Source organism: Metopolophium dirhodum, chromosome 1 (assembly GCF_019925205.1).
Source record: "Metopolophium dirhodum isolate CAU chromosome 1, ASM1992520v1, whole genome shotgun sequence".
NCBI lineage: Eukaryota > Metazoa > Arthropoda > Insecta > Hemiptera > Aphididae > Metopolophium > Metopolophium dirhodum.
This window is the reverse complement of record NC_083560.1, coordinates 17,110,139-17,180,706: the sequence shown is the minus strand read 5'-3', so window position 1 is coordinate 17,180,706 and position 70,568 is coordinate 17,110,139. Positions and strand designations below refer to the sequence as shown.

Here is a 70,568-nt window from a genome sequence, read left to right as displayed (position 1 = left end):
CCACCCGGGCAAGGCAGATATCTACCTACGGGTGCCCGATCAAAAATTCTGCCAAACCCAACACACACGTGCCCTCTCCCCCTACCGACATTAAAAACGTACAAAACCGGGCTTAAGATCAAAAATAAAAAATAAAAAGAAAGAAAGATTGTACTCGAGTGTCACGTAATTATTAAAACATTAACTCGTTAGTATTAATAATATGTAGGTGTAATATTATGTTATTCGAATCATTGTTATCAATGTCTTTTTGATGTTAATTAAATTATCTAAAATTAAATCCGTTAAAGTAAATTTATTAAAAGTTATTTCATTCGTCAGGTCATTCTGTTACCACTTGTATAGGTATAATATTACACTGTGTACTTACATATTATTATAGTTTATTTTGAGTATTTTAAAAATGTATTATACAGGGCGTAGCAATTTAACGATAATAAGCAGTTTTTCGATAACAAGGCAGCGGAAACCGACTTATGCCGCTCTCTGTCCGTATATAACTTATTAAAATGTTGAAACTTAAAATTGTATTTTACCTATTTTTGCGTGTTTTGTCGTTATCGCATAAAATGCATATTTGAGAACGTATCAGTAAAAATAAGATGAGACCAAAAGAGGGTGTCCACGCATGACACCAAATACAGATGAATTAATGCAATATGTCACATTTTAACACCTGAAAGTCGACCGTCACTCGTCTCTAAGGTGAGATATGAGCCCAAGCTCAATGTTATTAAAATATATTTTAACAATGTTGTAAATACTTTACGAGCTTTTGTTCGCGAGAACATTTCGGAAATTGAATTTTTCCAGACAATAATTTTTATTTTTTTTTTTTGTAACTCGAACGGAAACGACGTCGGCACATAAGTACTACCAGGCTTATAACATTGTATAGACAGTATTTATCACACGAGTTTACTCGGAGTTTTCGGCTAAGGAATTTCGGTTGATGTTTCAAAATTAAAAAAACCACAACTTACCAACACCCACCTGTAATTATTTTATACTTAAATACTTTTTTCCCGAGTATCTACAATTCGTGCATACGATACGCTTCATATCGGCCATAGGTAGGGATATTATCACAGAGTTGCGTCACCCATACGTCGAACGCATTTACGTTTTAGACCATGCCATTACAATGGTATTATATAATACCGGACTTGCAACTACTTACTGAAGTATAATATTATGCAATATTCATTCGGATAAGACATATTATTATATTTTGCGACCGACACAAATTCCTCCGCCGTCGACCGTTTGGCTCTCAGACGTATTGTTATTGGGTATAGGTATTATACAACATTGTTATATAACCATATTTTATTTGTAATATGGAATAAAATGCATCGAAGAAACGCGTGCTACATGAACCGGGCCGAGAGTCTAGAATTTCTAAGTCACAAACTCTCATTTTTACAGTTGGATAGTTTTGAGATTTTTTGATTCATTCAAACCGAATAACATTCACTGTAGTTTCTTGGTTTTTCAGTGTTGCAACTGATTTATTTCGTAAAATATACCGTAGATTACAACTTCATATAAACGACTAATTTTCGGTCTTCAATTTTTTTTCAAACCTAATAATATAGTGGTTATCTGTATTATATGCTATAAAAGATAGTTCCAAAAAATGTTAGACCCATTATAACTCAAGAACGGCAGGAACCGATTTCAAAAATGTTTTCATAATTAAAATATTACCTACATCATCCCTGAGTGTTGTATGCTTATCTAAAAAGGGTAAATCAAAACCCGGAGAGGTGCTCAAACCGGGATTTTGAGATTTACGATGAAAATTGTGGTTTATAAATGGTTGCTATGGTTGCTATTATAATAGTTAATTATTGGTTGCCATTGGTTAATCGTTAAAAAAATTATTATTATTATATTTATATTCAAGATGATCGATGAAAATGTTTTTTTTTTTTCAAAAATATAAGCACCTTTTGTATTATATACCTCAAAAATTACCCGACGTATTTCCCTACGGTTTTCACTAATAGATGACGGGGAAGAATTTAATGTGAAATTTGTCTTGGAAAAAATTATTGGGTGGCCGAAAATAATACCAAAATAAATTAATGTTTGTCTGTATGCCCTTATGCATTTTATAAACGATTGGACCGATTTTGATGAAATTTTTTGTGTGCGTTTGAGTGCTTCCCGGGATGATTTAGATATACAATTGGATCCGGTAGGTCCAACCCCGGGGAGGTGTTCAAACAAAGATTTTGATATTTGCGATAGAAATTTTTGTTTATAAATGGTAGCTTTTGGTTATAGGAGAAATAATTAGTATAAATCAATATTTTATATTGGTTGACATTTGTCAATAGAGCAGATCAGGTACAAGTATGCGTCAAATATAATTGTCGCACTTTGCTTACCAAGGTGGTCGAGTTGCACTTACTGCAGAGAGTTACACCCAAAATGAGTCGAACAATCACAATTTGTTTAACAGTTGTCATTTTGTACGCGCAACAAAGTGCGTGGGATCAGCTAGTAGTTTTAAATATAATTGTGAATTGTCATAAATGCAATTTTATAATACATTTTTAGGTGCGAGGTTTTTATTCACATAGTATAACTATAACAGCGATTGTTATGACTCATAACTTATGAGTGTATGAAATTAGAATTTCGACAAAATTCGAAAATTATTTTGAGTGGAAATATTCATGTGCGTTTTTTTTTCAAAAAAAGCATCTGTAATATGTATTTTAGTGTTACCATAAATCAATTTTTCTGAAAATCCACTTTTTTGATACACACGCAGGTTTAAAAATCAATGTTCTATAATCCAAGGCATTTTTTACATTTTTGTTTTTCTTACGTTACATTTTGATTTTAAGAAAACTAAATTGCTAGTGTCAACTCAGAAGAACTTTGTGAATTTTTAGATGTGCCAATCATTAAAAATCATTCATTTCGAAAAAAGATAATGCAGTTTCAAGTTAAAAATAGTTTAAAATGGCTCTCCTGAACAATTTGATATTTTGTGATAGCACATTTTGGTTCTGAGCCCACGATTACCTAATTTGTAATTTATGGAAAAATTAAAAATTAAAAAATAAGTTAAATTGTTGTTTAGGTTTTGTTTTTATTTATCAAGTTTTTTGTGCGTAGCATACTATAGCGAAAAATACTATTTAATCTGAAGAAAATTTATTTTGTGCATAACGCATAGTATGATTAAAATGTTTTTTCTTATAATCTCATTGCAGTTTTAGACGCTTAATAAAAGTTTCGTAAGACATCGGAGGAATGCTAATTATACGACTAGAGAGATTCTTTTGTTACAAAATTTAATATTTTATGTAAGAAAAACTCTCACCGCTTGGGGGATGGGAGACTGGGGATTTGTACGTTAGTTAAATTGGTATTATTCAAATAGGAATCAAACGACTGCGAATATGAACTACAGTTATTAATATAATATATAGGTTAAAAAAAACATATTTATCAATTATGAATAGTTGTGACTTGTGGTATTGTGTTAAGACTTGGTACAATGTAATTTTTAATTTTTAAAAACTATAGGTACCTACTCATAAAAATTGGTTAGTGTAAAATTGTGGAAATAACCCAAACAATAAATAACATAAAATATAAAGAACAATAAATGTGGGAAAACTACTATACATTCAACATTTACACAGTAAAAACACAAAATTTATTAACTACCAGGATAAATGTATTTATATTTTGAATTTTCTTTATTATTTTCAATACAATACAATACCAAAATAATATTAAAACGGGTAGATGGTAATACAAGTACAAAGTTTTAAATATAATTGTGTAAGTTGAATATCCATATAATATCGAGTGATAAGGGATTTATTCAAACAAGAAATAAATAGAAAAAATTATGAAATATTGAAATATTGACTAAAATTATCACAAAAAAGAAACCTAACCTAACCGGCAGGTTGCATACTACATGAGTGCCTACCAATAATATTTATAATATATATAACAATAATTAATAGCTGTCCGTTGGTAACCACATCAATCGAAAACGGCTGAACCGATTCGAAAATTATTTGTTTTTTTAATAGTCGCGATATTCCGTGAAAGGTTTTGACGAAAAAAAAAATTGGAAAATTTGCGAAAAACTGAAAGGCCGTTGGTTGCGTAATATTATATTAATATAGTTATTTTAGCAAATTAGCAGAAATTGGTGATTTTTTGTTTATATACGTAAATAGATTCGTTTTCCCCGGTTAGTATAATTATTGATCGGATGTAATGATTTAAACTTACAATTTTCATACTTGGTTAGGTACTATATTTGTAATCCTGGTTGGTTTATCTGAAGTGAATAGACTCAAAAACTACTGGATCGTTTTCAATAAAAAAAGTTATACCAGTAGATTATTGTTTATATAAAAAACAAATTTTTAAATATTAACTTAAAAATAAAAAATATATTAAATACATATTTAATACATTTTTTTAATAATGTATTTTACATTGTATAACAATTGATACATTTTCAAAATTATTTCTTCAATTCGTATTGTTGACTGTATTTGATTTCCTTAACTTAACAGAATTCAATTTGTTGTACCTATATACTTTTTTTTATATCTAAATTAAAAATAATAACACTCATCCTTACTGAATTTTAAGTGATACAATATTATCTAAATCTCTTGGTCTGAGTTACGTGCTTATAATTATTAACCTATTCGAATTCCAAATTATTTCGAGTAGGTACACTACATTTATACATTTTTTAAACTATGTTATGGGCCTTGACTTCCGAAATCAAATTTGTGTTTTTACCTCTGCTTTTACTGAAACCATTCATCACATTTCAAATATTACTTCTTTTATTCGTGCTATTGTGTGTAATTTTCTTTATATTCCCTTCATAGATCTGGATTTATATGACAAATGTTGTACTTCCTATTTCGGTGTCAAATATAATGTTCTCCTGCAAGAGATGCGCTATAGAATAAATTTCATTTTCAGCATCAAATTCTTTGATGATTATGACTAAACAGATATTTCACGTAACGTTATTTTATTAGTCTATGTTTGTTTGACCTAGTTTCTTAATTGAACAATATTAACTAAAGTCAGTCTTGTTTTAATAATAAACAGATTCGACATTTTTTTTTCCATCGTTTGATTTTTTACATCTACTTTTGTTTAGAATACGTTACTACTATTATATGCTGCCTCGTCAAATTTGTTATCCGTGCACAAGTACCTAACTAAAAAAAAAATATGTTAATCAACATAAAACATTTATTGTTAATATCAACATTCAATATGACATATTAAACAAAATATATAACATTATATAATATATTATAAATGATCACGATTATAACGAATTTTTAAATTACAATTTTTTTTTTTTTATATTTCCATTTAAAAACTGTTTTTATATTAATTATATACACATCATTTGACAATTACTAGGAATTTTAGATTCTGAAGGGATTAGTGAATTAATGTGTGTATTATTTTGTGTTTGTTTACACAAAAAGCAATCCAATAAAAATCATCAAGAATCTAGATTGAGGCTAGTTTCTGATAGAAAATTGGATATAGTTGGTACTTTTGTAAAATTCATCAACGTCAAGAAAATTTGCAAACTATTTTGTAGTATAAAAATAATAAAATGTTTAATTTGCATAACTAAAGATTAACAAATTAGAACAAGATATCTCATAAGCAGAGAGTTCTTACTGAAACCTAAAAATCTAAATAATTGGCTAAATCTTTAGACATTTATTAGAAATTAAATATTTAAACAAAGAAAACGATTTTAGTTACTTTGTTATAATTCGAAAATATTTGTAGGGACTTAAAAATTAAAATGTTTACCTACGTATATTATCATAATGTTTTATCTTACGGAATTTTCAATTGATTAAGAATAGTTTAGGCGATTGCCTAAAATTGATTCTATGAACATATTTACAGTGTTCTAAGATAAGTCTGGATTCACAGGCTTATATAAATAATAAATTATGATATAGGTAATAAATACATATTTATAAAATTAAAAATTTATAATAAAATAAATACGGTATTTTCGGAATTCAAATATTCAATTTTCCGTAAAACTAATCTTAGGGAAATTAATTACATTGATAGCAATATAAATATAAATTAAAATATACTTAATACTAATTTCCTTTCGAAATCATATTTCATTAACGATTTATGGTTTATAAACCGGGTATCTACAACATACATTTTTTTTGTTAACTTGTAGAGATCATTCATCAGATTTAAAGTTAGAAAGATCACCAATATATTAAAATTCAATGAAAATGGTGTAAAACACTTCCTACTGAATATATGAACAGCATGATGAAATAATAATTATACACAAAACGTCATATAACATATCAATGTTATTTGTAATCTTTTTTTTTTTTTTATAAATACAGAAAACCTGACGTGTGTATTTAGTGTGTATTCAAATGGCAAATCAAAACCAACAATGTTTTCGTTACTGACATTGAAAAACAATTACAATTTATTATTGATAAATTACTTCATAAAAAAAAATATGGTACATTATGTAATGAAATCCAAGCGGAGGAGGTATCTCGTTTTAGATTCTGAGCGAAGCGATGAATGTATTGATTTTACAATGATGTGTGTTTTTTTTTTGTTTTTTTTTTATTTTTGTGTCTGTCATCACCTTTTAGGACAGTAAAAGTGCTTGGATTTTCTTCAATAGTAACTTTTCTGATAGAAAAGTGAATCTAGTTGGTACTTTGGGGGGTCAAAAGTAAAAATTTCCCAGTAGTTTTTACAAGCGACATGAAAAACAAAAGAAAAATTAAGGAAAAACGGGAATTTTTACGCAAAATCTGTTTTCGAGAAAATCGATTTTGGTTTTTGGTGTAACTCTAAAACAAATGACCGTAGGGACATGAAATTTTAACTGAATGTTTATATAAGTATTTTCTATACACCGTGTTACATGAATATGCTTAAAAATTAGAAAATAATTATTATTATTGCACATTTTTTCTTTGGTGAATTATTCAAAATCAGTCTTAATCGAATAAATGGTCACCGGTCGGCGGTCAATCACCCACCACCCTCTTTTCGCAACAATTTAATTTTGAAAGTGAATCGTATTATTGAAATAATATTATGTTCGACGAAATTTATTCTTGTACGACAAACACGTACTTTAAAACACAACTTACTCTGCAGTATGTATACACTTAAATATTATTGTAATAGAGCGATTGCCGATCGATTATAATATTATTTTCTTTAAACTTCATGTTACGATATTGTTATACCGACCAGTCCGTCGTTACCGTCGAAATGTGCAAACAAATATCCGTTTTTAACCTCTCACCGAAAACGGTTTATGTTTTCGCACACTAAACACGCGCGGTTTCATAAATCATAATATTATTGTTGCGAAGATATATTACTAGTTATTATTACTATCGACTCGATGGTCATAATAAAACAACTATAGGTACCTACGCGGTTTCGATGTGTAATACTGTTTATTTTATTTTTTAATAATAACACGCGGGCTTAACGCGCACAACAGGTCTAGTGTGTTGTTTGCATTATTCGAGTGTTATTAATAACTACGACACGACTGCGTTCGCACAAAGGAGCACTTTAAAAAATACAATTTCTATAGCCGATGGATTTTACTTATATGTTTATTTATTTTTTTAGTTTTGACGAACACTGAAATCGTAACAGGATTAAAAAATAGATAGGTCGTTGGAGGGTATAGGTACACACGAAAAAGTAATAAAGCAAAACATTCGCCAAATTTTGTTAATGGAATACCACGCCGATACTACAACACCGCTGTGTCGAAATATTAATACATTTTCCCATAATATCCTCGTCACAGGTAGCTTCGTCTAAGATGTGTTCCCTAGACTCGAAATTTATTATTATAATATGTATACATCAGCGTATCCGAATTTAAAAGCATTTTCAATTTCCCTTACCGTTTTATAAAGATTCGGGACTGTTTACATAATATTATAATGCAGGTATAGTTAAAAATTGTGTTTTGTTTTATTCCAAAACAGGTAGGTCGTGATGTTTTTTAATTGCGGTTATTTGAGTATAAACATAAAATAAAAAAAAATAATAATAATATAAACAAATGTTACCTTTGTGTTTTTTTTTTGGTATTTTATTTTATTATAATGGTAAAATCGTATAACAAATATTGTCAGTTTTTTTATTTAATTTTTTTTTAAATTTGTTCATTTATATTTTTATATATAATATTTCTTAACTTTTAATCTTATGGTTGACTGATCAAATTCGGAGTTTAATACGTACATTTCAATTTAAAAATCTTTATCGAGAACCGCTTCGGAATCCGAATAAAGTCAAAAGTGTTTATTCTTCTTCGGGTCCCTTTATTCGTTACATTTGGGGTTTTAAAATATTATAAATTTGTTTTTATGAATTATTTCAATTATGCAAATAACACAAATTTGCGTTATATCTAAAAGCTTATTTCTAGTGAAGTATTTCAAATTCAGAACTCTGATTATATTACACTAGCTGACACGGCAATGCTTTGCAAATTGCTAGGTTTTTGTGATTGTATAAATATCTAGGTGCACTTATATAGGCTATGGTTTTGCTTAACACATTTTATAATATTTGACATGACGTTTGCTATACTTGTCTTAGGTACGATTTTCGATTTTCAAATTCGTTGTTTCATTTTTTATATCACAAAATAATATCCATTCTTCGGGGTTTCTGGCCCATAGCATCCAACGGCTCATTTATACCCACATGGATGGCATTTAGCTCTGTCAAATATCCAATTAGTTTTTCTGAAGGTAAAAATGTAAGCTGCAGTGGAACGAGATATAACTAGAAATAAGCGGTAGAATGTACGAATCGCCTAAGAAAATAAGAGTGAACACTGAAACGAAAAAACGGAACTGAAATTAAGTAAAAAATAAAACAAGAATGGTTCTGGAGGGGGGGGGATATAAATTGTGTATCACTAATATATCACTCAGGTCCAAGGTTGGGCATTAACGAGTTAATAAGTTAGAAGTTAAGTTTATTTTAACTTATTAACTTAACTTACTAGTTTGGTGTTTTAATTAACTTAACTTTAACTTAACTCATTTGTCTCTACATTAACTTAAAACCAACTCGTATTTTTCTTTATTTTCCCAATTAAGTCGATTTTGAATATTCCTATTATCCAGAAAAATATTTTGCTTACCACGGATTTTTAGTTTATAATTATTATAATAAGTCCGCGGAATATAGAAAATATTATCAGAAAAAATAGATATATTTACAAAGGACTTCGTATATTTTATGTTTAAAGATAAAACTAATATATTGTATTAATAATTTACTTATAAATATTAATATAGGGGTAAGATTAGTCGCCTGTATGAAGACGTCGATGCCATGAACTATATTCATAAATCATAATACATATTCATTACTCATTACTCATGTTATTATTTGTTTTTATTAGCACCAGTAATGATTACCATAGATTATTCGAATAGAGTAATATGGGTACCTATGAATGATTATTACTATTCAAGTGATTATCACTTGTTTTATTAAATAATACCTCATTTATTTTTTATGATAAACTTAACTTTTTATATGAAGTCAAGTTAACAATATTTCTTAACTCAATTCAAACTTAACTGATATACAAAAATGTCTATTTACTTAACTTTTAATTTAATTGAATAAAAAAGAAATTACCTTAACTTAACTGAGTTAAAAAAAACCATTAACTTTCCCAGCGTTGCGGCCAGATCGTGCCCTGTAAATACGACACTGACTAAAACACGTGTATACTATGTATTTACCAACCAAAGTGTAAGAACATGATGATATAGATTACAGAATAAAACTCGAATGACACATAATATGGTAATTGAAAATATATTGTAATCACTAGTGGATAATACTATTGTCTAACACGTCCAACAAAATATTTATTGTGTTACTGTGTACGGGGAAAAAAAACTGAAACGCATCGTTTTGCACTTGAACCGTCGCCGTAATACACTGTAATAATAATACGATACGTCAGATAATAATAAACAAATAATATTATCGCGCAGACCCTTCAGGCGGTTTCTCCAATCATAATACAGTTTGTACACAATATGTCAGTTGTTATAATATGATATTTCGTACGACGGACAATCGTATGACAAGAGCGTTTCCAATTTAAAGTTCAAGAAAATAAATAAACCGTATAATCGTCAAGATGAACGCATTACTCTCGAGTTGTGCGGTCTTCGTATTTTTCTTCAGTTGTGCGGAACAGACATATTTTCTAAATAAAGACTACATAAGTTCAATCAATAGCGTTGCGAAGACTTGGAAGGTAATGCCATTGCGTATAATAATATTATTACTATCGTTGAAAACCTAAAATTCTACTTAACAGACCGCTTGATTCGTTTTAATTTTCGGTTAAATGTTTCGTTTACCGTTTTTTTTACGAACAATTTACTAAGCGATCGAAACAACACATTTTATTTTTTTATCACATAGAATAACAAACAACAAAAAATGAACATATTTTATGAAACAATTTTAAAAAGACAATGAAAAAAACACGTCATTGTAAAACCGTCGCATGTTCCCTAAAAACTTAAGTATCAATGGATTCAGACTTACCTCTGTTGTTAATATTATCACTGAAATGTAGATTAATCTTAAAAATTACACAGATATAATATTATATAACAATAATAACACAACAACAAAAAATTAGTGATATCCCAAATAATGCATTCTGCCAAACTTTGATTAAAAAAAACCGTTCTAAAAGTTGTACTATATAATAGTATAGCTAAGTCTATATGAACTTTAGATATCATTTAATTAAAAGTTGTCATAAAATAATTTCATTTAGCTTGGCCACTTAAATTAAATAATTTAAAAATACTATAGCACGACGAGTACCTACATAATGTAGTAAACTATCATTGAAATAGTGTGTGTTACTAATCAGGTGGTATGAGACCCTCAAGCTACATACCCAAAGTTATCTAAAGTTCAAAGACTTATCTATAAAAATATATCATAACTTTTACAGCTGCTTTTTTTGTACTAACGTTTTAGATTCTGAGCGAAGCGATGAATGTATTGATTCTACAATGATGTGTGTTTTTTTTTTATTTTTTTTTTTATTTTTGTGTCTGTCATCACCTTTTAGGACAGTAAAAGTGCTTGGATTTTCTTCAATAGTAACTTTTCTGATAGGAAAGTGAATCTAGTTGGTACTTTGGGGGGTCAAAAGTAAAAATTTTCCAGTAGTTTTCAAAAGCGACGTGAAAAACAAAAGAAAAACTAAAGAAAAACGGGAATTTTTACGCAAAATCGGTTTTCGAGAAAATCGATTTTGGTTTTTGGTGTAACTCTAAAACAAATGACCGTAGGGACATGAAATTTTGACTGAATGTTTATATTAGCATTTTCTATACACCATAAAATTTACAAAATATTTTGACTCTTTTTGAGCTGTTTACGGCCATTGTCAGTTTTCAATTTTTTTAGTTTTTTTTTCTATAAATATCAATAAAATTTTATCTGTTGAGTAAAAAAGCTTGAAAATTTAATAGAAGGCTCCTAGGTTATTGTTTCAAAGGCAGATGAAAAAAATTAAAAATCCTTAGTGACAGTTTTTATTTATAAGCATTTAAAGTTCAAATTTTGACAAAATACGGAAAAATCACGAAAAATAGCAAATTATTTTGATGAGAATTCATAAAAATTTTTCTTTTTAAATGTAAGATTTGAAAATGTAATATAAGATTACTCATAAGTTTGTCTACCTTTATCAAAAAAAAAATGTCTAGAAGAAACTTAAATTAAATTTTTATGAGCGTCTGAAATTTATATTTTTACAACATTTGATATTTACTCGATTTCTCATGTAACAATTTTCTTATTTTATTCTAATTAAAAAACGAATGACTGTAGATACTTGAAAATTTCACTGAATGTTTATATTAGCATTTTCTATACACCATAAAATGTTGAAAATATTTTGACTCTTTTTGAGCTGTTTACGGACATTGTCAGTTTTCAATATTTTTAGTTTTTTTTCTATAAATATCAATAAATTTTTATTTATTGGGTAAAAAAGCGTGAAAATTGAATATAAGGCTCCTGATATATCGTTCTAATAGCAGTTAAAAAATATTAAAAATACATAGGCACAATTTTTTTTTATAAGCATTTAAAGTTCAAATTTTGACAACATTTATCAAATTTATAATTTATTAATTATTTTGTAGTTAAAAATTTATAAATTTTTAACTTTTATGGCTAAGGATTGAAAATTTAAAACAAGGCTCCACGTAAATAGGTTATATATAAATTACTTTATTCACAATAATATCATCAAATATACTTGGTAAAATCATAGGCTGACTGACCGTTTTCGCTCAGAATCGTTTTTCTTATACAATGTTATTATATCATTGAATTCAAATTTAACACCATCCATTACAGTGAACCACTTGTAACCTACCGTACAGCAGAGCGACATCCACTTATCCACCTTTTTTTAATTTGCCCGTGTGTTTTTGTTGACATTATTATTATTGTTAAGAGGACGCCACACCCGCATGTGTTGTCTCCGTCTTACAAATGCGAAACATACTAAATTTACGCTCAAAAATTCAAGTCTTATGCCGTTAGCTTAAAAATTAGAGTGAATCGACCTATTATGAAACTTGATGGTAAGAACATTATCTGTGTTTTGTCAGAAGTTTTTTTACGATAATTCAGTTTTTCAGTGATTTATGAGCATTTTTAATTTACATTTCTTATACACGCTATAACTTTCCTAAAACCTGAATCATCGTAAAAAAAACTTCCAACAAAACACAGATAATATTCTTACGATTAAGTTTCATAATAGGTCGATTCACTTAAATTTTTAAGCTAACGGCATAAAACTTGAATTTCTGAGCGTAAATTTGGTATGTTACGCGTTTGTAAGACGGAGACAACACGCGGGAGTGTGGCGTCCTCTTAAAAACGAATAATAATAGTGGCCGATCGAGGAACAAAATTTCTCATTTTGAGAAAGGTGGATTGAAAATATCTAAGGATTGAAAATTGAAAACAAGGCTCCACGTAAATAGGTTATATATAAATTACTTTATTCACAATAATATCATCAAATATACTTGGTAATATCATAGGCTGACTGACCATTTTCGCTCAGAATCGTTTTTCTTATACAACGATATTATATTATCATTGAATTCAAATTTAACACCATCCATTACAGTGACCCACTTGTAACCAACTGTACAGCAGAGCGACATCCACTTCCCACCTTTTTTTTATTGTATTTCATATTCAACATTATATCATTTAAGTTAAAATAGTCTGTTGCAATCGCGTGTAAATATTATTTCGTTTAGCGTTTATTACGAATAATAGTAATAATTGGCTGATCGAAATAACACGATATTTTCTTTTTTCATCACAAACCTTGTCGGAGACGGTGTGTCATTTTTTTCTCAAACTTGTACTTCGAATAGTACACTTGGTGATAAGGTTATTTTTGCTTTTGATTACCGATGTAGCTATAGGTTATTGAAAAATCGTCTGACATTCGCTGTGGGAAATAACAAAGAAACTATACATACCTAACAACGAAGAGATTATTGCAGTTTTATCGTAAACATAAAACGAGTGCAATCGAAATATACATCACTGGCCAGAGGTCCGTCTGCCGAAGATAGGGTGTGAATATGAAGGTCGTTTCAAAGCAGAGTATGGCCGACGTCGGAATGATCAAACACAAGATGTTTTTGATTTAAAAGTGTATAATTATAAGTATAAGTATAAGTGTAGGTATTCTTGAGAAACCCGTGTTTTGCTCTTCTGTGTATTGTAAGTTCTCACCTTGCGACCGTAACGAACGTGTTAAATTGGATGTCAATGGTAGATTGCAAACGAAAAAATAAAATACTGAGCGAAAACGTGTTGTCTTAGGCTCTAGGTATTTCTGAAGTCATTTTATAATTATTTAACGTACATTTCACCAGCCCCCCCAAATATAATTGTTGACATTTTTTTTTTGCAAAACATTAGTGTGCCATTAGTGTGAATTTGTGTGACTATTTTCAGAATTTGTGCGATACTGGTTTAACCGTAAATTCAAAAATATATATGGGGGGCTGTAGAAATGTTCCCCAGCCCCCCATCATAGAAAAAATTACAATTTTCAAAATTTTCTTTTGCCAAACATTAGTGCGCCATTAGTGTGAATTTGTGCGACAACAACCAGAATTTGTGCGACACCCGTTATACTCGGAAAAATCGTTTTTCCATTTTGAGCATTTCCCCAGCCCCCCATCATAGAAAAAATTACAATTTTCAAAATTTTCTTTTGCCAAACATTAGTGCGCCATTAGTGTGAATTTGTGCGACAACAACCAGAATTCGTGCGACACCCGTTATACTCGGAAAAATCGTTTTTCCATTTTGAGCATTTCCCCAGCCCCCCTCATAGAAAAAATTACAATTTTCAAAATTTTCTTTTGCCAAACATTAGTGCGCCATTAGTGTGAATTTGTGCGACAACAACCAGAATTCGTGCGACACCCGTTATACTCGGAAAAATCGTTTTTCCATTTTGAGCATTTCCCCAGCCCCCCCTCATAGAAAAAATTACAATTTTCAAAATTTTCTTTTGCCAAACATTAGTGCGCCATTAGTGTGAATTTGTGCGACAACAACCAGAATTCGTGCGACACCCGTTATACTCGGAAAAACCGTTTTTCCATTTTGAGCATTTCCCCAGCCCCCCCTCATAGAAAAAATTACAATTTTCAAAATTTTCTTTTGCCAAACATTAGTGCGCCATTAGTGTGAATTTGTGCGACAACAACCAGAATTCGTGCGACACCCGTTATACTCGGAAAAATCGTTTTTCCATTTTGAGCATTTCCCCAGCCCCCCCTCATAGAAAAAATTACAATTTTCAAAATTTTCTTTTGCCAAACATTAGTGCGCCATTAGTGTGAATTTGTGCGACAACAACCAGAATTCGTGCGACACCCGTTATACTCGGAAAAATCGTTTTTCCATTTTGAGCATTTCCCCAGCCCCCCCTCATAGAAAAAATTACAATTTTCAAAATTTTCTTTTGCCAAACATTAGTGCGCCATTAGTGTGAATTTGTGCGACAACAACCAGAATTCGTGCGACACCCGTTATACTCGGAAAAATCGTTTTTCCATTTTGAGCATTTCCCCAGCCCCCCCTCATAGAAAAAATTACAATTTTCAAAATTTTCTTTTGCCAAACATTAGTGCGCCATTAGTGTGAATTTGTGCGACAACAACCAGAATTCGTGCGACACCCGTTATACTCGGAAAAATCGTTTTTCCATTTTGAGCATTTCCCCAGCCCCCCCTCATAGAAAAAATTACAATTTTCAAAATTTTTTTTTGCCAAACATTAGTGCGCCATTAGTGTGAATTTGTGCGACAACAACCAGAATTCGTGCGACACCTGTTGTACTCGGAAAATTTTGAGCATTTCCCCAGCCCCCCCCCCCTCTCCACCCATTATGGAAAAAATTACAATTTGCAAATTTTTCTTTTGCCACCATAAATTTTTGCGCTGTCTTCCAGGTAAGTCGAAATATTAAATTTTAACATTGGATCTAAATCAAAAATTTTCATATTCAGTCATCACCAATATTACTTAATGTATTCAGATATAAAATAAGACCTTTTATATATTGCATGCTTGTTTAGAAAATAATATCACATTATTGTACTTTCAGTAAGATTTTAAATACGATTTTTTTAAATTTTATTTTTAACAAATCGTTGTGGTAGGTCTTATTAAATTTAAATAATATGTAAATGTACAAACTATAGACAACACAATATTATATCAATGAATCAAAATAAGGTTTCTAAAATTATATACCTATGTAATTTATCTTTTTAATTTAAGCTAAATTAATTTTGTTATTTACAATTAAAATAATGAATTCATAAATACTTTCTTGATACTTAGTAAAAATAATTATATGGCCTGTGCCAGAGTAAGGTAATGTGTGCCCGATCCACTGCGACCTCTTATATCGGCTATGCGCGCCTTGCTCTCAACATTGTCTTTCCGATATAAATCTAAGAACATCAATGCTTGGCCTGGTATGCATTATTTTGTTTGTAGGTTTATTCAACCTGGATTCGTCTAATATTTTCGCAAGACACATAGGTAATTATAGTGTTATATTAAAGCTGTAAGGATTGGTTTTGTGTAGGTATTTGAATTTATTAAACATAATATTAGCGTAATATTTGTATTCTCTATATTTTTCCTTTTAATATGATAACAAATTTTTATTATTGATAATATTTGACACAACTTTAATTTAAATTGTATTAATTAAGAACTCAATATATCAAATTTTTTTCGGTATCGGTCAGCTTGTAAATTATAAGATCCATGTGGGAAGCCAGTTTCACTAGCTCCACTCGGTAACGGGGGATTTTTAGAATACACATTTTGCGTAAGATACAATGGAAAGTAAAAATTATTGTGGTCTTGCCAGGTTACTCGAAATAGAGTTAAAATGTTTTAATTGGTTGATAAAATGTATATAATTTCGTCAGTGAAGTAGCAGAACACTGTTTTCTAGTTGTATTTTCTTTTGTTAATTAATTGATTACCTATATTTAAAATTACTAATAAGATTTTTTTTTATAAAATAGACCGTACTATGTTTATTGAATCCATAATGGTAAATTTATAATTACTGATACAGTGAAATTAGTTGGTAACTTAACTACTTACGTGTTAGTGCAATAATTGCAGTGCATGTATGTATAATGAATAGATAGAAAATCCAACATTACAATAAAAGATGAGTATAAATATGACATTTATCTTATAAATTATATTAAATTTGGCAACTTTATACAATGGTGACATCGTATTTTAGTATTTAATACGCGCAATGTAAACCAATAAGGTTCGCGCGCAATCGTATTCAACCCGCCCCGCTTACTCCACATGGTTGAATCACTGTGTTCTGAGGTCACTGAAATCAGGAAATTTCGGTAGCCTGGGTACCAGGATGGTATAGTTTACATTTTATATAATTTAACTATAATTTATTATTATTTTACGTCATTCGCACATACATAATTGTAGGTATTGATGGTGTATGGTAGTGTGGAATTCTGGTTGTTGTCGCACAAATTCACACTAATGGCGCACTAATGTTTGGCAAAAGAAAATTTTGAAAATTGTAATTTTTTCTATGAGGGGGGGCTGGGGAAATGCTCAAAATGGAAAAACGATTTTTCCGAGTATAACGGGTGTCGCACGAATTCTGGTTGTTGTCGCACAAATTCACACTAATGGCGCACTAATGTTTGGCAAAAGAAAATTTTGAAAATTGTAATTTTTTCTATGATGGGGGGCTGGGGAACATTTCTACAGCCCCCCATATATATTTTTGAATTTACGGTTAAACCAGTATCGCACAAATTCTGAAAATAGTCACACAAATTCACACTAATGGCACACTAATGTTTTGCAAAAAAAAAATGTCAAAAATTATGTTTGGGGGGGCTGGTGAAATGTACGTAATTATTTATTAATAGCGCTACGAGCATAGAGCGCTACGAGCGTATTATTGATATTATTTGATGTTTGTTTCGCTAATGCGGTTATAATGATTTTTCCAAATACATTACATTTAATATGTTTTAGATTCTAAGCGGAGCGAGGAAGCTATATAGTGGTTTTACAATGGTGTTTATTTATTATTTTTTTTTATATCCTGTATACAAAATTTCTACCAGAAGAAGTGTTTTGATTTTAACATATAGTACCTTATCTTTTAGCAAATTGGATCAAGATGGTACCTTAGGCAGGAAATATAAATATATATTATATTATAAACAATATACATTACATAGTATTATATATTATTAGATTCTGAGTGGAGCGAGAAAGCTAGTGGTTTTACAATGGTGTTTATTTTTTTAATTTTTTTTTTTTTTTTTAGCAAATTGGATCAAAATGGTACTTTAAAGAGGTCATTTTTCGATTTTCTCAATAGTTATTTAAGGACACGGGAAAAACTACTGACAAATTACGAAAAACCACTTAAAATGGGATTTTAATTTCTAACGCTTTGTTAATCACCATAGGAAGTAGAAACGAATAAAAAATTATAATATTATAATATTAACTCGACTTACATGATATATAATAAATAACAACAATATAAAATATCCAGACTAACAAACCGTCTCCGCTCAGAATCGTTTTTCTTATATTATGATATTATATCATTGAATTCAAGTTAAATACAATCCATTATACATAGCCCCACTTGTAACCTACTGTTCAGCAGAGCGAAATCCATTTACCCGTTTTTTTTTTTAATAATTATATTTATATGTAAGAAACAGGCCTGCGTTACTGATTCAACGGATATAGTATATTTAACATTATTTATTTTCCCCCAGTAATTTTTCAAAGCAAGCACTTCCCTACCCCGCCAGTTTTTTTAAACATTTATTAAAATAAGAATTTTTTTTTTTCAGTCATATCTAATTGTTTCTTAAGCCGATTATAACGAATAGCCAAGTTTTTTTTTAAACATCAGTTTATGAACTCTTTATATTTATATGTTTTTACTTCATTTGTTTCAAACATTATTTAGGTATTTTTTGTTTATTATTATAAGTGGTACTTACTATTGTTTTCAATAATTATGAGTGGAAACGCCGTGCGAGCCTCTACTTCTGAGAATATCTATTTTATAATTTATTTATTTCGTTATGTGTAATTATTGATTTTCGTCTTGGTAATACGACATGCTTAACCAATTTTTCCAAAAATATCATATACAATAATTAGGGCTGAGGACTTCATGCTCCCAAACACCTTAAAAAATGCATTCCATTATGCCCTAAGGATTTACCATACATGATTGAATAATATGCAGAAATGCTTAAATATGCCCTTACAAATATAAATATATATTTTGATTAAAATTAACGCGTATTTGTTTTTATTTCTTAATCTTTTTTTTTTGATGCTTGTATTTAAACAAATCGAAAAAAAAAGAAAATTATTCAACTATAAATGCATATTGTGTTTAGGATTGAATAGTTAAACTCTTTGCCAAATGATTAATTGTGTGGCGTGACTACAGTTTCTCAAACGTGAATGAGCGACAATGATTGTTCAGCAGAAAATGTTGGTAAAATAATATTTTATCATTTTAATTGATTTTTCTTTCGATTTCTAAAAAAAATCATATTACATATTATATTATAATGGGTGCGCTAAAGATGAAATACAATAAAAAAAGAGGGTAAATAGATGTCACTCTGCTGTACAGTAGGTTACAAGTGGGTCGATGTATAATGGATTGTATTAAACTTGAATTCAATGATATAATATCATTGTATAAGAAAAACGATTCTGAGCGGAGACGGTTTGTCAGTCTGGATATTTTATAATGTTATTATTTATTATAGCCTTTAAGTAAAATTTATATAATAATATTATAATTTTTTATTCGTTGCTACGGTGATAAACAAATCGTTAGAAATTAAAATACTTTAAAATTCTACGCTTTAAATAACATAAATTTTGTTTTTGATTATTCCAACGTCGGCCATACTCCGCTTTGAAATGACCTTAATTCACACCCTATCTTCGGCAGATAGACCTCTGGCCAGTGATATATATTTTAATTGCACACGTTTTATGTTTAAGATAAAACTGCAATAATCTCTTTGTTGTTAGGTATGTAGTTTCTTTGTTATTTCCCACAGCGAATTTTACACGATTTTTCAATAACCTATAGCTACATCGGTAATCAAAAGCAAAAATATTATCACCAAGTGTACTATTCAAAGTACAAGTTAAAAATGAGTCATTTTTAACTTGTACTTTGATTTATATTTATATCTTGGTTTGCTATAAAATAGAGGCCCAGAATAAAACATGCAAATCCTATAACTTCTCTGCCTTAAAAATGACACACCGTCTCCGACAAGGTTTGTGATGAAAAAAGAAAATATCGTGTTATTTTGATCAGCCAATTATTGTTATTATTCGTAATAAACAGCAAACGAAACAATATTTACACGCAATTGCAACAGACTATTTTAACTTAAATGATATAATGGGTGTGTTAAATATGAAATGCAATTAAAAAAAAGATGGGTAAGTGGATGTCGCTCTGCTGTACAGTAGGTTACAAGTGGGTCACTGTAATGGATGGTGTTAAATTTGAATTCAATGATATTGTATAAGAAAAACGATTCTGAGCGAAAATGGTCACCCTATGTTATTAGTTATTACCAAGAATATTTGATGATATTATTGTGAATAAAGTAATTTACAGTGAAACCTCTGAATAGCGGACATTCTTGGTCACCAACATTTTGTCCGTTATTCGGAGGTGTCCGTTACTCAGAGGGGATAAATTTTTGAAATTTATTTGTAAAATAATGTACTATGTATGTACATATATGTATGTAATGTTTTTACTTATTATTTATTGTAAGTTATTACATTTTTAGATTGTTACAAATTACATATTATTATTTATCTAAAATGTCAATTTTTTCGCGAAGCGACAACCGCTTCCGGTTTAACGTAGTCATCACGTCGAATACCGTCACTAACTGACATACTTTTGTCATAACACATAATCGCTTCACCGATAACCGAATTTGTCATAATCGTATCGTCCCATAACGAGTTTGTCATCGTAATTATGTTACATTATTACAAGAGTGCATACGAATGTGAATACGTATTACAGATAGGCATATTACAGATTGTATTTTCAAATAATGATTAGGGATTTACCATTTTTTTAAAAATTCCCTAATAAAATAATGTTCGTTATTCGGAGAGTCCGCTATTCGGAGGTTTTCCTATTGAAAAGTAGTGAAAATGTCCCCGTTCCCCAAAAAACGTCCGCTATTGGGAGGTGTCCGTTAGTGGAGGTTTCACTGTATATATAACCTATTTACGTGGAACCTTGTTTTCAATTTTCAATCCTTAGCTATAAAAGTTGAACATTTTATAAATTTTTAACTACAAAATAATTATTAAATTTTAAAGTTGATAAATTTTGTCAAAATTTGAACTTTAAAAGCTTATAAAAAAAAATTGTGAATATGTATTTTTAATATTTTTACTACTTACTACTGCTATTAGAACGATATATCAGGAGCCTCATATTAAATTTTCACGCTTTTTTACCCAACAAGGCAACAAATAAAATTTTATTGATATTTATAGAAAAAAAAACTAAAAAAATTGAAAACTGACAATGTCTGTAAACAGCTCAAAAAGAGTCAAATTATTTAAAAAATGTTTTCGTGTATATAAAATGCCAATTAATTCAGTGAAATTTTAAGTATCTACAGTCTAATTACAACAAAATAAGAAAATCGTTACATGAAATATCGAGTGAATATTAAATGTTGTAAAAATATGAATTTCAAACGCTCATAAAAATATATTTTGGCTTTCTTGTAGACATTTTTTTTTTTGAAAATGGTAGACGAACTTATGGATAATCTTATATTACATTTTCAAATCTTAGATTTAAAAAGAAAAATTTTTATGAATTCTCAACTCAAAATAATTTGCTAATTTTCGTAATTTTTCCGTATGTTGTCAATATTTGAACTTTAAATGCTTATAAATAGGGCTCGGATTTTGTAGCAAAATAAATCCTTAAAAAAGCATTTTAAGTAACCAAAAAAAGCAAAAAAAAAGCATTTATTAATTTAATTCTAAAAAAACAAATTTTAAATTACACTTAAAATTAAATAATAAAAAAGGAATTTACGACCATATATTTAGTCGAGTTACTTTCATTAAAACTCATTCTATTGGGTGCTAATATATTTTTGTACATAGAAAAAGACCTTTCCACGCGTCAACCTATGTAATCGGTACATATTTCATATAAACTAAATCATTTGAATCATACTGTTCCATATTTACGTTTAGTGCAGTGCCATTATGAATACTATTGACTTTTTGAAGTTGTTTAGGGGGGTATTTGCCGCTACAAGTGCGGAACATAGGTCAGCATTAAAATCAGACTTACGAAATTGTTGAATGAATGGCTGAACTGCATTATGTTTTTTAGCTTCAAGTTTTTTCAATGCTTCTTTGTGTTTTTCTCTGCCAATATGTTGTTGAACGTTATATTTTTTATCCGAATTTATTTTGACTTCACACAATTTACAAAATATAATATTTCCGTCAGTCATAAGCACATTTTCACCGAATTCTCTTACGATTTTTTTTTAATTTTAAATTTAAATTTTTAACTTTTGGCATTTTGACGATGAGTGAAATTTTTAGAACAGCATACGTCTATACCTCACTGATTGTCGATTGATATTTACCGGCCAACTAAAGTATTAGAACGTGCTATAAAACGCAGGTATAATTCAGATAATTTTCTCTTTCTTTGAGTCGTAAATACAACTATAGATAATTGTAGATAAAACTATTTCGGCACAATAACGACAGTTATTTTGTCAGTCATATATTTGTTACTGGTTTTTTCACTGGTTTTATAATTTCTGGTAATAATAATATAGTCCAAGACGTATAATATACATAAAAATAAGCTAAGTTTTCAAGAAAAATATGTAAAAATCAAGAAAATAATAACCAAATAGGGGAAAAAGCAATAAAAAGCAGGTTTTGTGGGAAAAAGCAAAAAAAAGCAAAAAAAAATTTACTTTATTGAAATAAGAACGATTTAATAAAACATATTTATACATAAGAATTATCTTTCTATCACACTCCCCTCCAAAGAAGCATTTGCTACGAAATCCGAGCCCTACTTATAAATAAAAACTGTGACTAAGGATTTTTAATTTTTTCAATCTGCCTTTGAAATAATCACTTAGGCGCCTTCTATTAAATTTTCAAGCTTTTTTACCCAACAGATAAAACGTTATTGATATTTATAGAAAAATCGTTAGAAATTAAAATACTTTAAAATTCTATGCTTTAAATCACATACATTTTGTGTTTGATCATTCCGACGTCGGCCATACTCTGCTTTGAAATGACCTAAATTCACACCCTATCTTCGGCAGATGGACCTCTGGCCAGTGATATATATTTTAATTGCACACGTTTTATGTTTATGATAAAACTGCAATAATCTCTTCGTTGTTAGGTATGTAGTTTCTTTGTTAGCCTTTAAGTAGCATTGATATTATAAAATTATAATTTTTTATTCGTTGCTACAGTGGTACACAAATCGTTAAAAAATTAAAATCTCATTTTAAGTGGTTTTTCGTAATTTGTCAATAGTTTTTCCGGTGGCCTTAAATAACTATTGAGAAAATCGAAAAATGACCTCTTTAAAGTACCATTTTGATCCAATTTGCTAAAAAAAAAAAAAAAAAAAATATATAATACTATGTAATGTATATTGTTTATAATATAATGTATAAATACGATAGAAAAACATGGACTTAATGTATGGACAAAAAAAGCTTAATATGCAAAATAAAATAAATTGCCTTAAATAAGGTACCTAATATGAAACAAATTTCTAATTTATAAAACTTATAGTTACGTTTTAAATGATTGCTTAGGTATTTGAAAACATGCTTGATCCTATAAGTCCCTAGTCATACATATAAAATTATATGCTTATATTGTATTTAATTATATTATATGAAAAAAACAGGCTTTCGTGGATAGTCAACAAGTATAGTAATATTATAGTATTTTACAGGGATATTATGACGACAAGTTCAATAATAAGCAATTTAACATGAAACAAAATAAACACAAGAAAAGTAAATACGCAGCGCAAAATGTAGGTTAAATTAAACACAAGAGAAAAATAATTATAAAAACAAATGGAAGAAGGTCATAGTTTTAGTACCTACATCATTTTTTATTAAGTTTTCCTATATTAATCAAGTTTGTAATAATAAGTGGAGCGAAAAGGATGTGACGTTTTAGATTCTGTGTGGAGCGAGAGATCTGGTGGTTTTACAATTTTACAATGGTGTTTTTTTTTTTTTATCCTGTATACAAATTTTCTACCAGAAGGATTGCTTCGATTTCAACATACAGTATCTTAACCTTTAGAAAATTATAACAAGATGGTAATTTAGAGAGGTCATTTTTCGATTTGCTCAATAGTTATTTAATTCCACGGGAAGAACTACCGACAAATAATAAACAAAAAAACCACTAAAAATGGGATTTTAATTTCGAACGCTTTGTCTATTACCATAGAATCGAATAAAAATAAAAATAACGATTTTAGTTATTTTGTTATAGTTTATATTACGTCGGCATCCTGCCAAAACTAGGTAACGGCATATTTCACTATTTTGAGATAATGGCGCCGTCTAGTGTTAAACATCATTTTCAAACGATTTTAAAGAGGCGTCTTAAGTGAACTTCCTACTCTAACCTGTCACAAACTTACAGTTTCTTATTTTCACTAACGGTGAAGGACATAAATATAAAGAGTTAAAAGTCATTAATGGTTTAGTGAGTTTTGGCATATACTGTGATCAATGAAATATTGAGAGCCAAAATTCACTATCGGTAAAAATAAAAATGTAAAATCACAGAATGACTGTGGTAGTGTGGTATACTGGTATAGAACTGTTAAACCCTTATACGGACCTTTTAAGTCTATGATTAAACCCCTTCAATATAATTGTGATAAACTGATAATAACACGAATAATAATAATATTATTATTATTATTATTACCTACCATTCTATTTTCAATTCTATCAGAATTCAGTTTGATTGGCATAGGCGCAATTTGGGGGGGGGGGGGGGTGCTTGGAGGTGCTAAGCACCCCCAAAATTCATATTAGCCCCCCAAATTGTTGTTGACTATAATATTATGTCATAGATATTTGAATACATTTATTTCTAAAACCTTATAATTTTCATAATCATAGGTAAGTGTTTATATTAAGATCAATGCGAAGGTTTATAAAATTAAGTTGTATGAATGTAGGGGGTATGAGGGGCAAAGCCCCCCACTGATCGCTTTCGTCGACATACATCTAGCACCCCATATATTTAACCCAAATTGCGCCTATGTTGGTTTGCACCATAAATAAAAGATTGTACTTCCTTGCACTTAAATTTGTTACTTTTGTTAGAGTAATATTATTATTATTTTATATTATAAACTACTAATAATTATTTTCACTATTGAGTAATGATGTCATTATGTTTAGAGTCGTACATTAAAGTTATTAAAAGGTCTTGGAAATTATTTTTATAATTATTTTATACATAAGTTGCAATTTCTTTAAAGTTGTAAATCACTTACATAAATGTATTTGTTATTTTCTTTTTATATAATTTTGTATTTTGTATTTTTTCTAATTAATGAGTTATGTTATTATGACAATAATTTTAAGATAAAACATATCTATTAATAATTTATTTTATTTTTATTTATCATGATAAACACAACAATAATGATGTTAATAATAAAAAAAAATCACACTTTAGCAAATAACTTGATAATTGAAATAAGTACAATCTAATGATGATAATTTGACTATGCCCAATAATCAAAATATTTAATATTAAACCAATATAGATTTCTTCCAGTCAAAACAAATAGTAAAAATCATTTTCATATTCAGTAAAACTCATTAACGGTTAAGATATTTACATATAATACTTTACCAATAAAAAAAAACAGTGTTATATTAAATATTTCGAAAAAAATCCAATATTTTTTAATGCAGTAATACAAGCAGATTTTATTTAAAAAAAAACTATGTAAATATCTTAAAAATTAAAGATTTTTTGGGGTTGAGACCAAAAATGTACTTTTTTAAACACTTCAAAGTCGTTTACTGAACAATTACTATTTTGCCGTTATCGAGTTTTGGTAGGAATTTATTTATATATTAATTTATTTCATTAATATGAATTCGAATTACAGGCTATAATGAAATATAATCTATATCTATATCTATATAAGTGTACATTTTGAATAAATTTTATAACTCAAGATCCACCAAACCGATTTCGATAACAATTTCAGAACATATTAAGATATGTAGATGGCTTCTGTGAAGTGTGTACGCTGTGGGATAAGTGCACACCTGGCGACATGGACAAAAACAACAACAATTATTTTTATCTATATTTATAACCCATAGCAACCATTAAAATTACTTAAAATTCATTCAGTAGTCTTTACGTGAAAGAGTAACGAACATACTTACAAACTTTCACGTTTATAATATTAGTAGGATGAATTCCCTACACAATCGCTAAATTATGCTAAGTATTATAGATCGTATATCTATATATATAAAACTGAAATCAAGCAAAAGAGGAAATCTTTGTTACGGTTTGGCTTCGAAACTTCTTATCCAATTGTCATGCAGTTTTTTTTAAACGAAAGAGGATATCATGGAACAGGTTTTAGGCATAAATAAAGTCCGATAATGTTAGTCAATAATTAGTTATCCATACATATAAAATCCAAATACCACTGACTCACTGATCGCTGTATCTCAAAAACTACTCAACGTACGGACTTGAAATTTGGAATAGAGGTTCTTCTCATATTTTCACCGTGCAATAAGAAAGGATTTTCAAAAATGTTGCGTTTTAGTTGAGTTATTAACGATTATAATTATTCACTGCCAATACGTGATAAAATTTCTATCGTAAATCTCAAAATTCCTGTTTGAGCACCTACCGAGGGTGATCACTTCCCTTTTTAAATTAGCCTATGACACTCACAAAGAATGTGGCTTTGTATTGGTGAAAGAATTTTCTAAATCAGTTCAGTAGTTTCAGAGTTTATCCCGAACATACAAACAAACGCTATCATTTTATATATTAGTATAGACAAAAATGAATGTTTGTGTGTAGATTATACCTCTGGGAAGTAGATAGGCTAATTTAAAAAGCGTTAAATTTGTTTTTTTCAGATTTTAGTGCGGTTGCGTGAGGCTTTTGTAATAATTGATTATATTAATCCTCCGTAGGTGGAATTAAGTAAAAATGACAAACTCGGTACAATTTTGATACTTTAGAGTTAAATCATACACTTACGTACAAACAGCACGGGGTCCGCGATCTACCACAGGTATATTGCCAACCTGATAATATACTGCTGTGAATAAGAATTTTTATTCAGGGCAACATAAAAGTTAAGTGGACGTCGCACTCGCATATGTTGTCTCCGCCTTACACGTGTACGACATACCAAATTTTACGTTCGGCAGATCAATTTTAGCCCCGTTAATTTTAAAATAAGAGTGAATTGACTTCTTATAAAATTCAAAGTTAAGAATGTTATCTAGGGCATCTCATCGGCTTTTTGTTATATTTCAGTTTTAAAGTGTATATTATGAGTATTTTAAAATTGTAAATTGTTTATACATCTTTTAATGCTCATAGCTCGATTTCAAATTAAAATTTAACAAAAAGCCGATGAGATGCCCTAGATAAAATTCTTAACTTTAAATTTTATAAGAGGTCAATTCACTCTAATTTTAAAATTACCGGGGCTAAACGTGATGCGCTGAGCGTAATTTTTGCTATGTAGTACACGTGTAAGACGGAGACGCACATGTGCGGGTTTGACGTCCCCTTAAGATGAATCTAGAACATCATACACCGAATATATTAAATAAGGTTGAACAAAGTTTGAGTCGTGTACAATTTGTACATTTAACGGGTAACGAAGTGCACGGGCTCAGATAGTAGCAATATAAAATAAACTTTCTCCGCTCAGAATCGCTTTTCGTATAAACAATGATATGATATCATTGAATTCAAATCGAATACAATCCATTATACAACGACCAACTTGTAACCTAATGTACAGCAGAGCGACATTCACATTTCACATACCCGAATTTTTTTCAGTTGAACTCAAACATAAATAAAACTGAATTTTGATCGAGTTATCGTTCTGCCGTAAACTGATAAGTGCGTACTTCGTCACTGCTGTAAAAGATGTGTCGAATTAGGTTTCAACGATGGATACGTTTCACGCGAAAAAAAATTCTGAAGGGAAACGCAGTGGGAGCTCCTATTTCGGAGAATATTTTATAATTTATTTATATAGCTATGAGTAATTGATTTTTGTCTTGGTAATATGGTACAATAATTAATAATGTTGAACCGATTTTCCAAATCATGTATTTTATAATATTTATAATATATTTTATGTCTATTATTATTATATAAGTATTTAAATCAGGATACAAACTTGTGCCATTTCGAACGTAATTTTGTCCACTATTCGAGAGTGTCCGTTATGGGAGGTCACACTGTATTTCACAAAGACATTACGGCGCCATGTTCAATAATAAGCAATTTAACGTGAAAAAAAAAATAAAGACGAGGCGTATTTAACGCAGTCTCCAAATTAAAGGCTAATTTACTTAAATTAAGTACAAATGTAAAACAATTATAAAAACAATAAAAAGAGAAGGGAGTAAGTAAGTACTAGCAATAGACATAATGGTGTACATTATAATATAGATTCATAAAGTTCGTAATAATTAGTGGAGCGAAATGGAAGTGAGAATTTTTTATTTGAACGGTTTATCTGAGATGGAATATAAAAATTAAGTTAAATTAAGTTTCGAGAGTTTCATCAACATTTAAACGTCAAAGGTGTGTGTACCTACGAAAAAAAGCGTTTCTAACATTTTTTTTGTATTTTTTGTTTTTTTTCTATGAAATTGTTGATAAAAAATGTATGTAAGTGTTCAACTTTAGAGTTCAACTTATATCTTATATAGTTAAGAGTTAAAAATTTAAGACAAGGTTCCACGTAAATTGGTTATTTTGCTACCAAAGTATCTAAAAAATATTAAAACATATTTTTTTTTTATAGATATTATATGTTCAAATTTGGACAAATTTAGATATTTTTTTGTATTTTAAAAATATTATTTTTGGTTACTTGAAATTTCTCATGTTATTATTATGTACGAAGATTGAAATATAATAATAATATGCAAATTATATTAATTCAACTTAAAGTTTACCGTATTAATAATTACAATATAAATATTATTTTATACAATTTTTATTTACCTATTTATTTATTATTATAACTAAGGGGGCTGCAGTCCGTTATGTCAAAAGTCAAAACTAATGTAGATTTGATCAATCTAATCATTAATTTTGTTTGGTATAATGTTTTTCAATATATTTAAATTCCGTATCATATGATAAAATAAAACTTAAGGGGGCTGGAGGGGGCTCCAGTCAATGAAAAAAATGAGACTTTTAGACCAATAAGCTAGACAAAACTTTAAATGCTTATAAATGAAAACTGTGACTAAGGATTTTTAATATTTTTAAAATATCATTGTAACAGTATAGTAGGAGCCTTGTTATACATTTTCAAGCTTTTTACCCAACAAGTAAAGTTTTATTGACATTCATAGAAAAAAAGACTAATCAAATTGGAAATCAGAAAATTTCTGTTTCTGTTTCTACACTGTTCAGAACAAATGAAAATATTTTGAAAATTTTATCGTGTATAGAAAATGCAAATATAAACAACCATTGAAAAATGCATGTATATACATTTGTTTTAAAGTTACACCAATAAAAATTAGCCAAAAAAAAACACCAACTAGATTCACTTTCCCATCGAACAAGATACTGTTGAAGAAAATCGGAGCAGTTTTACTGCCCCAAAACGTGAGACACACAGACACAAAAATAACAAAACACACATCATTGTAAAATCAATACATTCATATCGCTCCACTCAGAATCTAAAATATCACACACTATACTATACGAAAACTTTCTTATGGAATGATATACAACCATATAGCCATAAAACAACCGCCGACAAGTGAAATTTAATGATACGACCAAACCGATCAAATAATTAATAAATAATCAAATTAATCAAATACACGCATAAATCGTTGTTAAAAATGTTTCTGAATTGAATGCATTTAAATGATTTCCACAATTATATATCATATTAAGTTACTGTTAAATAAATAAATTATAACTTTTGATGATAATTTTGTGTACAACAATAATAATAAAACGATTGTAATTTTGATAATCTTTCTTCAAAATAAATTACGAATTTTCATCTCGCATACTACTTTTATCGATTTCCGTCGATATAATAAACAATTGATTTCGCGGTCAGTTTAGCACCACAAGCATGTCAAACTATTAACGTATTAACGTAGATAATATGTGTCAATTATTGTGTTTATTTATTTGTGACACAAAAGTAACATATTGATGTATGCACATCTGAAATGAAAATTGAATGCATTTATTATGTTTTCTTATTATTAAATTAAGTTATACTTTTATTTGTCTATAAAGCATTGCTAGCAGCAGCCCTTGAGAAAATTATTAAAAATACCTTTAAATTTCATATGCAGTCCGAAATCTAAATATACGTTATAATAAATTGTCTTTCTAAACAACCCGTTTACAATTTATAGTAGTAGTCGGGTTGAATAGGTATTGTGAAACCTTATTGATAAAAATAATCCGACGATTAATGCCTTAAGTCATGCCCGAGTCGTAAATTTACGTCGTTATATTTTATTAACTTGCGGTTAGTCATATACACTCTCACAGCAACACGATTAGTCATAACTGCGATCACAATTTTATTTTAATATATTATATGGTGTTAGTGATTATAATATTACATCCGTAAGATTTTGTTGTTTGTCATTAATTCAATAAATTACGTTATATCGGTAATCGTTACGAACCGGAATTCAGCGCAAAATCCATTCTTCTTTGAGTGTTCTAGAATGATGCATTCCATGTATATAAATAATTGCATGATGTAACAGATACTTCATAGATATAAACATTTGTTTTGCAATCGTCGTTGTTTTCTATTTTTAGTGCATTTTTTTAGTATTTTTAAGTAGTTTTATGAATTTTTAGTGTTATTGTTAGCTTAGTCAAGGTAAAGAACATTAAGAATTCTGAAAGCTAAACCGTAGTTTTCCATCGCAAGCGTAGTTGTGTGACTATAAAAACAATTTTTCAAGGGCATAATTTATGTTTGTGAAGTTAGCCCTTCAAGGTATAAACGATCATAACGTCGGACCGATAAACTTACAAATTCTGAAAATCAACTTACATTTACTTACAAATAGAGTACTTTAACTTACAATGCAAAAATCAAACAAAGTTGGGAGGGGGGCTAACTTCACAAACACAATTTTTTAGGGTTGTTGCGTGCACCCGTCTTACGGGAGATGGTGACAAGATAGGATGATGGTAGAAGCGTCAAATTATCAACGATTTGTAGTTCGATGAATTATTTATTAAAAACTGTAAAAAATACAAGTTAAATTTATACTGGTTAGCTAATCGAATTAACGACGAATACTGGTGTCTTAGAAAATAGCGATTGCTCGAATATTCTCTAAGTCCGAAATACGCCGTTAACGAAAATAATCAAAGTCCAACGAGAAAATAGTGATTACCATAATCGAAGAGGTACAGGAGTGCGTACGTACGGTGGCAAGATCACGTCTGAATAATGGGCGGCTCCCAGGGCTCCTATGTAGTCCTATCCCCTCCCTTTACTAGATCCCTGGCGGACTTCGTCGGTGGTTCTCACAGTCCGGGGGGCCTTCCATAATTAGATGGTTGATTATTTCGTATTGCGAACACTGACCTATGACTCAGGGTTGCAGATGTGCCTTTGGTCGATGCGGGGTATCGTTACAATAAGTGCGTATGCCCACGGCCGTGTTGTCACAGTGCCGAGATCTAATTCATAGAATCTATTGCGCGTCGCGGAGTTCCCACAGATATTCTTACCGGCTCGGGTTCTATCGGCTGGCCGTCGACGGATGTTGAATCTGTTGCTAACAATTATTATAATGTTGCTCTCCCAGGGTGTTGTGCACTACGCTGACATCATCCCGACCATCTATGTGTTACCCTAGTACATTAGATATTCGTATATTCTAACTATGTGTAGGAGCGGAGTAGAGGGGTCCCGTACGTAGCAGGGTACTTTTGGTTGTTTATAGATTCAGTGCATTTAAACCCGGACCCTATTGTTATAAAAGGTATAATATATGCCCTAATTATTAAACTCTTATTGGCATTGTTATTGTTATATCATTCAGGCTGGCATCAACTTTCATCCGGAAACACCTTTGAAATTCATATTGGGACTTTTGGGTTCAAAAGGCGTGGAGGTATCTTCGGCGGGTCCGTTTATGTCACATGACCCACTGTACAGCTCCGCCGGAAGTATTCCGAAAGAATTTGACGCTAGAAAACGATGGAAGAACTGCACGACGATCGGGACGATTCGCGATCAAGGCAATTGCGGATCTTGTTGGGTGGGTTATTAACTTTTAGACCATAATTTAATTGAATTATTTTTGAAAAATGTGCATAAAAAAATGTCCTTGTCCGACCGCGATAGGCGTTCAGCACTTCTGGAGCGTTTGCCGACCGTTTGTGTATAGCTTCGAACGGGTCATTCAATCAACTGTTGTCGGCTGAACACGTGACGTCTTGTTGTTACCGATGCGGTTTAGGTTGTCAAGGAGGTTATCCGATCAGAGCTTGGCGATATTACAGCAAACATGGTCTGGTCACCGGAGGAAACTTTAACTCGTTTGAAGTAAGACAATATTGATAATAGAAAACGTAGATAACAATATTATAGTTATCACAATGTCATTATACATGGTTTGAACTAAAATAACTTAAATTAGTGAACGTAGCCATTTCCAACAAATCATGAGATATACCATTTTCATCCACTGCCCAATTGAAAAAAATCTTCACTATTTAGTATTTTTCTACATTTAGTGGTTAACAATATAATGTTTATATTTTTAAGTCATGATATTATATAAATAAAACAAATCGTTCAGTTATACAACATTTCTCCAGAAATGGAAACTGCATGAAAACTAAAAACTAGTTTTTGCAGACCAAAATGGACAGTGGAGGAAAATGGACACACCCGATTTAGTAAATTTAACGTTTCGTCTCGAGACTGGCAATAAAATATTACCTTACCTTCGGAAAATTCTAATAATTGTTCTAGGGATGTCAGCCGTACATGTTTCCGCCGTGCACGGGAAACAACTTTTGTAGCGGTCAATCGGAAAAAAATCACAAATGCCAAAAAAAATGCTACGGAAACACATCGATTTCCTATAAGAACGATCGCAGATATGGTAAAAATTATTTTGTGATGACAACATTTTTTTTTATAATAATATTACTATGACCCACGAATTAAGATATACTGGATACGGAACGGAGCAGGTTATCAGTTTATAAAATGAAACTGAAAAGTGCTAAGACAATCAGCTGCTGTGTCAAGACTACTAGCGCTCTCTAGTTGTATTAAATTTCCCGCACTTTTTTTGAAAATATATTATATATATTATTGTATTTGATTTGTGTCACAAAAAATGTGGGCAAGAGTTAAAATATTTTGAAATTTATATGATGTATTTTAAAATGCTAATACAAACATCTAAATAAAATTTAAAATATTTGTGGCTAAGTTTTTTAGTTGCATAAAAAAACTAAATCTATTTGGTCGAAAACTGCTTCTGCCTAAAAATCCGAGTCAATTACGACCACTCAAAAGTACCAACTAGATTATCTTTGCCACCAGAAAATATTATGCAGTTTAAAATAGAAGCATTATTTCTATTAGCATAAATGTTTACTGCAGATAGAAAAAAAACTCATCATTGTAAAATAAATGTTTTTAAAATAGCAATATAGGCATATTATATATATTATATATATATTATAAGTTGTTTAAAATAAAATAATGTATTTTTACAATAAGAGGTAGTTAGTTCTTATAACACGTGATTACAAATTGTTAATGATAATTTGCATTTTCTCATTATTTTATTAAATATTTTTAAACATATTTTATATACATTTATACGTCTACCATGGTAAGGGAGAACAAATGTTGTATACAAAACTGTCCAGGGTTACATAAATCTAGGTTTAGTATCCCACAATGTTCCTTCAATGAATGGCAAGAAGCAATTGGAACATCTTTAACCAAAAGATCAAGAATTTGTGGAGAAATTTAAATATTTAAGTAGGGACCTGGCACAGTGGCACATCGGTAACATAAATAAATGATTTTTGAATAATTCTCTGTGATAGACGATAGTATTGATAATAAGTACATACATTATACACTAGGGCTAAAATAGCGCTAGTTGGTTTGACACATATTAGCAATTAGTGTATTCAGTTTATCACATTCCGTTCCGTATCCAGTATATCTTAATTCGTGCTATGACCTCTCAATAAATTATCATCAAGATATTGTTATGAAAAGTTAGGTTTTGTAAACTCGGAAGACGCATCAGGCATATATAAGTATAAGGATAAATATAATCATTGATACTTAATAATGTGTGTCACCGGTACTGTACACATAATTATTATTGATAACGATTAATGAGGAATTGGCTTATAGACATATTATAGTCATTCGTGTACACATAAACATGTACAATAATATATTGTCAGGATATAGTATATAAGGCACACACGAGCAGAACAGCCTGCCACTTAGGAATTCCGGATGACCGTACTGTTCGTAAATCTTTCGTTCGACTATATTTGATACGTATGTGGAAATAGTAAAAACAATATTTTCAAAAAAGTTAAGACTTTTTGGTATTTTGAGTGTAGAAACTATTAAACTGATCACCTCGTATCATAATATCGTAAATTCAATTTTCTCAAAAAATATACAAATACTTACATATTGGTGTTACATTTTTAATGAATAACACATTGTAATAAAATTGCATAAAAACAATGAAATCAGAATTTTACATACTGACGGAATCACTATCAGCATGTTAATCCTCTATAATCCTCTGACAGTGTAAAATACTGGTTTTTGGTATTTTTAAATATACTTGAAGACCATATTTTAAAAAACTTAATATAATATAACATTTCGTTTAACTATTTAAGGAGTTATCATTCATATCAATTAATATTTTTAAAATACGATATTTTCGCAACACATTGTATTTTGTTTTTTCATTTATATAGTTAAAGGATCGCCATATGTCCTGGCCTACGATAACATGCAAAATGACATGATGACTTACGGGCCAATCGAGTCATCTTTTGATGTGTACGACGACTTTATATCGTACAAGTCAGGTATAAATTCAATGTTAATAAAAAATAATAATATGTGCACTTGTTTGAATATTTGTCTACAAATAGTTTTTCATTTATTTGATAAGTATTATAATAATATATCAACAAGTATTTGAGCGAATTTTAAATACAATTTTACTATAAGTCTGTACCTACACTTTCACACTTTAGATATATAATTATGGAATTAATGAAAAAACAAACGATCATTACCAAAGCAATAACAACTTAAATTTGTCTTAAACTACAAAACTTTTATCAACTGTATAGTATTATGTTATTGATAATTGTTTAAAAACTATTATATTAATGGTTATTTAACAACTAATAAGATTATATATTAACAACAACAAGTTTCGATAAAATTACTACTAAAAAATAAAAACATATGTATTTTTGTATACGAAAAACGATTCGGAGTGGAGGTGTGGATATTTTATATTATATTAATATTTCCATTAGGTGAAAATAAGAGGATAGGTAACCTAACCTAACTAATATCCTAAAATTAAATGTGATTTTTCGGTTACAGTATGAACTACTAATGAGAACCATGAGTACAATATTTCAAGCCTTAGCTAAACGAATTTGCCATTAATTGATACATGTTTAACCACGCAATTATTTACAATGAATGTTGATGATATTATCAAGAAACTAACATTAAATGTTTATAAAAATAAATCATGCTTCTGTGTCTCTAAGATTTTTAATATCTATAATAAACACTTAAGCAGTACCTAAAATTGTGTGTACTACGACGCACTTAGTGTAGTACGAAAAGTGCAGTGAAATTTAAAAGTGTGTTATTCTAATTTTTAAGCCTTTATATAAATAATATTATGTATAATTTTATATCTTCACTTTTTTTTTTATATTTTAATGGTTTTTTACCAAACCACATTTTGATTATTATCTACATTCTACACAGACACACAGTAAACAATATTTTGTGTTGTTACGTCTTATACTCTTATTATAGTTATTATTATAAACTATTCATTGTTATTGAGAGTACCTATTTGTATTATTATCAGCTTAGTAGTGAACGGTGGTATCAAGTATACCAGCGTTTTAAGTGTTTATCTAGAAATAATTTAGATTTGACCGATTTGGGACTATGTGTGTAGTACGACAATTTGGATATTTTAGGGACTGCTTATAAGGAACCTTGTGTATTATATTTTCGCTTTTAACCCAACGAATAATTTTGTATTGATATTTATAGAAAAAAAATTAATTAAATCGAAAATGGTCCAAATGAAATCGCTCTAACTTTTTGATAAAAAAAAAAGGTTACCGAACAGTTATTTTAATAATAACATTATAACATTTTTAACGTATTCTGCTCTAACAATTAATTTTTTTCCCCAATTATTTTAATAAGTACTGAAATTACCAACTAGACACAATTTCTTACCAGAAACCTTCATTAAAGATAACGATCAGAGCAATTTTCTATTGGAAAAAGTGCCTCCAGTACTACACAGATCATTCTGAAATCGCTGCGCTCAGAATTTAAAAATATTATTTAAAATGCAGTGTTTAAACAAAAGGTTTTGAAAGTTCCCATTCCAAAAATGTGTGTTAAATACATAACAATATAAGTGTGGTTGTGTTTAATGGTTTGTTTGAACGCTACTCTGATACTTTTTCACATGCACACGTGAATCAAAATACACCAAAATCTCAATGATATTCAACAACCGGTTTCAGGTGTATACTTCAAATCACCCAACGCCACGTATTTGGGAGGCCATTCTGTTAAATGCATCGGATGGGGAGTCGAAAGAAACGTGTCCTATTGGCTGATGATGAACTCGTGGAATAGTACTTGGGGAGACGGAGGATATTTCAAAATACGGCGAGGCACGAACGAGTGCCAAATCGAGGATTCGTCAACTGCTGGGGTGCCGGAATATTATAAATAGGGCTGGGATAACATAAGAATTATTATACGTTCAATGTATTTTTGATCATTATATTAAGAAGTTATTAAAATTGATTCAAGTATTATTGGTCTTTTAGTTGGTTTTGTACTATAATCAGGTTTAATTAATACAATTTGATGAGAATATTTAAAAATAAAATAATTTTGTTGAGTGATAACAAAGATTTTACTTGATAAAATATTAATAACCGTTATCATTCGAACGGATCCATGTGATGTAAAAATCGAGACTACTAAAAATGATGACGGACAATTAAATTAGAATAATTATATCTCCTCACATCAACAAAAGTTCACGTCGAATATTAGCAATTGTGCACTATGCAGTGCTGAAAAACTTTTTATTAAATTTAATTAAGAAATATTTGTTTGTTCAAAACTTACTTAAAATAAAAAAAATGTGGGTGAGTGGATGTTGCTCTGCTGTACAGTAGGTTACAAGTGGGTCACTGTAACGGATGGTGTTAAATTTGAATACAATGATATAATATCATTGTATAAGAAAAACGATTCTGAGCGAAAACGGTCAGTCAGCCTATGATATTATCAAGTATGTTTGATGATATTATTGTGAATAAAGTAAGTTATATATAACCAATTTACGTTGCGCCTTGTTTTAAATTTTCAATCCTTAGCTATAAAAGTTGAACATTTTATAAATTCGTAACTACAAAATAATTATTACATTTTAAATTTGATAAATTTTGTCAAAATTTGAACTTTAAATACTTGTAAAAAAAAAAATTGTGTCTATGTATCTTACATATTTTTCAACTGCTTGTAACAATATAATAGATTTTGCTTAAAAATTCCCGTTTTTTCTTAATTTTTCTTTTGTTTTTCACGGCGCTTTTGAAAACTACTGTGCATTTTAAATTTCGACCTGCTCAATGTACCAAAAATATTCACTTTCCATCGAACAAGATACTGAAGTTGAAAATCGAACCAATATTTCGACTATTTATCGTGTACACAGACACGAAAAAAAAAAACTCACATCATTGTAAAATCAATACATTCATCGTTCCACAATTTTTACTTTTGACCACCCAAAGTACCAACTAGATTCACTTTCCTATCAGAAAAGATACTGTTGAAGAAAATCCAAGCATTTTTACTGCCCTGAAAGATGATAACAGCCACAAAAATAAATAAGATAATAAAAAAACACACATCATCATTGTAAAATCAATAGGTTTATACATTTTTTTTTGAAAAATTCAAAATAGCCAATTTGTAAATCTGGTTTTTTGAAAAATGTTAATTGTTATAATATTATAAATAATATATAACGCAAACGTCAATAAATTATATATATACAGGGTATAACAGAAAGAACTGACCAAAAAAAAAAAAAAATGTATGCTACTTGAACGTATGACGAAAATTGATAAAATTATACGATTAGTAAATATTTTAAGAAATATACCCATGTTACCAAATGTTCAAAAATAATATTTTTAAAAAAGTTATTGCGTTCCAAATTAATAATAAAAAATAAAAGATATTGACATTTTAAAAATTCTAAAAAATAAACTACTTGACTTAGATAAATGTTTTTACCATCCAAATTGTTCTTACAGTCAGATTCACAAATTTGATATTTTAAATTTATTCAAAAAAATTGAAATCAAATTCAAATTTTTTTATCTTTTCTAGTAAAAAATTTAAATATTTTTTTCTTTTATTACACGTGTAGCGTTCATGGCTTTAAATTATATACAAACAAAAAAAATTTAAGACATTAATTAGAACAAAAGTTATTCCAAAAGTCAGTTCTTTTTGTTAAACCCTGTATATATAAAAAAAATAAAAAAATAAATAGTGGTTAGAACAAAATTTATTAACGGTCATTTATCATAATTTAACATTTAAATACAATTTTAATTATTCATACTTATTTTTTTCTGTACTTCTACATTTCGGATAAAAACTTTTGGAAAAATGATAGTACAGTACATTTTGAAATAAAAAAGGTGAAAAATAAGTGGGAGAAGTGTCTCCTTGCCTAAACCAACTTTTAAAAACGTTCTCTCGCTATAAATTTGAGACTATACACTTTTACGTACACTACACAATGTTTTTTTAAATTAAAATTGTTCACAATAATAAATATAAAAATCATTTTTTATAGTAAAAATAAATTTCTCGACATTTTAAAACTCTAGATATTATATTATGTAATATTAATAATATTTATTAAATATATTATACGACCAGTTAAGACGGTTTCATCTTTCTTTACTGTCACAGATTCGCCCGTAGACCACATGCGTACACGAATATTGGTATCACCGACACTAATGTACCTAGGTAGCGTTAGTTTTGTGTGCACCAGTTATATTTTATTTTTTTTTTTATTAATCTTTAAGCCCTGCCACTATGGCCATTAGCTGTTTGTACGGAGGGGGGTGGATTGGAACACGTGTGACAGGGATTTGTCGGTGAACCCCGAGTGGTAACCCTTCCGGGAACTAGTGAAACCGACCGGTGCTTGCACTCAGAACACGTTTCGTGACTGAATGCAACCATCGCACCACGCCAAGCCACTAAGTAATGTTATTGTACATAATATATTTTGTTAATCATATGATATGATGTTTAACTATATAATATTAATACTAGGGCTGTTATCGATTATTTTTGGGGGGAATCGATAATGATTATGCACCATTAATTGAAAAACGATTTATCGATTAATTGAAACAACGATTAATTGATTAATTGAAACAATCAAATTATAATTTAATCAATAGAAGTGAGTAATTTATTTATTAATGAGTTAACAGTGCAATTTTATTAAGTCTTGATTCATATCCGAATGTAAAGTTCTACAATTTCCTGATTAGATTAATCGATTCAAGTCGAAAAATCCTATGACAGTATTAACTATTAAATGTTTAAATATTAATCAAGAGTTATAAAACTAACCTGCTAATCAGGGCCTTGCACCCGATTTAACCCGAACCCCTAACACCCCTAAACACCTTTAAAAATCAAACACCCGAAACCAGTATAACCCGAATGATTCTGTTTTCAAAACACCCGTGTTAACCAAAACCCGAATAAATATTTGGGTTAACCCGAAATCCCGAATAATTTTTTTTTTCTCATTCTTCATGCGACATATCATTTCGTATGTATTTCTTGTGGTGAGTTCGATTTTGTAGAGTTAAATAATCAATAATAATAATAACAGGAACAATCTAACAAACAATCATAGGTAATTTCTTGAAAATAAAATCCATTAAAATGTTTAATAATTTAATATTGATTCTGGTTAAATACTCAATTTTCAATTTTATTATTATTTCATCGTACAATTTGTAAGTACCTATATATTTTTTATATTACCTTTTAGTTATAGTATAATAATATTATTCATAATATTTATAAAGATTAATTTTTTTAATTTTTAAGTCATCACAAAATAATCAATACCTATTCTGTTATATATAGGTACGTAACATTATGCAAAATTAAAATATCAATCTGTTGTAACTGTTGATTTTGCAAAATATACCTATTCATTATGTTTTTGTATTCAATTTTAAATAGGATTAGGCTCTAGCAAGTTAACTATTTTTTGACCACAGAAAGCCTTGTAAACATTTTGATTTTTGATGACTGTTTTTTGTTTGCTTATCAAATAAAATTTTTCTGAATTTTTTTAATAAGTACAATTTTTTTTTTAAATATGCTAGTATACTATTTAAGTCAGTACCTATTTAGATTTTAGACATGTTATATAGTAAAAAAAAATGAGTTACGTGGACTCTAATGCCTATAATAAAACCAATAGGTAGTTAAATAATTAGTTTCCCATTGTCTTATTTCTTATAGTTCATAGAAAAAGGTAACTACTGTACATTAATTAACCTAGTTTAGTTAAAAACAAACGTTGCGAATTTGGGTAAAACATTTATATTTTATTATAAACAACATAAACATGAAGACTTTCTGTTTTTTTTTTTTTTTGGGGGGGGGGTCATCAAAAGTTCTGTTTTATCCAGATTTCTCAGCACCCATATCAACCAATATTAACCCGAATAATAACGGTTTTGAAAACCCAAATGTTTGTTTAAATTTTTTATTCGGGTGTTTGAACACCCAAATACATCCAGCACCCGAAACCCGAAACCCGAATAAATGATTCGGGTGCAAGTCCCTGCTGCTAATACTTAAAAAACTAAATTTTGCAGAAATACGTAGTAAAGAATTTTATTATTTTTATTAGATCTTATCGACTTCCTATACTGGAAACTCAGTAGCCGCAACTGGCCTATTGATAGGTTAAAATTAGTTAAAACTATTGATACTTAAGTCTTATAGTGCTCGTTTGAAAATAAACCATGGTATTTCACAAGGGACCGCCGACCAAACACTAGGTATATTCTAAAATCTAAAGCTTGTAAAATATTTTAAATTGTAAAATCGTGGTTTAATAATAATTATCCAGGGCTGAACTTAAATAAAACTAATTATATAATCTTTAATAGTTTAATGTTCAAAATATTTTTTATGATTGAAATGGAATCTAAGCGTCCATGAAGATTATTCAGGTTCTTCATTGTTCTTGTATATAAGTAATACTTCCATAAACTGTTATTGTGCTAATATCAAAACAGTCAATTTCATCAACTATTTAGGATTATATTATATCGATTCCCAATGAAATTAGAACGTATCTACATAGATTATCTGATTAAGTATTTATGTTATGACTTTAAGACTTAGGTCGTGAATTCTTTTATGTTTTCAAGAATTTAAGATATTTTATTCTATACAAACAATATAAAAATACCAAAAAAAATATAAAAATAGTTTATCGATTTATTCTTAATTCTTGTTTATTTGAAAAAAAAAAACAATTAATCGATATCTTTTTAATACGTAAAATAATCGATTAAATCGATTAATCTGAGGAAATTTTGATTAATCAAAATAATCGAACAGCCCTAAGTAATACTATAGTAGTTGTGTACATGTCGAAACACAATAACGACCTGTCAAATGAAATAACTTTTGTCCTAATCATTATAGATATTAAAAATAAATAAATTCTTTATAAAATGTATGGACGTATGCGCTTCAATTCGCCTATACAGTAGAAACTTTGTTTCGGAAAAATTCAAAATTGTCGATTTTCAAATGTAGTTGCCAGAAACGTTTTGATGGTAAACCATATTTTTTGGTCGGTCGATTTTTGAACGCATACAACATTACAGCTCGATCGATTAATAATGGAATATAATAGGTATTTGTATCCGTTTTTTTTTTTCAAGTCCCCGTTTGAAGGTAGGCACATACATCATAATATTGAATGTAAGTATCCACCTAGACTATATGGTCGTGGATAGCGTTTCGGCGATTTATTTTATTTTTTTATTTCACAGTTATTATCGTGATGATAATATATTATTATAAATTATAATCTATCAAAATCAAAAGGCGATATTGATACTTCTCGCTTTCAAAGAGAATGCTGCGCGATATAAACTCATTAATTTTAAAACAGAACAAAAGCTGACGTTTTGACGTATATCTATATATTGTACGACGCGCAGGTATTCTTAATATAGCCATGGACAGTATTTATTAATGAAAAATTACCAACAGCGATTTAATTAAAACATCTTAAATGATAATAATTACAATACGATATTCGTGATTATTATTCACTAAATATTGAAAATATGTATTGTTTATAATAAACCGTTTTATCAAATTTTATCATAATATTGCATTTGCACACGCTAGTTTGGCCGTCCTAAATACCTACTATGTTGATCATTTTCGCGTTTAATTAATATGCCATCGATGCCATCGTTCATTAAATTCGATTTTGACTAAATTATACCAATACATATAGAAGGTTATGACGGTGATGCATATTTTAAAACGTTAGGGCGTTTCCTTTCCCGTGTCCAATTTTCTCGTTCATCAATTTATTACACACAATACGGATTGTGACGATAATACAATAATCTATCATAACCAATAATAATATGATATTATTACGTATTATACCGGGAAATGGCTAGTACAACATTGTACAGCAATAATGAGACAATTTAGATTCTGTGTGGTACGCGTCAAAGCTCCATCAGTTTTGTAATAATATTTGTTTTTTTCTTCATAAAATATTTATTACTTAACCATCCTCTCCTCCCTCCCCCCCAAAAAAAAAAAAATTAAAATTAAAATAATCCAGCTATAATCCATTTCTCTATCAGAAAAGATGCTAAAGTAGAAAATCAATGTGTTTTTACGGCCCTTAAGATGATACAGACGCAAAAAAAAAAGAAAAATAACACACATCATTGTAAAATCAATTCGTTTGTCACTCCGCTAAGAATCTAAAATAGTTGTCATTGTGCTTGTAAAAGTTATTTTTCTTGTAAAAATAGATGTAAAAATAAAAGTGATTACATAAAGATAGGGACTCCTTAGTGTACAACCTGCGGAGATTCTGAGTGGAGCGATAAACATATTGATCGCATACAATAATGTTTAATCACCTGTTGAGACAATAAAAACACTTTAAATAGAAATTAAGCATTTTTTTTCTAAATAGAAAGTAAATATATTCGGTACTTTCGTTGGTACTTTAGTTGGTCAAAAGACAAAATGTCAATACTTTTCAAAAACAACTGTAAATACAAACAAAAAAAAAATTAAGGAATATACTTATAACAATATTGATACTTAAAATTGACATTAGCATTTTTGACAAATATTTAGACTTTTACTGAGATAGCCATGAAAAATGTTTACCTAAATAATTGATTACTCGCAAAAAAAGTTTAAAATGTAATACAAGTTCCCACTTATATACTTTTAACAAAAAATGTTGATCGTAAATCAATAAAACAATAGTTTAATGAACGATTGAAGTCAGAACTGTCAAAATCACGAATATTTACAAATTATTTTATAGTTAGAAATTCATAAAAATTGTTCTTTTCATAATATCTAAGATTTTCAAAATTAATACAAGATTTCTCACAAGTTTTCCTACTTATAATAAAAAAAAGTGGGCAAGTGGGTGTCACTCTGCTGTACAGTAGGTTACAAGTGGATCACTGTAATGGATTGTGTTAAATTTCAATTCAATGATATAATAATAGCATTGTATACGAAAAATGATCCTGAGCGAAAAAGGTCAGTCAGCCTATAATATGACTAAGTTTATTTGATGATATTATTGTGAATAAAGAGATTTATTTACTTCTTTACGTGGAACCTTGTCTTACATTTTTAAACCGTAGCTATAAACTTGTTATAAATATTTAACTACTAAATAATTTGTAAATTTTGAATTCGATAAATGTTGTCTAAACTCAAAGTTTAAATGCTTATAAAAAAAAATGGTGCAAATTTATTTTTAATATGTTTAACTGCCACTGTAAGAATAAGTCAAAATTACAGTTTCACTCGTTTCGACCCTACGAATAAAATGGTATTGACATTTTAAAGAAAAAAAAAATCAAAAAAAATCGAACAATTAAAATTTCCATAAACAGCTCAAAACGAGTCAAAATGTTTTTAAAATTTTATCGAGTATGGGAATTGATAAAATGTAATTTCAATTCCGGTAGACATTTTTTCTATACTAATATTATAAAGAGGAAAGATTTGATTGATTGTATTGAATAGGCTCCGAAACTACTGAACCGATTTAAATGAAATTTGGTACGTAGATAGTTTAGACACTGAGAAAAAACATAGGCTACTTTTTAATACTCAAAAAGGGCTGAAAGGGGCTATACTGGTTCGAATTGAAAAATTCTATAGGCTATAGGATATAGGCTATTATAACATAACGCTACGATCAATTAATAGAAGTGCTCAAACAGGGATTTTGAGATTTACGATGGAAATATTTGTATATAAATGGTAATTGCTAATGGTTATAGGAGAAATAATTAATAGAAATAGTATTTATTTATTATTGGTTGCTATTGGTCAATCGGGCAGATCGGGTACAAGCGCATGCATCAAATCGAATTTTCACACATTGCCTACCAGGGTTGCTGAGTTGCACTTACTGCAGTGATTCACACAAAAAAGGAGTTGAACGATCACAATTTGTTTAAGAGTTGTCATTTTTTACGGACCACAAAGTGCGCAGGATCAGCTATAGCCTATATTATATATAAATTAATGTTTGTGTGCAGATCTCTGGGAAGAAGATGGTCTAATTTAAAAAGGGTTAAATTTGGTTTTTTTATTCGTCGGAATTTAGTACGGTTAGGTTAGGTTAGGATTATGTTGATTCGTTAATCCACCGTATTAATATATCAAAATAAACTTGGTATAACTTTGATACTTTAGAGTTAAATCATACACTTACGTACAAACAGCACTGGGTCCGCGATCTATACCGCAGGTAGATTGCCTACCTGGTAATTATATATATATTAGTATACTGCTGCGAATCAGAATATTTATTCCTGGCAACAGAAAAGTTAAGATAAATTTTGAATACCGTATACCGAATATTAAATAACGAATTGAACAAAGTTTGAGTCATATAGAGTTGGTACATTTAACGGGCAACGAAGTTCGCAGGATCAGCTATATTTCATAAAGGTATAGACAAACTCGCTCCGCTCAGAATCTAAAATTGTTCCACATAGTCAAATAATTAGAATAAGTATAACTGTTTTTGTTATTCTAATATGACTTGCTGGTAAACTTTTTTTAAAAATTATATTAGTTAATTTGTTGTGCTTTAAAGTTTCTTGGGTTCTTGAAACTTTTAAAGTGCAATATAATACTTTTTAAATACAATGACATTTTCAAATGCAACGTTTTTGGCGGTAAATTACTTTAATAGAAACAAGATCAGCAAATATACTTAGTAACATAGACCATCATAGACAATGGTTTTAATTCATTGAATTTAAATTTAACACTTCCATCATATTGACCCACACAGGCACATATTGAACAGCAAAGCGGTACCCCAATTTTTTTTTAGGTATGTTTTATAAGCTCAATATTAATTATTCATAAACGATTTGCAAAATTTCATTAAATCGATTAAACCCGTAACTTTCGCTGTACACATCAAGGCTTTACAATATTTTACCGGAATTGTGTGAAACAATTTAAACTTGAATGCTATTAAAAAACACATATAACGATCAACAGAAAACGTAAAATGTGGATACAAGTATAACGCAATAAACATATTATATTATAATTAGAAATAAAGTTAAAGTAGGTACATTCGATAACGTGAATTTCAAATTTAAATGCAATTGCGATTGTGATTTCAATGATAATCGATGGTGGGAAGGCCGGGCAATATACAATTGAAAACGTTAAATTCTTAAAAGAAACAAAGTGCGATGAACAAAATAGTTAAATGGCGAAGGATTATTAAAATATAACTTATTATTATTTATATACAATTCTCAATGAATCCTCGCCAAGTAAATAAATTATTGAAACAAAATAAGTTTACTTAAATTCAATATACCTCAATACACTTATTCATGATATCACATCTTCGTAGCGCATAAAGATCTTGTATTTTTTTACTTAGCCATTTTTCCACGCAGTTTACGAAGGGTTTTTGTTGCGATACCACTATTTTTTATGGTTATTAAATATTGAGTATTTACACAATAATCTATAAGAACGGTAATGTCGTTGGTAACATTGGCGACGACGCTGATGCGACGAGTGATTCTGAATTTAATATGAATTTGAAATTTTCATTAAAATGTTCGCACTTTTTCATTTATAACTTAACTCACGGAAAAAAAAAATTAGTTAGTTCAACTGCAATTATATGTACTTCAGCTGTAAAAGCATATAGTTCCATATGGCATAGCTATATTGGTAGTTGCAAATACTATTTGATTTTGGTTAAAATATTAATAGTCAATTCAACTAAATTTAATTCTAACTAAAATTGTAATTATATTTTATAGTTGTACTAACCAAACACTTTGATTGAATATATAGTATATGTAACTAAAAAAATAATTATTATTACTAAATATTTCAGTTGAAATAACTATTTTACAAAATGTATATTATAGTATTTCCAACTTAAAATTTCAGTCGAAATAACTATTTTACAAAATGTATATTGCAGTATTTCCAACTAAACATTTTTAGTTAAAACTACTAATTACATATATATAAAATATATTTAGACCAAGTGTTGTACCCAGGGGGGGGGGGGGGACTAAGAGATTCAATCCTCCCTATTTACCATGAAAAATAATATAAACTATTCAATATTAAAAACTAAGATTAGATGACAAACATAATAATATTTTATATTTGGTTCCCCCTAATGTAAAATCCTGAGTACACTATACTGATAGGAATGGTAAATTTAGGTAAGCATACAATATATGAATAACACAACTGATGAAGTCAAAAAATGTATTTTATTGAATACATAATAATACTTATTTTAGGTATAATAAATGTATAAAAGAATATAACATTATATAAAAACTATTTATTTTGGTATAAAACATAACCCATTAGACATAACACAATGAATTGTGGGTTGTACACAATCCAAATTTTCAACTGAGCAACATATTAATTTATTAGTAAGTTGTACATTATACGCTTGTAAATGTTCATCAAAATAATTATTATTATAAATACTACAAACTAAAAAAGGAATATATTGTTATTAGTTATTATAAATACAGATAAAATTAATCCAAATAGAGGTAAAATATTTGGGTCATCACTAAAATTAATCAAAACTGACATATTATTACAATTGTAAATGGTACCTTTAAAATCAATCCATGAAAAAAATTGTACCTTACCATCCAAAATATTAAAATGTAGTATATTCAACTAAAATATGGTTGATATAACTATAATATTTTTGCCTAAAACTTTTTAGTTAATATTTTTTTCCGTGCTTTTATGCGTACGATTTGATGATTTGTACAAAAGCACGTTCTACGCAATATTTCTGATGTTTTCGAGTTTACTAGGGGTTAATTGATGCATTAAAAAATTAGTTATGCGGTACAACAAATTCACCACTATTTTACCCAGTTCAAATATAGGCAAATTCTGCTTCGACATCATACTATACTCACACCTTCGTGCAGTTATTTTTTGTTTTTTTTTTTTACTTGGCTGGCGCTGGATTGCGCGCTGTGCGTATTGGGATTTTATTTGGCTTTGTAATTTTTCATCGTCTTTGATCGCCAGTAAAATGTAAAGTATTTTTTTTATTCCAAACTTGATTTTTTGGACTGCGATTTATGGCCGCGACCCACCTACATAATGTTATATAATATATTATATATTAATGATGTCACGGATAACACTGCTGCGGCGGTACTCTATTTGTAGAATTGCACTCCATTTTTATTGGAGTTCTTATCCGGTTTATTTACCACCATCGGCAGTCCTGGAAAACGGACACAAATTATCGCGCGTCCCTCATTGCTATTACCTTTAATGAAATTCACGTCCATTTATTAAATTAAATTTTACCCGTGGAACGTGTGTTTGAGGACGAGAGACAATGTTTTAAACATATTATTTTCTCATGAATAATACGCGTTTTCTATATTGCAGTTTATTACTCTTGGCCGTTACTGATAATCGCCGATCCGTTAAACTTATTGGTTGCAATTAAAAAAAAAAAAAAATCAAAACATATACCCAAGCTACACATAATTAATGGGTACGTATTATACATTGGGATTTAAGGTAGCTATACGGATTGAAAATTTAAAACAAGGCTCCACGTAAATAGGTTATAATATATAAATTACTTTATTCACAATAATATCATCAAATAAATATATTAATAATACCATAGGCTCACGGAAAAAAAAAAATTACAATTTATTTATAGTTAAAAATAATATTGTTAAATCAACTAAATTTATTATAATTACAACATTTACAACTATTGTGTGTCTGTTTAAACAGGGGTAGGACACTTCTCGGCGGCGGGCTGATAATAGAGAATCAACCACTGCAGGTCCGCAGTAGGGGCATGATCTGGGAAAATATGAAATCTTAACGTTTTCATTTTTAGTAGCACTGAATTTGCCATGATACCACGTTTTATTGTTATCTCTATTATATTAACGTATCGGAATTTTTAAAAATAATTCTATATTAATAGTTAATACCACTTTTTATTTATTTTTGTAATTTAATTGAATCAATATGAATGAAATACCTGAACATGTATTCACATACTCGGACATGTTATTTTATTTCAATTTTTTTAAAATCTATGGTAAGTAGTAACATAATTAAGGTACCTAAAAATAAAAAAAAATTGTATTTATAATATTGTATTAAATATTTGTATTTGTATTCAAATACTTAGTGAGTAATCGCAAAGGGCATTTTTATACTAGTATTTTAAAAGTATTTTTAATACTACTTTACTCCAATACTAGTATTAACTATTAGTTGTGTCCGGATGTCCGGTGAAGAGTTAACTCATTGTTTTAAAGCAATTAAATTAAAATAGTATATTTTATCGTATAAAAGTATGCCATATTTATTTTTCGTGTATTAATGGTCAAACTGTTAAATGAACTGGCCCTACTGCGGACTTGCAGTGACTGACTCAAGCCTTCGTCCTATGCTGCCTGTATAAATTTTTATCAGTGTCCATTCTGATTGTTATATTCTGTGGTTTAAATAACTATTCTTATATTGTTATATTATTACAGCATTGGTAAACAATATTATTTTTATAACAACTACATTTATGATAATAATAACCAATGTATATCAGTTGGAATAATTATTACTTCCTCGATTATTGATAAACCATGTTTGCGTTAAACCAACTTATATTATGGTTTATTTAACATAGATTATAGTTAAAATATTTTAACTATTTAATTTTGTAAAATCAACATAAAAATAAAGTTAGAATAGACGAATAGTATTGTTCCAATATTGAACCCTGCAGCGTTTTTAAGGTTATGTATTCATGTACAATTATAATGTATATATACATTATATACCTATATACATATAATGTACATAAAAATTTAAATTTTTCAATGAAAAACAAATTGAGTAATGTTATAATTAACCACGAGCTTAAACATCAAGAAGATTTAAGCATTAAGAGATTAACTTTTATAAATTTGGCTAAAGGTATTTAAATAAATATTCAAGGCATACAATTTAGTAGTGATTGTTTGTAGAATTGTATTATAATCTTTTTGATATTTTTACAAGGTATTGAAACTCTTTTCCCAACTGAAAGCAAAGAAACCTATTTCATACCAAGGGAAAAAGAGGTCAATATAGTAACCCCAAACAGAGGGAAACTTTTTGATAAATATTGCAATGTAAAAATAAAAATTTCAAAAATTTCAAATTATAAAAGAAAAAATCCAGAACCCGAAGCCATATCTACATTAACTAATCTAAACGAAAAAGGTCAAATTATGTTTATATTATAATACCATTTATTAATATGATAGTGAATAATACAATAACTTAAAATTGCTAAAATATACGTGTAATAGATTATGAAGATTCACTCAACTGGTTAAAAAATCAAGTTGAACCCGAAAGTGTCCTGCATAAACTATGGATAGAAACAGCACCTTATAGGCTAACTGTTCAAATTAATGAAAATGTGATGAACATTTATCCAGCCTTAAAAAAACCTACTGGTCATGTTCTCGTTAGTATAATATTATGTAACATTTTCATATATAATTCTGAGATACTAGAAGTATAAAGGTGTAAAATAAATTATAATATAATCTTAGAGTAAATTGTATGCTTTCAAGTTGATTTAGATTTTGCTCATATGTACCCCAATAAAGAAATGAACTTGTTTAGCAAATTTGAAACCTTTAAAGATAAATTGAAGATGTATCTAAATCAAAATTCTGTTAACATTGGTATCTCAGGTTCACCACTTCTAACTAAACTTAATGCACCAATAAACAATAGCAAGTGTACAACTTTCACATTATTAGGGCTCAGAAATTGAACATTATAAAACGTTTATATTTTGAATTTTTTTCAGATTTGTAAATACAATAATTTCTGAGCCCAGGCATATAACCAACCACTTATTTAAACATTCTTAATTTTTTAACATTTTTTTTCAGATGATCATGATTTGGCTGCACTTAAACTAATACCTTTTCTATTTTCACCGGTCAATATTGTTTTAAAAAACAAAAAAGTGATAAGACCATCTAAAATAGAACAATCCAATGCTTTCATCGTGAACATTCCTGTAAATATTTAATATTTGGATAATAGTTTTCCTGTTCACCATACAAGCATTTCTAATGGAAGTGTATTTATAAAAATGTATACATAAATTTGAAAAAATATTTAATATTTTTAAATTGTTATTTTTATTGTACAGTTTCAGAAATGTACCTACTGTTGTTACATTACACTGAATACTATAATTTATTATAATACAGTAGGCATTTATTGTATTAGGTATAATATTTATAGTAATTTTATATCTCTAATGTTCATATTATATATAATTATTAATTACATTGATATTATAACTTAATATTGTATATAATTAATTACATATTGTCTATTGTTTTGTAAAATATGTTTGGTAATTTTATATGTAAAAAGTTGTTTTGTATTATTTAATATATTATATTATAATTTGTATCAATATGTGTAATGAAAGTTTAATAAAATGTAAATTTAACACATTATATCTTTTAAATTGTGTACTTGCAAAAAAACATGAACAATTTATTACTTAATAATCAAATTTCAATTTTAATATTAATTATTATATTCAAATTAAAACTCAATACTTTAATATTTCAATTTATAGGTATGCTGCTTATCACTAGGTATAAGTCGAGGAACTAATTGTTATCGTGAAGAAGTTTTATTGTAGTAAATTTCACTTTGGTTAATAGTCGCCAATACTATAAGTTTTGTTTTTATATAACTATAAATATTATTTAAATAACTAAATTAAAAAGTACATAGTACTATAAAGATATGTTCAAATTACTATAAACATTGTCAAACAACTAAATTATAAAGTAAAGAGTACTATACAATTATATTTGAATTACTATAAAAACTGTCAAATAACTAAATTTAAAAGTACAGATTACTATTAAGATATGTTCAAATTACTATAAACATTGTCAAATAAATAAATTTAAAAGTAAAGAGTACTATAAAATTATATTCAAATTACTATAAATATTGTTCAAATAATTAAATTGTAAAGTAAACAGTACTAAACATGTTTGGTACAAAACACTATAATTTTTGTCTGGCTAACTATAAAATCATAACTATATATTTTTAGTAAATCTGACTAACATTATAGCTATCCCTATAGCAATTGTATAATACAGTTAATTTTACTATTTTTATAGTGAAAATAACTGTTTTGTTTTTTCCGTGCTGACTGACCGTTTTCGCTCAGAATCGTTTTTCTTATACCTAGTGACCCACTTGTAACATACAGCAGAGCGACATCCACTTACCAACCTTTTCGATTATCAAACTTGATTATTATTTACCCGTGCATTTGATATTTACTATAAATTGTTAAAACTTGTGTCATTCTACTAGTATTCGTATGCCAGTGAGTTAAATTTGGTTTGTTATTATTAAAGTGACGTTAAATTCAGTTGTTTTCTTCTGAAGACAATCAATTATTCACTTATGCACACATGCAGATTGCAGAAATTTCAATCGTATTGACATAAATTATTGGTATATGTATATTTTACACTGTAAATGATTTAAATAAATATTTTAGTATAATACATTAGTACAGTACATAATATGATGTCTTATAATAATTCGATAAATCGTGGTATTTATTTGATTTGCACCACAAGTGGAACTTTAACTGGATCGAAGCTGCCATCAAATAGACAAATACTTGGCCACTTTTTACATTTGCATTTAATAGATAACTTTTCGATACAAAAGAGTGCTCATATAATTACAAACGTCGTTGAAAAACATCGTCAACAGTATCCTGGCCCAAACAAAAAAACACTTCAAAATCTCTAAACGCCTAATATTTTTTTGTTTATATTACTAATTTTATAGCTATTTTGTATCTTACATAATGCAATTGTATTAAAAATATTAACAATTATGTAAAAAGTTGACGGAAAATAATAAATTATCAATTATCAATTTTCAATATTTATATATTTATCACTATTCATATATTTTTAAGATGCATTGAGCGACCAGTGAAACTTGACTCGAAATTCTAAAACTTCATCAAAACAGTTTTTATGGTAAATAGAACCTGATGGTAAGGTAAGAAATGTAAAAAAAAAAATTTAAGTGGCACCCTAATGTCTATACTAACGTGGAGAGTCCTTAAAAATGGTTTTAAAATAGCATTAAACAGAAACACCTAACATGGGTTCTAGTGTTTATTATATTTGAACCATTTCTGCAAATCATATAAATACTAAAAGATGTATATTAATCACTAACATTTTTCATCTTCCAAACACGTTATCTTGGACCTACCATGATCACCATTAGTACACAAAGATAAACAATTCAATAACTACTCGTTTGAGTTTTAATTTTGATGTGTCAACATTAAAAAAAAAATGTACTGTTGAAAAGTGTTTTCGTTTCGTTATTTTAAGTTTGTATCTCCACCTGAAACCCTTCAAGCCGTCCAATCATTTTCAAGTATTCGAAAGTGAGGTCTTTAATTAGATTTAAAATACTGTCATAGCATTAAATACAATGACTCAGCGACTATACATTTTTAAGTATCCCCTATCACGAGGTTGCCCTTTGATCTTGGATCGTATTTAAAAAAAAATAAAAAAAACTCTGAAATAATAAATAATTGTGATATCATATTATCATCGTGGTCTGCATAGACAATAAAATACAGCAATTTTCTTATATTCGTTATGCTCGTGTAATATTTCGTTCGAACAGACGCCCTGAGAATATAAACGAGCAAAAATGGAAAAAAAATATTGTTCGTCCGTTGCGGACACTTTCAAAAAATTATTAATAAACGGACAATAATTATGTCCATGGATTAGCGACTAAAATTTTGTTTTATTCGGAACAAATTTTTGTAATGATATACATATAATATTTATTTTTTATTTTTTATTTTTTATTAGATTTTTAAGGCTCGACGACTGAGGTCATTAGCCTGTAAGGTTGGTATGGTTGGTGCAGTAGAGTTGGGACTGCTAGTACGGTCGGTTAGAAACACGAGTGGGTGTGACAAGGTTTTTGCGCACAACGAACCCAGATGGTCACCCATCCGAGAACTAGTGGCAGCGGCCGTTGCTTACTCTTAATCGCGTCGCGTGATTGATTTCAGCCACTGCGCCGCGCCGAGTCACATAATAATATAATATATTGTATCATATTTAATTATACTTTCTTATCGAACGACATTTAAATTTAAAGATGATGTACATTATAATATTATACATACAATTAAATTGAGATATCAAATTGTATTCATTACAGTAAATTATTATAGTTCACATCAATTTGTATAGTAACTTTAATTGAGAACATTTAGAATGAAGACAATACATCAAACGTTACATTGGATATAATTATAATTACACACGCACACACACACATAATATCACATATAAGGAGGCTCCCGAGTAACAATTTTAAGGTTCAGTGTCGGTTCTGGAGTACCGTGCATGTAACACAGTGCACACACCGTCCTAGCGTGCAGGATAAATTGTTTATGGTGCACATTCTGTGCTCAAGGGATATTAAATACGGTTAAAAAAAAACCGTTTCTACTGGGCGCAGCCGTGCAAACTATGTACAGTGCACCAATGGTACAAGCGTGCATAACTTGACGGTGCAGTTAAAGTGTATTGGTGTCTGTTTGAAATCATTCTTATTTTGCGTACATGCCATTATGATGCTACGGTGCGCAACGAACTCTTAACATCGAAAGTGTGACGGTGGAAAAAATTACGGTGTCGTCACTGTACGGCGGTGTTTATAAACATTGTTAGGGGGGATGTAGTGGCCGAGCGGACTAAGCGTCGGCTGCGACGCAGTCGGCCCGAGTTCGATTCCTCGGTCATGGGTGGCATTTTTCTTGGGACAAGTCACGGTGTCCGGAGAACAAGTGTCGCCATCCCCTCCCCCCCCCACCCGGGCATGGCAGATACCTATACGAGTGCCCAATCAAAAATTCTGCCAAACAAAAACACACACGTGTTCCTCCCCCTACCGACTTAATAACCTACAATAAGCTAAAAATAGCTAATGGCCTCAGCTGCCAGGCTCAAGATCAATTAAAAAAAAAAAAAAAAAACATTGTTACAATACATACCTATTTGCATAGTCGCAAATTGACTAATTTTTTTGGGGGTACTTAAGCCCCCCTCTCCATAGGCCATATTGCTTAGTACCACATAATATAAAAATTACCCGTCCCAGCGGCAGTGTTTCTCCGGCCACGAAAGTGTACGTGTCATTATCATATACCTTTTGTATAGATGTTAAAAAAGCGAGTTTGAAGACTACGCGGACATTCTGTGCAAAAGGGCATTACTATAAAATAAATTAACTATTATAATATTAAGTGTGAATATCATATGTTAAATAAATAAAGTCAACCGTTATAAACCAACAAAAGGTGGTTTATTATTATTTGAAAATATTTGTTTTATAATTAATTAGCCAACTATAATCTCGACAAAGAATTCGTCACACGGATATAAAAATGTAATATGTCAATATATAACATAATCCAGTAGTTAATGATTGCATTAGTGACGGTAACCGTTTACGGTTATTTCTAGTCATTTTCTAATCGTTACATTTTTTTGGCGAATAGCACGCTCGTCCGTTTTCGGTTACTCTCGATTGTACAATGTACAATTATATATTCTTTTCGGGTCTCCGCTCAGTAGGTTAATATAATATTATTATAGGTCAGACCAGTAGCAGCGCCAAGATTAGGTTAAGTTAGACACTTATCCGATTTTTAAGTTTTTTTTTAATCCATAATATTGTATTCGTTGGGACAAAAAGCTTGAAAATTTAATAGGTACACGCAATGTTCAGAAAAATGATATGGTAAATAATTTACAGTCGAAAAAAGAGGTTCTCTTTTGAAAAAAACAGAGGATTGTGTCGCTGCAGGTAGTACAAAAGAGTAACTCAAAAATGTAGTCTTTAAAATAAAATAGTATTTGAGTACCTAAAACCTATATTTAAAATTTCCAAAATTCGGAATTCAGATATTGTCATAATTAATTGAAAAAATGTGGGGGTAAACATGCTAGTGAATCACATTGTGTACAAAATTTTGGTAAACATGCAATTATATTCAAAATCAAGTTTTGCTATTTCGATGTAGACATCACAAAGCGAATTTCTGTCTAAGAATCCGTACAATTAGGAAAATTCCTAACCCTATTCATTAGGCACACGTAATTTAGCATTTTCGATAGAATTATTACACATTTTTTATTAAATAGTTTTTTCGAACACAGTCGTAGGCAATAGTTTTAAAAATATCGGGTTTTCGGCGTTTGTCCGAGGACCAAACTTATCGTAATTCTGGTTTAACGTAGGTACTTTCGTAACGTCACGAACGGGAAACGTTTACTATCATAATATTGAAATATAAATTTTCCTTTACATGCACGCGTGAGTCTTACATCGATAATATCGTTTACGAATTACAATAATCAGAATAATGACGTTAAACATATCGTGGAACTCGATGACCTGCATAATATTGTACCTACTGCAGCTATGGTCGTTAATTTCGTGACGAAAGTTAGTTCGTAAATTGTGATTTATGAAACAACTAAGTTTAAGTATTATCATAATATAATATATTATATTGTACGTCACCAAGTTTACTGAATGTACAGCGAGTGTGTTCATTCATATTTATATATATATATGTTAAGACTCAATAGCCTTGGAATACGAGGACGTGACTTTGAATCTTTCCAATATTACCCGTCAGTTTACGCGAAAAACGTGACATTTCTCGTTTGACTGTAACGGTAACTATACCTACCTGTTAAATGTTTGAGATTTAGATTAACATATTATTGGGCGTTTACTTAATAATAAATAAATAAATAAATAAAAATGCAAAAGAGTCGTTTGAATATAACATGATCTCTAAGTAGGAATATTGAATCGAAAATTTGATGGATTCGTTATAAAATCAAAAAAAAAAATGATGGGAGGGTGAGCGTGCTCGGTGAATCGACATGTACATAAATTTGGTCACCCTAGGGCCTATAGACGTTACGTCCGCGCTCATATTTTTATCTCTCTTAGATTTTCACGTGCATTATCAGAGTTAGTAAAATCCTGTAAAAAAAAATATAATACCAATGTATTGAAAATAAATTACAAATCAAATCTACTTACCTTAGGTACGTTTTCTTTGAGCAACGCTGATATATTGTCTTTATTTTTTTTTTCTACTCAAACATGGTCTGTATTTATTACCAAAACTATGACGTTTTTTATTCATTTTATAAATTTAAACGTGGTTGTAAGAGGTATATTATACGAACAATTTTGTTCACTACTGAAAATTATTTCGGAGCAACAATCGTATCATAAAATATATTGTCCGTTGATAAAATGTTTACATTCATAATACCTATAATCCGTATTACGTAATCTGGTAATGTCTATCCTAGTTTATTTCGCATCAGTCGAAGCACTTTTTCGATTGTGGCAATACTTTGACGAGAAAAAATATTAAAATATTATAAATGCGTCGATTTTTAATATTAAATATATTTAAAAAAAAATATTTAAAAAATGCCTCGACCGATGCAAAGTAAACTTGTATACCAATTCAAACGTTTTTACACGTTTTTAAATCGAACAACTACTAGAAGTACCTTTGTTCTTGTCAGTCGCTCGGGTCGTTTCGATGAAAAATTTATGGGGCTTGCGATCCCCTTAAGCTGAGGACCGAGTGACGAGATTCTGTGGCCCTCGACTTTACCGACGACGGTTGTATGTCCGTTTTTTTATTTATATATTTTCTTCAACAATTATTGCATCTTCGCGTGTTTCCCGGCCGTTTGTCGACTATTTCTCATATCGTGCCTTACGGACATAACCGCACGACATTTCAGCATTGTGCTGTCTACTACGTATAATAATATCATACATATTATTATTATTATTGTTATTATACAACAATACGCATTACGTCGGTCCAATTTTTTTCTGAACGATTGACCAATATCAATTAGCTTTGCTCGAATCATCGAAGACGTATCAACGATTCAGTTTTTTTCTGCGACCAACCGAGTTCTGTGAAGTGGGGCACCAGATCGAAATTTGGTCGAGTAAATGGTTAGTTACTTACTTGTAACTTATAACTTATAAGTACTTATTGAACAATAATATAAGATGGCCGACACTTTCAAGTACCTCTTTATTTCCACCTGCTCCACTCATCCATATTTTCAATACTTAGTATATAGCCAATAGACCAATCGTTTGGAACTATGTTTGTATGAAATCTCAAAAAATACTACGAAAATTAATATTCTGCTGCAAATATGAAATTAAAAAAGCCTCTTTTTTTCAAATGTACAATTAAACTTAAAATATATGACGAGAAATATTAAAAATATGAACGTGTTTAAATAATTCTGTTGTGATTTCCACTTATGTGAAAAAACTATATTACAAAATTAATGTTATTTGTTATCAAATTACAAGTGTAATTTTTTTTTATAGACATCACTTGCTATAGTTGCTATACGATTATCTGTGTAGAAATTTAACACATCCCATACAGTGGTCCACTTATTTTACAGCCAACTTTTTTTTTTCGCTTACGTGCTAGCTAAAACAGATACGGCGAGGGTAAATGGTGGTGGCAACCACTCCTCTCGAATCATCGGATCGAAAAACGCTGATTAAAAAGAATAAAGAAAAAGAGCAAACATAATATCTTATACGGCGTACAAGGTACATACTGCGAGTGAGTGGATTGCAAAGTACGCTTATCGACACCGATTTCTGAGTGTCTGTTTTCTATTACTAAAAAACAAAAAAAAATCAAAGTCGGCGGGAAAATAAAAAAAAAAAATAAAAAATATATTCTTAAACACGTAAATCCATTTAATAAATCTCACATGAACCGCATAAAAAAGAGCGTACCCATACTATCACTGCCGTATTTTGTAATCTACGGCCCCGTCGAATATAATAATGTGTATTGTGTGTACATATTATATTTTTTAAACACTGCACATATTATACCTACGCGTAAGATAAATAAACAAATAAATTTCCTAACCTACCGTACATTTTTCTCCCGTTGAATATCATTCGGCCGTATAATTTGATTACATCGTTATTTATGTCGAGCTTCGGCATTTAAATAAAAAAAAAAAAAAACGCTGCGATCACAGAAATATCGAAGGGTGCCTGTGCAATAACAAGGACCCCATACCGGCTTGTTTTCACATTTTCCGTCAAAGGAAAACGTTGTCCACACTTCGGAGGAATAACGATGTACACACCATCTACTAGATAAGCAAATCTATAATAAGTGATTTATTTGGCGTAGGACACAATATATCAAATAGAAGCATTCGTGTTGGAGAATTTATCGGTATCTCCAAAAATGAAATAACCGTTCCGGTTTGGTTCTGGTTTTTTGATAAAAAAAAAAAAAAAAAAAGGTATCGGTGTCAAATAATTTCGGTACCGGTTCCAGGCAGTTTAGGCTAGGCACCAAAAAGTATAATAACTTTAAATACTTAGCCGGAAAGCGGATTTAGTTAATGGTATGAGAAATATTAGAATACTAATAATATGATCTCATACATTGTATTTATACACAAAACAGTAATAACGATTAAATTACGATAGATAAAATAATTTTATTTTTGAACCTAATAGAACCTATTTAATTTCAAAATTCCTGTTCGGTTCTGGTACTTTATTTATTAAAAATAAAGGTTCCGGTTGCGGGTTCTTAATATTTTATAGGTTCCGCGGTTCTTTTAGGTTCCGTTCCAATCCCTGGGCCCCGCACGGTAAAATAAGGATTTTGAGATTCACGATGGAAACAGTTATGTCACACTGGATTTAAAAGCATAACAAACGTAGGTATATCTTCCCAATTCGTGTATCTCTTGCTTATAAATGCTGGATCGATTTTTTTGGAACATTTCAGATATTTCAAATAAATATTTAATACCAGCTGATCCCGCGCACTTCGTTACCCGTTAAATGTACAAACTGTATGTGACTCAAACTTTGTTCAATTTCTTGTTCAATATTCGGTGTATGATGTTCTAGATTCGTCTTAACTGTTCTGTCGGCCGGAATAAAAATTCTTATTCGCAGCAGTATATCATCAGGTAGGCACAATCTATCTGCGGTAGACCGCGTACCCCGTGCTGTTTGTACGTAAGTGTATGATTTAACTCTAAAGTATCAAAGTTCGTCGTTTTTACTTAATTCCACCTGCGGTGGATTAACCACCGATACATATGATAATATCAAAACACAGCGTACAAAAGAATGAAATGCATTGAACGAAGACACCGATTTCACGGCAACCAATAATTATTATTACAATAGCTTTAAAACCCATGGCAACCATTTTATGAACAAAAATTTCCACCGTAAATCTCTAAATCCCCGTTTGAGCACATCCCCTGGTTGGACCTAGGGAGATGATTTGAGCGTGTCTTCCCACGTCGCCGAAACCCAATTCGCCGACATCTCAGTTTGCCGACTTTCAATTCGCCAACACCCCAGTTCACCGACTACTTATTTGCATGTTCCCAATTTGCCGACATCCAATTCGACGACACCCCAGGTAATCGAATATTAAAAAAAAATATTGTATATAATATATTATAATTTTCATATTATGATATTAAAAAAAAATATATAAAAGTCAATATAAATTGTCCAATTGTTCATGTTTAATAAATAATCTAAAAAAAATATTAGGTATATAATAAAAGTCAAAATAACTTGAAAAAATTATTGTATATAAATTGTCAAATTAAAATTGCCTAGTCGATATAGCATGAAAAAAAAAACCATATTGGTTCCATTTTAATTAATGTTTAGAAAGCACGTTTTAACTGTCTATTAAATTCCGAACTTCACAGTAAAAACGGCTGGAATGAACAGAATTCACCAATCTATATACTCCCCCATGGACCTGTTGCGTGGAAAAACATACTATAATATTATCGCTGTCATATCCGTTTTTGATAAAATTACTGTCACCTATCGGCGAATCGGGACAATTATATCTATATCATAAGACCGGTATAATTTGTCGGCGAACCGAGACGTCAGGCAAATTAAAGTGTCGGCGAAATGGTAATATTTTGAAAATATTTAAAAACTGGTATATTTGTCGGCGAACTGAGTTGTCGGCAAAGTGGGTGCAAACCGATTTGAGAATCTAAACCATCCGAGGCGTCACCCAAACGCGTAAAAAAAATTGCATTCAAATCGGTCCGGCCGTCCTCGAGTTTTAGCGAGACTAACGAACAGCAATTCATTTTTATATAATATATAAATATACATATTCTCCATCTTTGTCCGGTTTCTGAGGACTATTTTTCTTTCGGCATTATGTGAAGCCATGGGCTTTCTGGCCGGACCCGTAGCTTCGCCAATGAGCATTACTACCATTTTACCTTATTTCGTAGACAACAGTAGTTATCGTATTACTAATGTACCTATGTGCTTGCATAAAGGAACCAAATCTAACGGAGCTCTAATTGTTTCTATTTTATTTTCCGTCCAGCGCTATAACATATAATATTACATTATTTATGCAAAGTTTATTTAAATTTCTTTCTCGTATAGTAAAGCGGAAAAACGTAAAAATGCGGAGGACAGTGGATGGGTCGTAGGTACTGTGTACAAAACTTTTTGAGTTAAAAAACGAGGACCGCTCTAATATCATATTACGTGTAATAATTTTAATCCATCATAATATTTAATTAATAAATTATTACATACCAGCGCACGGGTCTCGCCCATTCGCCAATCCGATTATTTAATAATTTATTTTTAAAGGCCGCACACAGTCGGTAGATTAAGTGTCAAAATTAAAATAATAAAAAAATTGGGAATTACGAGATTTAAATTAATTTAAGCCTACTATAGGCTTTAAACTTTTGACTATCGTACATCGTCGAGAGTTTTGCGCGTCACTGAAATTTACCCCGGACAGACGTCGACGAACTACCATTCTCAAACTAATTATTATTATTTCGGTGATTGATCAAAATACCTCCAAAAAATGGTCTCGGCAATAACGCCTGTGTGAAAATACGTTCTACCAACGAATCGTTCGAGCTAAATAGTGCCCAAGGCTATGCAGGTACATTCACCAAGGATGCTTTTAATATTCAAACACCATAATATTTTAAAATTCTCTACATTTATTGTTCTACTTAAGAATAATGCACTGTGGCGATACAAACACAAACTTTAAACTTCCCACGGTTAAAACCTATACGTACAAAATCTCTCAAACAAATTTTTTGGCCAACAAAACCACGCAATACTACAAACTGAGTGACAAACGTCGGCTCAAGTGATGTCAAATTTAATCGATAAGTTAGATGACTTCGTCAGGAATACTTATGAATAAAAAATGTTTAAAAAAAAACACTACGATACGATGATTTGTGATCTCATCATTTTACGATTAGAAAATTGAATGAAAATATATACTTATTTATTTTACATTATAGGGCCCATGCAATAAAATAAATAAAGCTATATAATTAGTTAGGGAAGTGTCCAGTCACTACATCGAGTAAATTTATTGCTATTGTCACGTAACTTGTGAAATTCTTATTTGCCATTTTTTAGGGCATATACCTGTCATGGACTTACATCGTTTCCGCCAAAACGAAAAATTAAGTATGATATTCGTTTGCTCCAAATCATTTCTCTACCAAAATATTATTGTTTGAGATAGTGAAAACTGCTTTTCACAATATTTTGGTTTTATGTATAATGATTGTTTCATACCATGGTATCCTGAAAATTATTATAATAGCTTTATTTTACTGAATCGCCAATCACAGAAATCGCTCATTTTTTTTTACTTTATAATCATTTGCAATCGCATAAAACAAACACAAACTACAAACTGAAAATAACACCGTAAAACGAAAAAATCAAAAAATGTTTGCGCGTACAATAAAATTAAAATATTAAAATTGTACAGAGTGTGGCAGTCAAACCTGACGATTTAAAATGAACAGGTGGGCGTGGGGCTAAAGTGGTAGAGATTTCGGGAATGTACTTATCGTTTTTAAATATCCGGAAGTTAGTAATCATGGAGCATTGGTCGAATGAACAGCGTGCGTTCGTGGTAAAAAGGTATTATAAAAGTAATGATAGATGTAGTAGTAATGTGTGGCTAACCATGAACACAATCTTTAAAAAATAAAGTTTTTAAATATATAACATGAAATTCCACTTGTGTAATTTTTATTTGTTAGGCAAAAAATTAGTAAAAACATTTTTATTTTTTCAAATCGCCGGATTTGACTGCCGCGCCCTGTATAACGTTTAAATAAGTACCCAAATAGGTAAAAATAATATTATTTTTAAATTTAAGCCATGGGAATAATACGATAAAAAAAATCAGAGTTTAATGCGGCCTATAGGAAATCGTCTTCTTGCAGATAAAAAAAATTACATTTAGATGGTTATCGCAGATCATATTTGATTTGTTTTAGTTAATTTTTTTCTGTAAATGTCGTTAAAAAATAATTCGTTCGATCAAACAGCTAAAAAAAAATTAGTACAAGGAGTTTATTAAAAGCATTTAAAAGTATTAAAGATATATATTGACACGATTTAATTTTATAAGCATTTAAAGTTCAACAATTGGTCAAACGAATGAACATTTTCAAATTATTATGTATGTAAAATTTATAAAATGTTAAATTTGTACAGTAAAGTCAAGGTTTGAAGGTTCCTCGTAAGCAATTCATACCATAACCAAAAAAAAAAAATGTTAGCAAAATAATAGTAGGTATTCGGCTAGGTCCATATTATTACTAATATCAATATTAATATAATAAAAAACATCCTAGGTCGACACCTTATTAGTTAGTAGTTATGGAAATTCGACGATTGTACAAGACCTGATGGTTTTTTCTCCTACGGATTAAGTTTTTTCAATACGCCGTATCAACCCATACTCTACACTAAACATGTATCGGACATTTGTAGATTATCGAATGAGTATCACGATTTAAAGGTGGCAACGGAAATATAAAATTTAATCGGAACCTGGCTCTTTAGCCGGAGCTATTAGCTGCGCGATATTATGTCGAGTGTTTTTCGCACTCGGGGTGGAAAACCGTACGTGTGAGAATGGCAATTAAATGTTAAAATTTATTTCGGGTAACTAATTACATATTATACAGGGTGATTCGTAAAGCGTAAAACACTCATTATCTCAAAAAAGTATTAATGTCTTTGAAAATATTTTTTTACGTAGTTTCAAGTTGTTGTTAAAAAAACTATGTTTTTATTAAAAAATTATATTTTAAAATATTTTTTATCTATATAATTTTTTAAGTTTTTACTTTTTTGAATGACAGCATAGAGTTTTAAATTCATATTCCAAAGCAGAATATTTTTCGAAGTATTTTGATTCATAAAAATCTAATTTAGAGCGAGTAGTCTATGAGGTATAAGCATTTAAAGTTACGATGGGCGGAGTGGAGTGGTATGGGGTTACCTCGCAAATGTGTGTCCACTACTCCGCTTGTCTAAACCCTAAATACTTATAAGTCATAAACTACTCGTCCTAAATTCGATATTTATGTATGAAAATACTTAGAAAAATATTCTGCTTTGGAAAATGAAATTAAAACTCTATGCTGTCATTCAAAAAAGTAAAAAACTTAAAAAATTATAAAGATAAAAAATATTTTAAAATATAATTTTTTAATAAAAATGTTGTTTTTTTTAACAACTTGAAACTATGTAAAAAAATGTTTTCAAAAACATTAATACTTTTTGAGATAATGAGTGTTTTACGCTTAATAAATCACCCTGTATAATTATTGTTGAGACATTAATTATGTAATCGCCGTTTTTCGCTGAAGGTACGTACATCTTACACCCCTATTCTCCTCCCACCACCCCTTATCATTGTGCAATCGCATGTACAGATGTGCTGGACGCTTTTACGGCGCTGTTGTCGTGCGTATACGTGTTAAAGGGCGGACCTGTTGCGACCAAATTATTTTGTTTTTCTTTGTGTTTTACCACCAGCACCTTTGCATACCAGATATTCGCAACCACCGTCAACTGCAGCTACCACTACGCACCACACCACAGCTCCACATGGTAAACTACCAAAAAGTCCTAGGAAAAAAAGTCCGAGTAAAAAAGTCCGTGTTTAAAAAGTCCTAGGTCTAAAAAGTCCGAGGTGAAAAAGTCCGAATCATATAATTAGGTAAAAAAAACTTCCAGTTGGTATTAATATAAATTATAATTATATAAATTATAAAAGTGCAATAATTATGTACTTACTATATCATTATTTATTACCTATACCTATATACAAAAATCGAAAATATTATTAATTCAAAAAAATATACATAATACGTCATATAAAATATAATATGTTAAATATGGCCAACTTTTTCTAAAAATTCTTCAATGGTAATTGAATGATTATCTATTCTTTGGCATAAAGTAACTAATCGGAACTGTATTTGACTTACAGCTTCCGCAAATATCTGACTCGGTTTGTCACAAGTTTTTCGTGATCGTAATTTGATGTCGTTTTTAAATTTTTCAATTATTTTCACTTGCTTATTCCCCGCGTGATTGTGTTCAATTTGAAGTACAGGATTCGTTAAGATCAACGATGAAGATAGTGTTCCCGGGCAATTATACTTTGTTTTATTACTGCATTTCCACCGTTTTGTTTTTGATAACGTATGTTGAAGGGTATATGCATAACCATCCACAACTATTTTAGTGCCTTTCTCGTTGATTTTTATGATTTTAGACATTTTTTCCTTCAAGAGTAAACAACTAACAAACTAACAAAACGTCGAACTATAGGTACTAACAAAATGTCGAACTATACTGGCAAAAATAACAACTGTTCAGTTACCCATGTACGATATGTACACGGTGGACATACCCACCACCTATAGATATCTCTATCTATATTAACTATATCGGATGTATGTCTATATACGAGTAAAACACGACAAACCGGATAATTAAGATAAAAGAAATAGTATTTGATTATTACATGCAGCCAAAAGCCAAGAAGTGTTCAAAGTCCAAAAAAGTAGTTATTGGTACGTATATACTACATACCTACAAGATTATTTATTAATTTGTCAGGTAAATAATTTAGTTACAATTATATTAATACTAAATGGAAGTTTGATTGTGCATCACATCGCGTATTTTTCTTTTACCTAATATTATATGTACCGGACTTTTTCACCTCGGACTTTTTATGATTCGGACTTTTTAACCACGGACTTTTTTACTCGGACATTTTTTCCTAGGACTTTTTTACCACGGACTTTTTTTACCGCGATTCGGTCCGCATATAGTCACGGATTTACCCGGTTTTTATATTGTTTTATTATTAATTATAATATGTATTATTTGATCTCTTCCTTGTTAAAAAAAAAACCAATTGGTTTAATCATACCCGTTAGCTGACCAGTGCCCAATGTGCCCCATAATATTATATTGTGTCAAAAACAATTGTTTATGATTTATAATAGGGCTATATGACATAAGCCCCAAAGGTACCAAAATGACCTATCATTTGCGCCAAAATGTGTAGGACATAAGTGCCAATCTAATATTTTATACCTGTTATACCCAATACATATGACATGAGCGCCAAAGGTCCAAAAATGACACATCATTTGCGCCAACATAAATATTTTATATAAGTAGTTTTTTTCGAAATTGATATATCTTATAAAAATGATATTATATCATAAAATTAATAAATCAAAAATTATGATATACATGCAAATCAATATAAATTTAATACATCGGTTGAGATTTTATATGAAAAAAAATGTCAATAATAAATTGTAAATTTAATAAGTTGGTTGATTTTTTAATCCCACTTTTTTCACATATTCTACACTGTTTATGTGACAATCTATCGTTAATCAGATAATTATACATATTTAGTCGATTAAGATTAAGAGTTTGGAGTTTTTGAACGATATAGTTCTGAATTTAATATCTGTTATTTAATATCTATTGACCGTGGCACACAGGTACCTACGATTTTGGCGGTATTGCACGATACGACTTTTTTTTTTCTCATCTCATTTTGGCGCTTGTGTCTTTCACCGTATAATAGTAGGGCCGTGAATCCGGCAGTATATTTATAATACTGTTTTCGAATTTTTCACCATTCAAACCTGAACTAAGTGTCTATTTGCGATCACCTATTATACAGTCCACTATTCTCCGAAACGATAATTGTTGTCTTTTTGCGGTCGGCGTTGACCGCGGTCCACACGCGGTACTGAACTTATAAGGGTATCATCATTAAGCGGTTCGACTGTCGGAGGAGGCGAACGCCTACCTACCCGCTGGGATTCAATGACCGAAGTGCAATCGATTGGAAACGTGATAACGCTGTTGGAGTGTCAACACGTGTAACAGTAATATATTATTATATATTATTGTGTGATTGTGAATACGAAACGCCGTGACTTGTTGAAAACTGTTCGCGATAGTCTGCAGCTGCACGCAGAGCTACTGTAATGTCGTTACGATCCAGAGTTCAAATATTTAATTATTCAAAACGAAACTTTTGATTTACACTCAACACATTGTGTGCATACGTAATTGCAGTGAAAGTACGCGAAAAGGTTAGGTTAGCTGATATTTTAAAATATTATGCGAACAACAATATCTACCGAGCCATAACATGTTATAGTCATAACGCGTGCACGTCGAGTCGATGCGGTGGGTGCCCGATAGTGGTGTTGTTGTGTGTGTGGGGGGTGGGGGGGGGGGTACTGGAGAGTGGGGCCGATTTGAATGCGGGGTACATTTGAATTCGTCTAATATAATTTGTTACAGATTATTTACGTTATTAAAAATAATGATCTAAGTTGGTATGACAATGTTTTGTATACCATATGTTATTATCAGGCCTTTTTTAAACAATTTCGTGATAAACAAAAATGATAATGTGATTTTCCGGGTTTTTCAAAAAAAAATAGTTGTTTCCATATGAACATTTTGGAAACTAAAATTAAAAATCACAAATTTAGAATTAAACATTCCTATTCAAAACATTTATGCCTAGTAATATATTTAATGTATACATAAATTATTTATAATTATTAAAATTTATATTACGATTATTATTGACTATTTTGGCATGGGGTGGATTTGAATCTTCATTAATAGGGTGGATAATAGGGTGTAATATAGGTTCCTCCTTCTTGAAATACCTATCTTATGGATGGAATAGACTAGTTTACTGGATTTATGTCACAAGATGTGGATTTCCCTATAAGAAAACCCAAAAAACTAAATTTTCACAATAAAAAAAAAGTTGACAAGAAAACATCTAAACATAATTATTGTAAAAAATTGTTATTATATTATATTGAGCTATTTTTATTATTAAAATAAATAAAAAGTTAAGTTTAATTTAATAGGTATTTATTTCTGTTCAACATTCAAATGTGGCCCTTTAATTACATAAGACACATAACATTCAAATCTACCTCCTGCACATTCAAATGTACCCCAAGGGTTTCATTGTCAAAAAATTAAAAACTCAAAATTAAATGTAAATTTTGTTTAAATCTGCCCCACTCTTCCCTACAATTATACGAACACTCAATTATTTATATTTTACGGACTTATGATTTAAATTCACATTATTTTGTTATGTGAATTAGAAAATATTTGTCATATTCATGTCCATATATTGATCATAATTATGCTTTTTGATTGGAAAATGTTTATCAAGGTCTGTTATCTATAAACCGGAGCGTGAAATTGGTAAAACAAGATGAGCAAAAAAAAACCTCGTATTCTACTGAACCGCCAAAATCCCAAATCTTAATTTATAAGAAAAGTTAATCTAATCGGTACTTTTGAGAGATGAAAATGGAAAATTCCTTGTAGTTTTAGAAAACGTCAGGAAATACAAAAATAAGTGAAAAAGTGGTAGTTTTTATGCGAAACCAGTTTTTGATTAAATTGATTTGATTTTTTTGATGTAGCTCAAAAACAAATAATCGTAGACCCTTTACATTTTCACCGAATGATCGAAATATTTTGAATATTTTTGAGCTTATTTATAGCCTTGAGACATTTTTTGATTTTATAAATTTTTTTAAAATTACTATCGACAAAAACTGTTTCACTTTTTAAAAAAGTTTGAAAATATAACACAAGGTTCCTTACAAGTGTCATTAATGGAATATAAAATATTACAAAAGTACAATTATTTTTTATATGCATTTAACATTGAAGTTTTGACAAAATGCATCAATATTTGGAAAATGTAGTAAGTCTAAAGAGTAAAATCATAAAAATATAATTAATAAAATATTCTTAGCCCGCCAAGCACATATTTCTAACTAAATGTACTTATATAATTATAATTCAAAGCAGTTTTGTTCGTCTAATTATTTAGTCAAAAAAAAAGGTCAAAAAAAAAGGTCAGTGTGCCGTGAACGTTTTTCGAGGAGCTCGGTGGCCGCGTTCAATAAAAGTTTGAAAACCACTGCTCTAGTAGTATGGCTCGTTTTCGTATAAAAACGAATTAAAAACGTAAAATATCTGACTTGAAGTGTGAACAACTAGTTATTCAAACAACAACTTATTCGTGTGCGTTTTTTTAAATTTCAAACGAGTATTAAAAATTATTGAAAAACGGAAAAAAATCTAGTGAAATTAGTAAAAATATTATCTAATTATCTGCAGTTTTATTTATCTAGCTAAGACAAAAATGCTGCAGTATTGTATTATGAAATTATAGTTAACAACCGCCATAAACAAAACTCATATTTAACGAAAAGATTGCATTATAATATCGTGATGTACGCAAACCGCGCATTGGATTTGGGTCGGAAAGTGTACTTTATTTTGATGCGAATATTATTACGTGTTGAAAAGGGAAAAGTCACCCGGCGATCGACGGCCATCGAATATTATATTTGGCTGTTATAATAGTGTTATTTTCTTTCGACCGCACGACAACGACGCCTCGACAAAACTGAACTGTAAAAAACACGTTTGCGCACTTTCCATCGGACTCGGTAGGTACTCTGCAGCTGCCTTTGTAATAGTATATTACGTTACAATTATT

General features: G+C 29.7%; 1 protein-coding gene across 1 annotated transcript; it reads left to right on the top strand.

Moving 5' to 3' along the window:
* Positions 1-10,147: 10,147 nt before the first annotated feature.
* Positions 10,148-37,269, top strand: LOC132936422 (cathepsin B-like). The gene is made up of 6 exons (XM_061003147.1): positions 10,148-10,375; positions 32,196-32,414; positions 32,501-32,701; positions 33,134-33,266; positions 35,140-35,253; positions 36,970-37,269. Exons 1-6 carry the CDS (start codon positions 10,256-10,258, stop codon positions 37,182-37,184), a joined length of 1,002 nt encoding a protein of 333 aa, XP_060859130.1. The 5' UTR covers positions 10,148-10,255; the 3' UTR covers positions 37,185-37,269.
* The last annotated feature ends 33,299 nt before the right edge of the window (positions 37,270-70,568 follow it).

Excerpts from the sequence above, each read along its gene's own strand:
- LOC132936422 (XM_061003147.1), top strand. The coding sequence starts at position 10,256 with ATGAACGCATTACTCTCGAGTTGTGCGGTCTTCGTATTTTTCTTCAGT. Across the intron at positions 10,376-32,195 it reads GCGTTGCGAAGACTTGGAAG|GCTGGCATCAACTTTCATCC; the intron begins GTAATGCCATTG and ends TATATCATTCAG. Across the intron at positions 32,702-33,133 it reads GAAACTTTAACTCGTTTGAA|GGATGTCAGCCGTACATGTT; the intron begins GTAAGACAATAT and ends TAATTGTTCTAG.